The 72089-nt window shown below is 46.1% G+C and overlaps 1 long non-coding RNA gene across 1 annotated transcript; it reads left to right on the top strand.

Annotated features, from left to right (window-relative positions):
• The first annotated feature begins 20690 nt into the window (after positions 1-20690).
• On the top strand, positions 20691-39589 carry LOC128312436 (uncharacterized). The gene is made up of 5 exons (XR_008291762.1): positions 20691-21277; positions 22137-22317; positions 25145-25307; positions 26812-27115; positions 37864-39589. It is a non-coding gene; the product is annotated as an uncharacterized LOC128312436 (long non-coding RNA).
• The last annotated feature ends 32500 nt before the right edge of the window (positions 39590-72089 follow it).

Below are 72089 nucleotides of genomic sequence, written 5' to 3'. Positions count from 1 at the left end.
GTATTATACAAAATGGTTCCTTTTAAAAAAAATGTTAGAGCAGCAGGGAAGGGGCAGAGAGAGAGGGAGAGAGAGAATCCTAAGCAGGGGGCTTAATCCTTGAACCGTGAGATCATGACCTGAGCTGAAATCAAGAGTCGGACGCTTGGGATGCCTGAGTGGCTTAGTTGGTTAAGTGTCTGACTCTTGGTTTCAGCTCAGGTCATGATTTCGTGTTTCGTGAATTTGAGCCTTGCATGGGACTCTGCGCTGACAGTGCAGAGCCTGCTTGGGATTCTGTCTCTCCCTCTCTCTCTGCCCCTGCCTGCCCCACTCAGTCTCTCTGTCTTTCTCTAAATGAATAAATACAATTAAAAAAAAAAGAGAGAGTCAGAGGCTGAACTGACTGAGGCACTCAGATGTCCCAAAATGTTTCCTTTTATCAAAGCTTTGGCAGCTCATAATCATGGCACACCATAGTACTTTTCACAGACTGTGGCTGTTTCTGGATCCAGCCAGAAGGCTCCAGCACAGAGAAAGGAGAAACACAGACCATCTTGGCTGCAAGTCCTTGGAGTGATGGGCCAATCCCTCAGCCACCCCAAGGCCAGCTGTCCCCATGTTCTTGCCCTCATGAGTGAAGGTCTTTTTGTTGTTTCAGTGTTGACACAGTTGAAAAAAATATATTGACAAACTTGAAAACTAGATGTATGAAAACATGGAAATTTAAATTTATGCGTACCCAAACCAGAATTTATTAAAAATGTAACTTTCTGTCAGGGAAGTAAACTCATCAGTTATGGTTTTCTTTTGTTGAGAAGTTAAGTGGCAGCATATTTATAATTACACATAAAATAATGTTTGTATTGCGAACATTGACATCCTACATTAGGTGAAATACGTAAATATATATCAGGCTTTGATATTAAAATGAGAATTTGTTAATGCTCAGTTAACTGTCCACTGGGAACTGTGAACCCATATGGCCCTGGGGTATTTTCCAGTGGGAGATTTCTAGGCAGCACTGCAAGCTTTTCTATGCTAATTGGTCAGTTTCAGTTTTTCCTTATTTTAGGGTCTATTTTATTCATGTGTATTTTTACTAGTACATCACCCCTCCCTCTAGATTTCCAGTTGGCTGGAACATGCTCTCAAGACAGCTTATCACAGTATTAACTGATCAGTGGCTGAGGTAGTGTTTGTCAGGCTTCCCCACTGAAGTTCCTCTTGTCCCATGTCCTTACTGTGTGTCCTCTTTATTTTTAAAAAAAAATTTTAATGTTTATTTATTTTTGAGACAGAGACAGAGTGCAAGCAGGGGAGGGGCAGAGAGAGAGGGAGACACAGAATCCCAAGCAGGCTCCAGGCTTGGAGCTGTCGGCACTGAGCCTGACGCGGGGCTCGAACCCATCGATGGTGAGATTGTGACCTGAGCCGAAGTCGGACACCCAACCTACTTAGCCACCCAGGCGCCCCACTGTGTGTCCTCTTTAAAAGGAAGTCACCATGTGGAGCCCACACTTGAGGAGAGGGGGGCTAGTCCCACCTCGTCATAGATGGCTGAGTGTCTACCTGAATTGTTTGGAAATCTTCAGCAGAGATTTCTAGTCACTTAAAAAAGCCTATGTAATCATTTATTTTTACCAGTACGGACAGGTGGGTAGTTATTTTAGGCTCTGGGTTATGCTCCAGGACTACAGTGTTTGTTGGATCCGTTGAATTCTGCTGTGATTATTGAGAGCTATTTCCATTGGCTCCTGTATGCCTTTGACATAATTCCATTTTTGTGGAATTTTTATTGTTGATACTTCGTTACTTTCTGATACTTAAGGATTATCCTGGCTCCTATATTTACTATCTCAGTCATAGTAACAGCCATTTCTTCAAAGAGCCCTGGTACCTTTTATTAGAGGATGGCATTCAAAACTTCAATATGGGACCTAAATATGCCCAGCTAACAATGCAAGGAAATGCATGTGCTCCAACCTATATATGATTATAGAAATTTTATGAAAATAAAGGAAACCTCATTTATTTTCTTTATTTTTAAAAAGTTTTTATGTGAATTCCAGCTAGTCAACATACAATGTAATATTACTTTCAGGTGTACAACACAGTGATCAACACTTCTGTACAACATCTGGTGCCCATCACAAGTGTCCTCCCCAGTCCCCATCACCCATCTGACCCATCGCCCCGACTCACTTCCCCTCTGGTAACCATCAGTTTGTTCTGTATAGTTAAGAGTCTGCTTCTTGGTTCACCTCTCTTTTTTCCCTTTGCCCATTTGTTTTGTTTCTTAAATTCCACATATGAGTGAAATCACATGGTAGTTGTCTTTCTCTGACTGACTTGTTTCACTTAGCGTAATACACTCAAGTTCCATCATGTCATTGCAAATGGCGAGATTTCTTTTCTTTCTTTTTTTTTTTTTATGGCTGAGCAATATTCTATTGTATCTGTGCCACATCTTTTTCAACCATTCATCAGTCAATGGACACTTGGCTGTTTCCATAATTTGGCTATTACAGATAATGCTACCATAAACATCGGGGTTTATGTATGCCTTTGAATTAGTGTTTTGTAGTCTTTGGGCAAATAGTAGTAGAATTGCTGGAGTGTGGGGTAGTTCTATTTTTAACTTTTTGAAGAAACTCCATACTGTTCTCCAGAGTGGTTGCACCAGTTTGCATTCCCACTAACAGTGCACGAGGGTCCTCTTTTTCTCCATCCTTGCCAACACCTGTTGTTTCTTGTGTTGTTGATTTTAGCCATTCTGACAGCTGTGAGGTGGTACCTCATTGTAGTTTGGATTTGCATTTCTCTGGTGATGAGTGACGTCCAGCATCTTTTCCTGAGTTTGTTGGCCATCCACATGTCTTTAGAAAAATGTCTATTCATGTCTTCTGACCATTTGTAAGTTGGATTATTCATTTTTTGGGTGTGAGTTTTATAAATTCTTCATATATTTTGAATACTAAGTCTTTATCGGATACGTCATTTGCAAATATCTTCTATTCTGTACATTCTGTAAATTGACTTTTAGTTTTTGTGATTATTTCCTTTGCTGTGCATAAGTTTCCTTTTTTCTTTTTAATGAAGTCCAAATAGTTCATTTTTGCTTTTGTTTCCCTTGCCCCAGGAGACATATATAGAAAGAAGTCACTTTAGCCAATGTCAAAGAAGTTACTGTGTTCTCTTCTAGGATTTGAAGTTTTCCTGTCTCACATTTAGGTCTCTCATCCATTTTGAATTTATTTTTGTGTATGGTGTAAGAAAATGGTTCATGTTCTTCTGCATGTTGCTGTATAGTTTTTCCAACACCATTTGTTGAAGAGACATTCTTTTTCCCATTGGATATTATTTCCAGCTTTGTCAAAGATTAATTGACTGTATAGTTGTGAGTTCCTTTCTGGATTTTCTATTCTGTTCTATTGATCTATGGTGTCTATTTTTGTGCTGTTATGGAACCAGGCTGGATCGCTGGCGGAAAAACCAAGCAGCGCTCCGAGATCTTGGTGGATCGGAGTTTTATTTTACACCAGAGGGCTCAGAGGAGATTCCTCTCCAGACATCTGAGCCCTGAGCACAAGCATGGGGGGCAGTTTATCATCTGGTACTTCTACATTCCGCATTAGTAGTAATTTGGCATGCGGCAAGTGGGGCAGGAAGAAGCCGGAAGAGGAGTCTCTAAGCTAGGGACTAGAGCTTATGTGAGTCCCCTTGGCCATCTTATGGTGCATAATTTTACTTATTTTCCCAGAGGTGCCAGTACCATAGTGTTTTAATTACTATTGTTTTGTAATATAACTTGAAGTCTGGAATTGTGATGCCTCTACCTTTGCTTTGCTTTTTTTCAAGGTTGCTTTGGCTATTAGGGGTCTTTTGTGGTTCCATACAAATCTTAGGATTGTTTGTTCTAGCTCTGTGATATATTGATAGGGATTGCACTGAATGTGTAGATTGCTTTGGGTAGGGTAGACATTTTAACAATGTTTGTTCTTCCAATCCATGAGCATGGAATGTCTTTAAGGGAAACCTCATTTAGATGTAGTTGGGGTACCCTGAAGGGGGAGTTTTCCTGCAGGAAGCGCTCATTGCAGACTGCATAACCAGTGGAAGGAAGGAAGATTGGAGACATCTTCATGGGGGAGGACATTTTTCACATAGGAATTTCATCTCTTGCTTTTATACAAAGAAGGAAGATCCCTCTCTGCCCCAGCACCTACCAGCACTTGCGGCCAATAAGAAGTTATCACCACCCTGAACTGTTATTCTTCTACAGTAAACTGTTGTTTAAAACAACTCTCAAAAAAAAAAAAATACCTCCCCTTTAAGAGTACATCTATCCTGATGAATACCAAGTGATGTATAGAATTATTGAACCACTATGTTGTATACCTGAAACTAATAAAACACTATATATTGATTATACTGGAATTAAAATAAAAAACCCCAATCCACCCTAATTTCATACTAAAATCTAATAAAAGGTGACCTTTCTTTTTGTCTTGTTGGATTTGTGTATGTTTTGCCATAATTTGCTCGTCCCAAACGGCAATTCCTCTGCTTTTTCTGAAGAAACTCATGTTACTGGTAAAATAACTGGCTATTTTATTTTGAAGGTTGATAACTTCTATGTGGAACTGTCAGTCTCCATATTAAGGTAAAGATGAGTTCAGACTGATGTCTCCAATTGGCTACATATTACTTGGACACTAATCTTCTGCAGTTGCTTATCTGTAACTTCTCCAATAGTGAGAAACCCAGCCCCTCCCCCCCATCTGTCGTTGAACTCATTGCCCCCTTCTAGATTATATAGCTGTTTTAGCATTGTTAGCTACTACCCTCCTAGGAAAGAACTTTATCATATAGTCTTCATGGTTTGTGTATGGGTCATTTTGCCTTTAGTCTACAGATTATATTCATTCCTAACTTTACTCAGTTTACCACTGGTTGCCTCATCACAGGTAGTGATTTTCCATACATTTCATTACAGTTAGGTTCTTTGTCACTTTCTGTATCCCATCCTGTGACACTCTCGTACCCTGAATAATTTAACTTGAATAGATTATGATTTACTCATCCATTGTAAAAATCTACTGGTTTAGGAAAATACATAATGACAGATATCCATTATGTGGGAAACAAAGGCAGAAGGAAATGGCAGATAAAATTAAATTTCCTTATAACCTGCAGCCCATTGACAAATACTTGAGGCAGGCAGAGTAAAACATTTCTCCAAGAACCCCCTCCAGTCTTATTGGTTTGCTAGAGGGAAAAACAACCCTAGCTTGACAATAGCTAGGCCTCCAGTATCCTGTGAGTCTTCTTTACCAGATGAAAATCTCTTTGGAAACTTCCCCTGGACTTTACCTCCCCCAGATCCCAACTATATAAACAGTTTCTCCTCAGGGTCCTGATCAGCTCTTTCTGCCCACAGGTCCTGTCCCTGTGCTTTAATAAAATCACCTTTTTGCACCAAAGACATCTTGAGGAATTCTTTCTTGGTTGTTGGCTCCGAGCCCCACTATCACCCCCAAAACGTCATCATCCATCATTGAAGTATTCTATGGAATATTTCCAACCCACCACCACATGACCTCTTTACAATCTTTCTAGTTTTGCCTTTTCAAGACTGTCTTATAAATGGAGTCATACAGTGTGTAGCCTCATCAGACTGGATTCTTTCCCATAGCAAAATACATGTAAGATTCACCCATGTCTTTGTGTGGGGTGATGGTTCATTCCTTTTTACTGCTGAATAGTAGCACACTGAATGTATAGGGGAGGAAAAATATTATTTCTACCCTTCTAGGTTCTTGGCTGAGACCCTTTCCCACAAGAAAAAATTAGCAGGAGAAAACCAAATTTAATAACATGTATACATCCTGTATACATGGAAGATACTCAGGAAAACGAAATAACTTCCCAAAATGGCCCAAGCTATCACCCTAAAGCCATCTTCAGCTAAATGCAAAGAAAGATTTTTGGTGGTGGGAATGCCAGTTACTGTGAATGAGGGTATGGTTGTTATGCAAATTTAAGTCTGTGTGTTCTTTGATAAAAGTGTCCTGAGATGTAGTCACTCTTCTGTTCCTGGTACAGAGAGGGACACCATTACAAACAGAGCTTTCCTTCATGAATGTAAAATTTGGTCACCAAATGCCAACTTCTGCTAGGTTTTCAGAAATTCTCTTGTGTCTATTGTTTCTAAATATTAATCAGCCCAAATTATCCTTGTGCCAAAAGAGGCATATTTTGGGGTGGCATATTCTGCTTACTTCATGTGGATGTGTTGGGAAAATGAATAAATTTTACATCATAAGGTGGCCGACGGGACTAAAACAAGCTCTGGTCTCTGGCTTAGAAACCCCTCTTCCAAGTTCTTCTTGCCCTGTTTGCCACGCACACGAAAACTCCCCCACAAATATGAAGGCTGACAACTATAAATTACCCTTCCTGCTTGCATTCGGCGCTCAGATCTTTGGAGAAATGGTCTCCTCTGAGCCCGCTGGTGTTAAATAAATCCCTGATCCGCCAAGATCTCTGAATGCCTCTTGGTTTTTCTGCCAGCGTTCCTGCCCGGTTCCATAACAAATTTGGTTCCCTGACAGGGAAACCCAACTGCGTTGGCACATTGTTGCCACCGGTTTGGGAGAATGGCGAGTCGGTGACAGAATGAGGGATCTCAAGGGAGAAGGTGTGCTCTGCCTGGATTTCGGCAGCCTCCCGCTCAGTCGCCTCAGGCCGCCCACTCCACTGTTCCTGCCTGACTCCAGGAGGCTTGGCAGGTGAGGACCTGGACCCGACGTCAGAACCGGTAAGGCCGGGGCCCAATCTAGTCAGGCCCACTCGCAAGAGTGGAAGGGGGACCTGATCACTCCCCGAGACTTCAGAAGTCTCACAGGTAGGGATTCTATGGGAGGGAATGTAATAACCTCAGATGTGTATGTGAATTTGAATGTGTGACTCAGTCTAGCTTGCCTGCCGAGTTCGATTCTGTGGCTCCACGCGGTAGCCCTTGGGGTCCCCAGGGGCCCACGGAGTCTGAGTGGGCCCATCTGTGATTCCGTGATGGATGGCGTGTGGTCTGTGGTGGCATCAGAGTGGGTCCTGATCATGGGTTGCAGGGCATGGTTTGCATTTAAAGTTATCCTCTTCCAGAAACGCTGCGGCTGAGCGTTGCCTGGGTTCCTTCGGGACATGGCCAGGTGGCCATCTGGTTGGTTTCCTCATTGGAGGGGGAGCCCCTGTCCTTCTGTCTGTCTTTGCAATACCACCTCACGGGAGCATTGTCGGGTCTGGACAGAGCAAGGAGGGTTTTTTTTGGGAGACTGTGGAATTGGGATAGCCCCCGTCTTATTGGGGACCCTCTGTGAGTTGGGATGGCCCACTTTTGGTGTGTGGGGGCCCTCTGGGGGTACCTTGGATGCCCGATGGTCAGCTGCATCTGGCATATTGTCTCCAGAGACCCAGGTCACCCCGATCAATTTCCATACGTCGACTCCTGGCTTGAAATTGCCTGAAATCCTCTGCCTTGGGAGCGATTCATCCATAGTACGCAGAGCCAGCAAAGGTTTTAGCCACTTTAACTGGAAACTCACCCAGGGAGCCAAAGAAGCGACCCATGGCTCCCCTAATGTTCCACCTCCTCATGACTCATTAGGCTCCCTCCCCACTGCCCCTGAGCTTGAAACTCCTCCCCTGGCTGTCTTGCCACCTTCTCAGCCACCCATTTCTCCTTCCCTTCTGGCCTGGAGAACTCTCCCCCATAAGAACCAGCAGCCAGATCGTGCCCTCACCCAGGCACAGGTGCTCTCCAGATGCCAGGTACCAAGAGGCTCTCCTCCAGGGGATCACAGCAGGGGCTGAGAAGGCCATTAATATGCCCAGCAGCAAGGGGATTCCCCCTCCCTCCCGCCCCCTGCCCTGCAAGAGGGATTATTATAAGAGGCTAAGCGAGGCTTACACCCTGTTTGCTCCAGAGGCACAAAAGAGCCATGACAAAAGGACTGGGAAGGTATATAGCTGCCAAAAGGGGGGAGACCCAGAACCTCCTTAGCAAGGCATCAATGAACCTACTGCAAGGGGAAAGGACATTAAAAGGAATAAGTGTCCCAACCAGGGAAAGTCCCAGAAACCCAGCTGAAAACAGGAGGAACCTTAAGAAGGGACCTTATTGTGTTGCATCCACATGACTCCTGAAACAGAATGCTATGGGCACCAGTGACAGTCGCAACAAAGTTTATTACAATGAGAGGCAAGGCCGACCGATCAGGAGCAACACTCTTGATAAGAGTGTGGCCCCGAACAGACAGGGTACAGAGTTTTTATAACCGATCACATCGTTTTATCATCACCTGGGAACAGAACAAAGAAACAGTTCCCAGATGAGTTAGAAACAGTTGCCAGATGAGTCAGAAACAGTTATCAGATGAGGTGATTATTTTAGACTTTCTGCTGCTAAGTTGCAACCAGTGGATCTCTTTGACCTTGTCTCTGATGCTTTTTTTTTTTTTTTTGAGCTTTTGTTTCCTTCATTGGTAAAGCCTGATTCACAAGAGTATGAAGTATCGTTTACAAGAGTAAAAGCAAGGCTGTTATCTTTTGACCTTCAGTGTCAGAACAAAGTTGTTATCTTTCAAGCTAAGTGTTAGCCCTACAGTACACTTTAACCCTTACAATCGGTCTAGCCGAGATAGAACCTGACTAAAAGGGGACACTGACACTCTCTCTCTCTTTGTTCCTCTGCTTAATAGATGTGAGGGATTCTCCCCCATTTCCCAGGTTAAAGGCTATAATTGGAGCCAACTGTGGCCAGTCTACCTTGGGACAGGGACTTTAAGGAATATTCCCAAGCAGTTGCTTCTTCTACCTTCCCCTCCCCCTCATGTTTCTGCGCCAACTTGGGTGTGGTCCTATACCCTCCTCAGTGCCTCAGGCACCATTGGTTCCTCCTCCCACCCTCCAGGTCAAGGAGTAAAGTGCACCCTCCTTGCACCACCCATTTCAGATACCTCCACTGGCACCCCAAATGAAAATTGACAACGGGGAAAAATTGATTGACTTTAAGTGGATGCAGGTGAAACATATTCGATGTTTAAACTAATTTAAGTTTATTGCACCTGCCTTTAAAGTTATCGGCAAAGGTCAAATAAGCTTATGTTATCTCTGTTGCAATTTGTTAATGATAGTTAATTTTGTCTGTCTCAAAGTTTTCACGGGTAATTGTTAAGATAACATTCAAGGTCCTTGGTAACCTGAAAGTTTCCAAATAGGATGGAATGCTAAAACTTTGATTATTGAACATAGGTTTGTGTTTTTAACTTCTTATTGCTGAGAAATTAAGGGTATTCGGACCTATTGGAAAACATGCTTTGTACTTATTGGTTCATGAATTTACCATCTAAAAAATTCTGGTGTAAACACCTCTCAGTTGGTTACTAAGTCCTCAATTGGAGACTAAGATTTCCTAAGAGTCAAAATTCTGCTAAGTGTACTTAAGACTGATGAAAATAAAGAAAGCAACCCTGTATGTAGGAAAGTAGGAGGTATATAAAAAAGACATAAGGAAAGTAAATGCAGTTTTGTTGAGGGTAGAAGAAAGTAATTTTGTCCTAAATGAGACTGGTTATTTGGAAAGAAATGGCCTTGGGACAAAATTTGAAAGCAAAAGAAAGTTTTAGAAGGTTGAGATGAATGAATTTTTAAAGTACACTGGTGTAAGGTTGAAATTCTGCTTTTCTCTCTGCTCAAATGACAAAGTTTTCTTGAACTGTTGATCTGCTCTTGATTAGATGATGCAAACAAAGATTTGTCCTCTGGGAAAATCAAAGTTTTAGGTTTCATCTTTATCAGGTCTTTGATTACTTAGTTAAAACTTCTCAATGTTAAAGGAGCTAGGTTTTTTTTTTAATTAAAAAAAATTTTTTTTTCAACATTTACTTATTTTTGGGACAGAGAGAGACAGAGCATGAACGGGGGAGGGGCAGAGAGAGAGGGAGACACAGAATCGGAAACAGGCTCCAGGCTCTGAGCCATCAGCCCAGAGCCCGATGCGGGGCTCGAACTCACGGACCGCGAGATCGTGACCTGGCTGAAGTCGGATGCTTAACCGACTGCACCACCCAGGTGCCCCTGATCTCTATATTTTTTAACTTGTTGAGGGCTGATTTGTGTCTCAGTATGTGATCTATACTGGAAAATATTCCACGTGCTCTTGAGAAGAATGTGTATTCCACTGCTTTAGGATGAAATGTCCTGAATATATCTGTTAAGTCCATCTGGTCCAGTGTGTCATTCAAAGCCTCTGTTTCCTTATTTTCTGTTTAGATGATCTGTCCATTGTTGTAAGTGCGGTGTTGAAGTCCCCTACTATTATGGTATTATTATCAAGGAGTTTCTTTGTGTTTGTGATTAATTGATTTATATATTTGGGTGTTCCACACTGGGGCATAAATGTTCACAATTGTTAGATCTTCTTGGTGAATAGACCCCTTACTTATGATATAATGCCCTTCTTCATCTCTTGTTGCAGTCTTTATTTTTTATTTTTATTTTTTTAATGTTTATTTATTTCTGAGGCAGAGAGAGACAGAGCATGAGTGGGGGAGGGTCAGAGAGAGAGGGAGACACAGAACCAGAAGCAGGCTCCAGGCTCCGAGCTGGCAGCACAGAGCCCGACGCGGGGCTCGAACTCACAAACTGTGAGATCATGACCTGAGCCGAAGTTGGTCACTCAACCAACTGAGCCACCCAGGCGCCCCTACAGTCTTTATTTTAAAAGCTAGATTGTCTGATATAAGTATGGCTACTCTCATTTCTTTTGGCGACCATTAACATGATAGATGGTTCTCCATCCCCTTACTTTCGATCTGAAGGTATCTTTAGGTCTAAAACGGGTCTCTTGTAAACAGTATATAGATCAATTTCATTTTCTTATCCATTCTGTTAACCTATGTCTTTTGATTGGAGCATTTAGTCCACTGACATTTAGAGTGAGTACTGAAAGATATGAATTTGTTGTCATTGTGTTGCCTGTAGAGTTGGAGTTTCTGGTGGTGTTCTCTGGTCCTTTATAGTCTTTGCTGCTTTTTGTCTTTTTTGTTTTTTTCTCCCCTTAGAGAGTTTCCCTTAAAATTTCTTGCAGGTCTGGTTTGGTGGTCAAGAACTCCTTTAGTTTTTGTTTGTCTGGGAAACTCTATCTCTCCCATTTTGAATGACAGCCTTGCTGGATAAATAATTCTTGGCTATGTATTTTCTGATTCAGCACGTTGAATATATCCTGCCAGGCCTTTCTGGCCTGCCAAGTTTCTGTGGATAGGTCTTCTGCAAACCTGATCTGTCTTCCCTTATAGGTTAAGGACTTTTTTCCCTTGCTACTTTCATAATTCTTTCGTTGTCTGTGTATTTTGTGAATTTGACTATGATATGCCTCGTTGATTGTTGGTTTTTGTTGAATCTAAAGGGAGTTCTCTGTGCTTCTTGGATTTCTATGTGTCTGTGTCTTTCCCCAGGTTAGGAAAGTTTTCCTCTATGATTTGCTCACGTAAACCTTCTACCATTTTTTCTATCTCTTCATTTTCTGGGACTCCTATGATTCAGATGTTATTCCTTTTTTTTAAATTATTTTTTTAATGTTTATTTATTTATTTACTTATTTAGAGACAGAGCATGAGTTGGGGATGGGGAGAGAGGGAGACACAGAATCTGAAACAGGCTCCAGGCTCTGAGCTGTCAGCACAGAGCCCGATGCAGGGCTCGAACTCACGGACTGCGAGATCATGACCTGAGCCGAAGTCGGACACTCAACTGACTGAGCCACCCAGGCGCTCTGTGATGTTATTCCTTTTTAATGAATCACTGATTTCTCTATTTCTTGTATCACGTTCTTTTGCTTTAGTTTCCCTCTCTTTTTCTGCTTCATTATTCTCCATAATTCTGTTTTCTGTATCACTGGTTTGCTGCGCTGCTTCATCCATCCTTGCCGCCATGGCATCCATTCGAGATTACATCTCAATTACAACATTTTAAATTTCATTCTGCTTAGATTTTACCTCTTTTATCTCCGCAGAAAGGGATTCTATGCTTTTTTTTTCAACCCCAGATAGTATTCTTATTATCATGATTCTAAATTCTACTTCAGACATCTTGCTTATATCTGTGTTGATTGAGTCCCTGGCTATCATTTCTTCCTGTTCTTTCTTTTGAGGTGAATTCCTTCATTTTGTCATTTTGGAGGAAGAAAAATAACTAATAAAATAAAATTTAAGGATTAAAAAGATTAAGAACAACAAAAAAATCAAATAAAGGGAGCTAGATCCTAGGTATATTTTGGTCTGGTTGTTGAAAGAAGCTTGACTGAATAGAGAAGAAAAGGGAAAGAAAAGAAAAGAAAAAAAAGAAACCATTTAATTTTTTAAAATGTATACAATAAAATAGAATAAAATGAATTGAAGAAGGTAAAATAGAAAAAATAAATTTATGAAAAATAAAAACATACAGTAAAATTTTTAAAATTTATGTATATATAAAGACAAAAAATAAAAAATAAAATTTTATCTTTCTGTATCCAAGAATAAGAAAAGAAAAAAAAATACAATGAATAGATGGACTAGTGAACAGAATGAAATCCAAATGAAATTACATCCAGTTTCCCCCAGAAGTCAAAGTATGAAACACTTAATAGTCTGTACACTAAGCAGGTGGAGAGATGTGTAGTGGTCCTCTACAGCTTGGTTGGTGCAGTTGGATGGAGCTTGGTGTAATGGCTCCATTCTCCTCTAGGTGGTGCTGCTTAGCTCACGGGGTGGATCAGTGTGGCGACCCAGCACATGTGTGCGCCTGTGTGCGCCTTTGCAGGAGAGGTGAAAATGGCGTCACCCAGCTTCCCAGTCTCTGGCTTGGGTTCTCTACGTGCTCACCAACCAGCAATTAAGCACCCTTCCTTTGTCTCTGGCTTCCATCTACTCCCTACTTCTACACTGTCCACATTCAAGCCATCAGCCTGCGGGCAGCACCTCCCTCCTGAATTTTTATCTCAGATGGTGCTGTATTTCCAAACCCCTCACTTTTGAGGGCCCTGTAGCTTGGACCCACTCCAGTCCTCTGGGGGAAGGTCTCACCAGTCAATGGCTGGGTGCTGGCTTGCCCCCAGGAACATTCCTGCAATCACACCGCTGAAGAGGCTCAGAGATTGTGGCTGGGTGTCAGCTTGCCCCAGAATAAGTTTGTGCGATTGCATAGTGGCAGCAGTTCAGGGAATATGGTAAATCACAACATACAACCAGTGCCAGGTTTCACCACAGGCTGGCATGTTCCAGTACCAGCAATCATATTCTCTGGGGTCTCTTGGGACCTTTGCCTGTGGGGAGGCCAGATGGCTTTTACTAAATGCCCTCCTAGCAGGGGAACTGCTTCTCCTGTGTGGCTCAGAGACCCCTCAGACCTTGCTGCCTGCTCCTGAGGATTCACCCTTCCCACCAGAGCACCGCCAGATGCTGCAGAATTTCTGATGCTGCTCTCGGCTGTTTAGAGTCCTAATGGTATTGAAATCCTCTCCTCCTTTTTCCCTTTCTTGTTCAGTCACTTGTGGTGTTTCCACTGTCTTTCTCTCCAGCTACTTTTGGGGGGCAAAAGTACTTTTCCTGTACTCTACCTCATTTCTCTGTCCTCTCTTTGCAAATACAGCTCCCCACCCTCCATGGCTTCCCTCTCCCCCATTTCACCTCTTCGTGCTGCAGAATCAACTTCATCCAAACTCTTGTTAATATTGCTATTTTGACTCCTTCCCCTGAATCATGAAGTTTTCTATATGGCATCTAGAATATGGGGCACCTGGGTGACTCAGTCGGTGGAGCATCCAACTTTGGCTCAGGTAATGGGTTTGAGCCCCTCATCAGCTTTGTGCTGACAACTCAGAGCCTGGAACCTGCTTCAGATTTTGTGTATGTCTCTCTCTGGCCCTCCCACTTGCACGCTATCTCAAAAAAATATTAATAAACATTAAATTTTTCTTTAATTTGGGCTTTTTTTCCCTCCTGATAATTTGTCTCATGTCAATTTGATTTTTAGATCAGATAGAAGAACCTTGAATGGTAAAGGAAACATTTCCTGCACCACTGTTGGCATAATCAGCAAGATAAACTTTAACTGGTTGGACACCCCTGCAGCTGAGAGATTCTGGGACCTCTGACAAACATCCAGAAGGTTGTAATCCTTATGATGTCAGCCTGTGGATCTAATGGAAGCAAGAGTCATGAGAGTGTCTTTTCTCTCACTTACTAAATTTAGATCAGCAAGAGAAAATATTTGTGGAAATAGTTCCTTGGGCTTAGGGACTCCGTAAAGTTTGGCAGAGTACTCTTGGTTTGATTCATCCATTTCCTCCCAAACATGGTTACCATTGTGATTTGTGTATTTGTCATAAATACACATGGGGGTGGGGAAGGGGGGACACAGGTATATGGAATCTAGATACCTGATGTTCAAGCCAGCCTCACAGAATGGCAAGTTCACAGTTGTCATCAACCTATTTAGATAAACTTTGCTGTGGGTCCCCTATGTGAAAAGAGATGTGTTTTCTTTCATCTTGTTCTGTGTCCTAAGAGCTTGCTTTTATGACCAATGAGAATACTCCCTCTGGTCTCTGCCATTTAGAGCTACACCTACCTGGGTTCTACTTGGTGTCCTGTCAAATAGACTAAGTAGACTAAGGTTCTAAGATAAGCAGTTACAAGCAGCAGCACTTTGTCTGGCTATACCCGTTCTCAGGGGAATTTGGGATAAGAGGTTCACAGCACATAAAGGGGACTTGCCTTTATCATTTCAACCTTTGTTGTTTGTTAGTGCTGGAAAAACCCCATTCCAGTAGTGCCTGCCTGGTATTATGGATGAGCAAGACTATGACTGGAAGTGTCTCAAATTTGGGGCAGACCATAGACACCATTTTCAACACACTATCCTCACTGCCTGTGTAACTGATGGGGGGATCAAAGGCAAAGGGAGCAAATTAAATTTCCTTACAGCTTACAGCCCATTGACAAGTTCTTGAGACAGGCAGAGTGACCCTCCTCTAGGAACTCAACTGCCTCGATGTTAATGCTTTGCTAAGGGCAAAAGACAACATGACTTAACATTATCCTGACCTCCAAGATCCTATAAGTCTCCTTTTTTAATATTTATTTATTTTTGACAGAGAGAGACAGAGCATGAGCGGGGAAGGGGCAGAGAGAGAGGGAGACACAGAATCCGAAGCAGGCTCCAGGCTCCGAGCTGTCAGCACAGAGCCTGATGCGGGGCTCGAACTCACAGACCAAGAGATCATGACCTAAGCCAAAGTCGGATGCTCAACCGACTGAGCCATCCAGGCACCCCATGACACCACTATTTTAAAATCAAAGTCAGAAAGTGTCAGTCCTGATTCTGAATACAGACTTTTACAGAATACAAAAAACAGCCACAGCCTTGAAGTAAGAAAATCCTTACAGCTTGCCTTTAAAAATTACAGTGCCACTTCTAAGGAGTTTTTTTTTGCTTGATTCTGTCAAGGAGTGCAAGAAGCCCCATATCCCCTTGTGAGAGACCTGGGTGGATGCCCTTGAGAGGTCTTTGGTGAAAACAGGTCCCTGGGCAGGTGACATTCCCCTTTTACAGACATTCTTCAAAGCCTTTGTCATTTCTAATTCTCTTTAAAGCTCAGTAAAGGAAGGACGACCATGCCTGCAAAGTGGCCAGATGGTAAGTTCTGGGCTTGTCCAAGATTTTGTGGGGTGCCCCTGGCCAACCTTGATTACCGTTAGGGTTAAGGATAGCAATTAGGGGTTAGGGACTAGGGTTTAGGGGTTAGTGTGAGGGCTAGGGGTAGGGTTAGGATTTAGTGTCAGGGCTAGGTTTAGAGTTAGGATTAGGGTTAAGGTTAGGTCCCGGGATGTAACAGGGGCCAAACCAGCCCCAGTGCAGTGATCTCCTTGGATGGCTGAGTTGAGTCCACCTGTTAGGGTGCATGATTGGATAGGGTTTGGGTTAAGAGAACTGCCAATTTTGTGTTCCAGGCTTAGGTTTGTTCTGGATCCCCTTGTGCTGCGGTATCTGTGCTGTGAGAATGTCACAGCGATTTTGTTTTTTGGTGAATAATCCTTAGCCAGTCATGGACCCAAATACCATTTTTTCCTCAGAGCTAGGATGTGGGCCACCTTAGGGAAAGAGGCTTGACTAGGGTGAAGATAAGTTCTCAGGAGTTGTCAGGGGCCGAAACACCAGCACTGTAGTGATTTCCCTTGAGGTTTGAGTTGAGGGCATGTGTTAGGTTTTGAGTCAGGCTTCGGGGTTAGGTTTAGGAGCCAGACCATGGGTTGTCCCAGGCTTAGGTTTGGGCTCAAGATCCCTTGCTGCAGCTCCATCTCAGCCTTGAAAATGTCATGGCCAAATTCTGAGTTCCTTGCTGAAATGTTCTGCACTGGTTCTGGCCCCAACTCTGTTCTTATCTCAGACTTCAAATCTGGGCCCCCTTTAGAGCAAGAGCCATGGCTAGGGTTAGGATTAGGGTCAAGGAGGAGACAGGGACCAAACCACCATAGGACAGTGATCTCCCTGGATTGCTGAGTTGAGGGCATGCGTTAGATGCAAGTCAGGCTTAGGGTTTGAGTTCATGGACTGGATGATTGTGTGGGCCAGGGTTAGGTTTGACCTCAGGATCCTCTTCTGTAGCAGCATCCCAGCCCTGAAAATATCATTGTGAATGTCTGAGTTCCTTGCTGAATAACTCTGTATAGCTCATGGTCCCCAAATCTGTTCTTTCCTCAGACCTAGGAGGTGGAACTCCCTTAGGGGCAAGCCAGGCTAGGGTTAGGATTAGGTCCCAGGAGGCATCATGGACTGGACCACCAGCATTGCAGTGATCTCCCTGGAGTGCTGAGTTGAGGACATGTGTTACGGTCAGGTTAGGGTTAGGGTTTGGGCTCGAGAGGCAGACGATGTGGTGGGCCAGGATGAGGTTTGGGCTCAAGATCTGCTTGTGCAGCTCTATCCCTGCTGTGGCAATGTCATAGTGATTTTCTGGGTTCCTTGCTGAATAATCCTGTGCTGGTCATGGTCCACCAGTCTGTTCTTTTCTCAGATCGAGGAAGTGGGCCTCCTTAGGGAAAGAGCCTTGGCTAGAGTTAGGGTTAGGTCTGGGGAAATGTCAGGGGCTGAACTGATACCAGTTCAGTGATCTCCACAGAGAACTGAGTTGAGGGCACTTGTTAGAGTGTGGGACTGGCTTAGGGTTTGGGTTCAGGGAATTGGTGATGGTGTGTTCCAGGCTTAGGTTTTGTGCAGCTCCATTCTGACCCTGGAAATGTTATGGCGAACTCCTGGGATCTTCGCTGAAGAAGGCTACACCACTTATGGGCCACAAATCCATTCTTTTCTCAGACCTTTGATGTGGGCCCCCTGATGGCCAGAGCCAAGGCTAGTGTTATGGTTAAGTCCCTGGAGGTGTCAGAGGCCAAACCACCAGCACTGTGGTGATCTTTCTGGAGGGCTGTGTTGAAGGTGTATGTTAGGGTGTGAGTGAGGGTTAGGGGGTGGGTTCAGGAGCCAGATGATGGGGTGGTCCAGGTTAGGTTTGGGCTTAGGATGCCCTCCTGCAGCTCTATCCCAGCCTTGGAAATATCATGGCAAAATTCTGTGTTCCTCGCTGAAATGTTCTGTGCCAGTCCTCACCCTAAATCTTTTCTTATTTCAGACCTCATAGCTGGGCCCTTTAAGTTCAGAGGCCTGATGATTTGTGGGCCAGGGTTAGGTTTGGCCTCAAGATCCACTTCTGCAGTGCCATTCCAGCCCTGAAAATATGGTAAACTTCTGAGTTCCTCACTGAATTATTCTATGCAGGTCATGGGCCCCAAATCTGTTCTTTACTCAGAACTTAAAGGTGGAACAGGCCTGAATAAGGAAGCAGGTTCTGCCTTGGGGTGGGGAGTTCAGACAGGACCATACCCCAGCCCACATTTTCACCTCAAGGGGCCTGGCTAAGCCTCGTCTGGACCCATGACCTCAGACACCATGAGATGTTAAACGTGCCTTGTTTCAAGCCGCCCAATTCACTGTAATGTTGTTTTTGCCAGGATCACTGATGCCAGTGTCTTCCTATGTCTGAGCACACTTACACCCTTCTCTTTGAAAGGCACCTGTGCCTCTGGGAGGTGGTGCCACACCAACGGACTGGTCCCTGTGAGCCACACAGAGACAGTCGCCGTGATTTCTCTGTTGCTCACAGCAGCTGAGAACGTTCATTGAAGATCTGTGCATGTGTTTGCAGGGATGACCCAACACAAGCTCTGTCATGGGCATGAATCTGCACAATTCAGGTACACAAAGTACCACACTGCCTTCCCAAAGGGGCATCGTGGTGAGTAGAGTGTCAAGTAGAGTAAAGATGCCAAGAACAGAAAGGATTTTACTGCCTCCACTCTGACCGGGGTCTGTAGTCTCTAATTGACTAATTGTTCTAGCCACCCCTGAGCTCCAGCAAGAGACCCCAAAGGCAAAGCATCCCTTGCTGGAACTAACACTACACCCTCAACCAGCAAGGACTGCCCTGAGCTGGCAAGACCCTGCCTGGGACTGACCCCACGACAATGAGGGGCCTAACCTCAGTGTCCCCTTACATGCACCCACCAGCCTCCCTGGCCCCCTGTGCATACCCAGTGCCCACCTGCACCCACCCTCGTCCCCCATACACACACCCACCTGTTCCCCTGTGTGTACCTATATGGCTCTCCTGCATGCACCAAACTGCCCCCTGCCCACACCCACCTGCTTCCTGCCATGGACGCATCTGTACCCCAGCACACACCCACCCACCTTCACTCTTTCTGTAGGAACCCACCCACTTCCCTGCCCCCTGCATGCACTCAACATGCCTTTACTCCACCTGCACACAGACACATGCCCATCTGCACGGACCCACTCTTCCTGCTGTTCCCCTACATGCACCATCATCCCCCATGCACCCACTCACCCGTCCTCCTCCTGCACGCACCCACCTGCCCCTCTACATGTGCCAACCTGCTCCCCTGGCCCCCTGAATGCACCAACTCACTCCCTTTCCCCTATGCATGCCCCACCTGCCCCCCCCGTATGCACCTACTTACACCCCTCTGGAACCAACCTGCCCCTTTGCCCCCCTGCATGCACCCACTGCCTCCCTGTACATGCCCAAATGGTCCCCCTACATGCACCACCTACCTGCTCATGCACCCACCTGCACCCTTGCTCCCTGCATGTACCCATGGGCCCCTCTGCATGCACCCACCCACCTTCACTCCCTCCTGCACACACCCTGGGGCCTCTGTTTCAACTTCCCTTAGATAAACCTGGATGTGTTTTCAGCTCTTGGGTAATAGTCCCTGAGACGTTGGTTCACTATCTTCCTGGTGTCATCATCACTGAAATGAATTACATTCCTGTGTCACTCCCACTCTTCTCTCTGCCTCTGGATTCTGTCATCATCAAGTGGCCATACCCAGTCTGTTTGGGGCCCCTGGAGCTGGTGCTCTTGTATCCCATGCCCTGGTTACAGGACGCAGCAGTTGGAGGAAAGAGACAAGGCCAAGTGCTCCTGAGGAGACCCGGTACATCTGCAGGAAAATCCCAGGGCACCCCCTCCCAGGGAAGAAGGGGTGCCCAAGCTTGCAGCAGGTGCAGCCAAGGCCCTGATGCCCTGACAGGCTTCACGACATGACTGGAGTCTGGGGAAGCTCTCATCCAAGTTGGAACATGAAGAGGAGAGTTTCTCTCCACATCTTTCTGGATTCAGGTTCACGTTGCTGGAGGTTTATCTCCAGGAAGAGACCATGAGTGGAACTTCTGACTTGTCCTATAATGTTGTCCCTAGAGGAATGGTCTGCATGGGAGACAAGATGATTCTTCCATATGGCTGTAGGCAGGTGTGGGGTCTCCAGGCTGGCACTGCTCTGCCCTCAGTGGTGTCCCTACTCTGCTCCTGTCCTGCCTTCTCCGGGTAGCTATGAAACAAGCAGGGAAATGGAAGAGCAGGTGAAACTTTGGAAGAGGCCATGTCCCCTTAGATGCTCAGGACTGTCAGACCTGATGTTCACACAATTGCTACTGTGAGTATGGTCAGAGGAAACACCCACGGACATAAAAGGGCTGTTGGCATGAGTCATTACTAACAATCACAGCGTCTGCAGTTTCATGGCCTGAAATGGGTCCTCTTGAGACACACCAATGTGTCTAATGGCCCCCATTGCCCATAAACACTCACAGCAGCTGGGAAGGCACCATTCCCACCTGATGGATTGTGCCAGTATCTGTTGGACCCACCTGCTCAGAGCAGCCCAGGTGGCAGGGATCCAATTGCAGACTGGCTGTCCCTGCCTGGTACAGCACCTGCTCTCTAGAATCTTCCTTGTCTCTGTGTTTCTCATCCCTTTCCCTCTGCCTTTTTGTCCCCTGTCCCTAACTTCCTGCTGAGTATTCTTACAAGCCAGCAGTTCAGCTTAGGGGAAATTGGGTGGCCAAGAGAGGCTCACCACACTCAATGAATTTCAAAAACATTCTGGTTATTACCTTCCAGGCCAAAAGACTATCCATTTCCCTGGGTGCATCCTGGCTCTTTGCTGGAAATGAGGGCACTGTTTAAATCTTCATTATTTTAAAATAACAAGTATTGGTTGGGATGTGGAGAAAAAGGAACCCTCATGCACTCTTGGTGGGAATGCAAACTAGTACAGCTACCTTGGAGAACAGTACAGAGTTTCCTCAAAAAGTTAAAAGTAGAACCACCCAATGGTCTATAATTCCACTCCTGGGTATTTACCCAAAGGAAAGGAAATCACTGTCTGGAAGAGACCTCTGCACCCTCACATTCATAGCAGCATTTTTCATAATGGTCAAGTCATGGAAACAGGTTAAGTGTCAATCCAATGAGTGATGCCTATACAAAGGAATATTGCTCAGCTGTAAAAAAGAATGGGCAGATCTGGAGGACGTTATGCTGAGTGAAATAAGCCAGACACACAAGAAAAGGCTGTGTGGTCTCACTTACATGTGGAATCTGAAGAAAAGATAGAAGCCAAGCACAGAATGACCTGGGGTAGGGACACGTTGATTGTGGGGCGCACTGTGGCAGTGATGCAGGAGGAAGCCTGGAGACCTGGTGCCCAGCATGGTGACCAGCTGACAGCCCTGTACTGAATGTGTGTGACTTCAGATGCTGTGACCACACACAGATGGTGACTGAGTGGGGAGAAGACGGGTCCAGAGCTTGGCTCCAGCCATCATGTCACTGGTACATGTGCCTCAAATCACTGTGCCAAACATCCTTAATAGATGCAGTTATCACTAAAATGTTTTAAGTTTTAAAAGTAAAATAAAACAACCAACCTGTGTGGAGATTTTAGGGGCACAGGTGCAAAGTCCAAACATCAGGTCCATGAGAATGTGTCTCCAGTGCTCACTTCGATACCTAAGGTGTCCCAAACCATTGGTGCCACTGCCTGCCCTCCAGGGACTCCAGGTTGCCAGGTAGATGTGGGTCAACAAAAGGGGCAGGACTTGCACCTCTTAGGACTGAAGCCACCTGTGAGCCTCTGTGTGCTAAACTGGGGTGACGGGAAGGAGCAGACACCCTCATCCTGTCCATCCCGGACATCCACCTGTGGTGGACCAGATGTGCTGCTGATTCTGCCTCAGGAGGTGTGTCACTTGTGCCGGTCTTTACACTGGCCTCCTCAGATGGGAGGTGGCCCAGGGGAACCCCCCTGGTCCCCTGTTGTGTGGGGAAACTGGAATTCGAGACCCCTTGTGAGGAGATCCTGGGGATATCCCAATATGTGCAGAGCCCCTGGCACCCCACTCAGGCCTGCTGGGGCCCAGAGATATCAGTGGGGGCCCCACTTGCCACATACAGAATTGTGCAAAACAATACATGCCTGTTGCTTCCATAAGGGCATTTCTGTGGTTTGGATACACTGATAGGTGACCCCGGCAAAGTCCAGCTCAGTGTTTTGAGCTCAGCTGCCTTCAGTAGCATACATCCCTCTGGTTCTCTTGCTAGCCCTGCCCTCCCAAGAGAAGCTTCTAGATGCTGGGTGGGCAGACAGAAGATGGATGGCCTGAAAATGGGTCTGCTCTCTTTGCTCCAACAGGCCCCTGGACCTCCAACAGCCCAAGATGATTCTCTGTGCAGCAGCCTCAGCAGCCACCTGAGATGCAACGCAATGTCCCTGGTCAGCAGGGGCGGCCACCCTACTCCACAGTGATCCAGCCCAGAGCCCCTCAGTGCAGTGACCAAGACCCGGGCTGCAGAGGCTGGGCTGTGGCACACAGGTCAGGCCCTGTCTCTCTCAGTCTCTGTCTCTGTCTCTATCTCTCCATGTCGTCCCTCTACTGGGTGCTCTCAGAAGCCAGCTTGTCACATGGACACTACCCACGCGGGTGTCCCAAGACAAGTGGGCACAGCTGCACAGCCACTTTGGTGGGAACCTCAGGAGTCCACCTGGGGAGCTGTGGGGGATCCAGGAAGAAGACCCAAATTGCCCCCTCCTGTTCCACCCCAGACACACTGCCTGGCTGGATCCTCCCTTGCCTGCACGTGGACTCCACAATCCTCAGGGGTGGCAGGCAGCTTCCCACCTCTCTTCCATCTGGAGGTGGCACCCTCCCTGCAGCTCCCTTGCACCTGCTCTGTCTGCTGACAAATGATGTTTACAGAATGAAGGATGAAAAACACATCAGTTCAGTCTGGTTGGACAGGAATACATATGTCCATGTGAAGTAACAACCACTCAGGCTGAGATTTGGTAAAGCTATTTCCAAACAAGAAGTTTGGGCTACAAATATTAGAAAGCCCATCTCAGAGGGGCTCTTACGGTAATGGCATTTAGTGGTATCACAGAAGACATAGTCAGAGCTGGGGCCAGAGCTGAATGATATCTCTAGGCAGGAATGTCCTGACCTTCTGTTTCCATTCCCAGCACAAGGATCTTTGGCCCTCATGCTACAAAATAGTTACCAAATAGCTACCAGAGCTCCAGGCATGACACCAACATCCCACACCAGAAGGAAGGGGCTGGGGGAAAAGCTGATGGGGTCTCTAGCAGATATTTTTTTTCCTTTCTTTTTTGCCTCGCAGAGTCCCACTCACCCCCTGGAACAATAGGTGGCAAAGGAAAGGGGCGTTATTGCTGTGACCATGGGTGCCCCTGGGTTCTTGTACTCTCATGTTTTCCTCCCGCCTCCCCCAGGATGTCAAAGGCACTGCTAACCCACTCAGCATGTCTGGGGAAAAAGTGTCCCAATCCAGGCCCACGTCCCTGCAAGTCTGTCTCCTCTTGAGTCTGTCTCATAATTGGTCCCTTCCTGGCCAGCTCTCTGATGCCTTCAGACCTTTAAAAATAATTGGTGCATCTTTTCCCTTGTGTTCAGCAGAAAGATTGGATTGAATTTCCTAGTGTAACATTGCAAGTCCACAAATCAAATCTTACAATTTTGAATACTGGGGGTATGTTTTGAGGGTAAAAACACTAAAGTGAAGAGATAATAAGGTTTGGCTAGTAATTACACATTAACAAGTATGTTTAATTAGTAAATATAAGTGGAAATTAGTAAATACATGTAATCTGAGTTAATGCCCCAGATTGATCTAATAATTCATGCCCCACATTGGTCTAAGAATTCATTCGCCTATTCAACAAAAATCTTAAAAAAATGTTTTAATGTGTATTTATTTTTGAGAGAGAGAGAGAGAGAGACTGAGTGCAAGTGGGGGAGGGGCAGAGAGAGGGAGACACAGAATCGGAAGCAGGCTCCAGACTCTGAGGTGTCAGCACAGAGTCCGACATGGGACTCAAACCAACAAACTGCGCGATCATGACTTGAGCTGCAGTCGGACGCTTAACTGCTTAACTGACTGAGCCACCCAGGCTCCCCTCAACAAAAATCTTTAAGTACTCACTGTGAAACAGGTACTGCTCAAGGGGTTTAGAACTTGTTAGGGAGCAAAACAGTGGAGGACCCTTCCCTTTCAGGGGTGTGCCCTTGCATGGTCTCCTTGACAAACACCCTCTGTCTTTTCCCCAAGGCACAGATTGACCATGCACTCTGAGGCACTCTAGGCAAAGGCCAGAGTGCAGGTGTTCTAGAGAGGGACAGAAAGATGGAGTTGGGTGGGGGTAGAAAGAAGCAAGCAGGGCAGGGGCCATGGGCAGAGTCCCGCTGTGGTTCTTCCTCCCACATTGGTGAGGAGGGTCCCTACCCCATCTCTTTTCCCCGCTAGTTAATAGAGTAATGTGTCCCAGGTGCCGTGAGCCTGGCTGACATGGGGCACAGCCCCAGTCCTGTCCCACAGCCCCATTGAGAGCTTTCACTTGGTGAGGTCACATGCGAGGTGTTTGCTCATCAACACAGTGTCCTGAGGATTTGTAGGAACAAAGCTATTGTCCTCAGTAACTCTTGACTTTTCTCATTCTGAGGATGCTAATGCCTTAGCAGACTACAGTCGTTTCCTCTGGTCACCTGTGCAGGGGAAAGCAAAGGCCTCGTGATTGGCCAGGAGTTGGGAAGGAGGTTTTCCAGTCACTGGGGAGGTCGGGGTCAGCTGATTACCCTCATGACCCCCCACACCCCACATCCCAGCTCAGAGAGTGTCTTTCTGTGAGCCCAGTGGGCACCAGCCTCACCTTGTGCTATAGTCCCTGCCCTCTCCTTCGGGAAGTCTCCCTTCCCTTACCCTGCCACCTACTGTACCTGTGTGCTGAACACTCTTTTTGGAAAGCTAAGACTTGACACACTCAGAGACAGAAAATGATGCCAGCTTCCTGCAGAGATGATGCCCCTCCTACTACTACTGGCCTAAGTTCAGTTACAGGGATCGCGATGTTCTGTGGGACTCTGAGATGTACTGGGAGCTAGCCTACAGGCATAGAGGAGCCCCAGACTGCCCAGGAGGGTCCACACCAAAGTTTGAGCTATGATACTCCCCACCTACCTTTGCCCATCTGGGATATGCTGCCTTTAGGTGCCGCAGAACCTGGTGGAAAAGCTGAGTCCAGTGTTACAGGCAGCTTCCTGGGGGCCAAGCCCCATCCAGGTGCTCACCAACTTGTTTGCTTTGTGCTGCCTGATCCCACCTTTTATGTTTTCTCATCTTTTCTAGCTGTCTTCAGGAGGACAAGCAATTTAACATACCAAGGCATCTGACATGAGAGGAGAAGCTATTTTCTTCATTGGAAAAATATTTCAGATGATATGAATCATACACAGTAAAATTGAAAACAGACCAAAGTGGGTTTTGCTGTTGCCAAAACCCACTTCTACAGGTAATGACTGCTAGTCAGTGAACTTTCTCTCAGAACCTGTCCTTCTGTGTATACACATATGGGTTTGCGGTCACCAGCACCATACCCTGATGTGTTTCTGGTGACATTGACACATAGCCACTCTCACATCAGAGACAAAGCCACCTGTGGCCCCATGGGGACATCACACAGCTCTGGGACTAGTCTTTTGCTGGTGGAAGTTCTTCATATTCCCCTTTTTCCTGCTTTGTGAACAATGAACACTGTATGTACATTATTGGCAAATGTGCAGGCATTTCTTCTGAAAATTATTCTAGAAATGAATTTACTGGACCCATGTGTGTGTGCATTGTGAATTTTGATAGGTACTTCACACAGTTAAATTTTACTCCTAAAAGCTGCACTGGAATATGAAAGTTCCCATTTCCCCATTCTCACCATCTCGGGCTAGTGACAATACTGATTTGTTTTTTTTTAATATTTTATTCATTTTTGAGAGACAGAGACAGAGCTTGAGTGGGGGAGTGTCAGAGAGAGAGGGAGACACAGAATCTGAAGCAGGCTCCAGGCTCTGAGCTGTGAGTGAGCCCAGAGCCTGATGAGGGGCTCGAACTCATAGACCGTGAAATCGTGACCTGAGCCAAAGTTGGATGCTTGGCCAACTAAGCCACCCAGGTGCTAATTTTTTTTTTTCTAATTTGATTAAATGCTAGAACACATTGTATGGGTGGCTTTTCATGGCCGCAGTCAAGTCATGACCAAGATGTTTGTTGATCATTTGGATTTTTTTGGTTAATTGCTATTCATATCCTCTTCCCAGTTTCCAACCAGTGTTTCAGCCATCACAGATTTGTAAATGCTCCATGTGTCTTATGAATGCTCATTTCTGTGACATAATGCTGCCTTTGCCGATGGTCCCGGAGGAGATGCGTTCATTAACCTAATGACAAAAACTATCAGCTGCCAGGTCAACAGTTATATCCCTGCCCACCCATATATCCCAAATGTTATTTTATTTATAATACCTTATTTTCTGGGTTAACACAATTTTAATTTTATCTCCTGCCAGCCCCAGAAGATGAAGTAAGATTGGTTGAAGACCATGGGGCAGGCTTTCACTCCACAAACCTGGAGAAGCAGAGAAGCCCAGGCCTGTTTCTGACCCACAGGAGAGAAACATGGCTCTGTGACAAGGAGGGAGGCCTCAGAGAAGACCCTTATGCACCCCTTTCCATTTGGTGGGCCTTCAAGGCCTTGATGCAGAGGGAGACTCCTGTGCAGTTAAACGTGATGGTTGGAGCATCTTCTGGCAGGAAATTGTAAATTGTTCACCGTGTCTGCTGCTGTTCCCAGGATTTCACTCTTAGCTGAACACATCGTGGCCTGAGAGGCCTGTGTCACCTTGTGGGAGGCTGAGCAGGGCTGCGAGTACCCATTAGTGTCTATCCTGGCTGGGGTCATCTGTCCCTGATACTCAGGTCCTCCATGTCTCCAACCCTGACATTAATGTTTCCTCTTCTCCCAGGGCCTGGCCAGAGGATTTCCATCCCTGAGCACTGGACCAGGAATGTTCCCAGCACAGGGACTCTGGCAGGGAGAATCTGTGTCTGTATGGTCCCCTGCACTTGCTGAGGAGATTGGCCAGCAGTGGGCTGCCTTCAGGTGTCCATCCCAGGAAAGGCAATGCTTGCAGCAACTGCCTGGCCTGGTTCCATCTGAGGCATCAGTGGTTCCTGTGAACACGAGCAGAACCTGGAGCTGTCATCCACGTGTGGCCCATGACAGTGGCAGCTTTGTGATACCCTGTGCCATGTCCAGTCTCCACATTGGTGAGTGTATGCCTGAGCAGCAGGTCAGCCTGGGGCAGGGACCATGGTTCCCAGGGCCCCTCCAGCAGCACTTTCAGAGCAGAGCTCGCACTTTTTAGACCCTCTGAGTGGGGGGAGTCACAGTCCTGGTCCCAGAGATCCTGGAAGTCTGCCTAAACTCCTGAGACTCAGCTTTCTCACCTGTAAAATGGGAGTGTGGTTCCCACCTTTTGGGGGTAGGGGAAGAATGAAGGAGATCACATTGTAAATGACTAGTGTAGTGGAGGAACTTAGTGATATCATCATGATGTGCTTTTCAGGGGGCATTGAAATGTGATGGAGAACAGGGAGGAGTTGTGATAAATATCAAGCATCTTGGCTCAGGCAAGGGGGCTCAGGGTCCTGTGTCTGCTGCTGAGATGAAGTCCCTGCATCCCATGGGTGCTCCATCCCAAGGTCGCCTGGGAAGGGTGGGCTGCAGGGCCCTGAGGGGGGCACAGCGGCTGGGCAGCTGAGGTGAGCCGGTTGTCACATTGTGGAAGGGAGCATGACGGGCTTGTGGGCCTTGGGACCTGGGGTCTGGGGGTGGGGAAGGAGACAGAGATAGCAAGGAAAGAGTGGGGGAGCCCATGGGGGATGGGGCAGGGTCTGTGCAGAGTGCTGAGCCTATGCAGGTGGGCTGGGAACCTATCTGCTAGCTATCAGATGCACATAGAAGCCACGTTACTCAGAACCATGGGGCCCAGGTGGGGTCCAGGGTTGGAGGACCCTGCTAGTGTGTACAGAGGGTGCAGCCAGAAAGTCCCTCAGGACACATAGCCTGGGGGCAGAGAGGGAGAGTCTTTCATCCTGTAAGAAGTATCCTGTAACCCTCTACCTGCCTGCTCAGGGTGTTTCTTCCAAGACACACAGGGAAAGACACGCCGCGAATAGGAAGTCGTCCTTCTCTTTTGCTTGGACCTTTTACATATGCAGCTGATGAGCACTTGTGAAGAAAGCACATGGGTTGGGGAATGTGGTCTGGCTTAGCTCTGCTGCTGAGGTCCTGAAGGCTCGCACAAAGCACAGAACTGTTGTGATTCAGGACAGATCTGTGCCCATGTGCCTCCCCATCATCAAATGAGCTGGGCATGCACACATCTCACTAGGCCAGTCAAGTCCTCTGTCTCCACATTAACTACATCACCGTCATGCATGGGCACACAACTGCATCCACATGGTTTTTATAGATGCTGGGGAAGTGATGGCCATGCATTTGAAAGAAGGGTACCAAACTTAAGTCGGGGTTTTCTCCATCTGGCCTCATGACAAGTTATGTTTCACGTACTTTGGGAGCTGCCTGCATTCTCCCTGGAAGGAAGCAGGTATCTTAGTCTGGGTTCCTCCAAAAGTAGGAGGTTTTTTTTGGAAGACAACTCCAGGAGGCACAAGTGGGGGGAAAGACGCAGCGGGGAAGGGAGAACAGCCACAAAAGGTGCATTCCTGGTCACTATTGTGGGTGGTGGGGTTCAGTCCCATGGGGTCCCTCTGAGACCCCAGAGGACACCCAGAATGTCCTCCGTACATGACAGGGTGGGCATGCCCCAGTAATGCAGATGCCCCTGCACTTCCAGGGTGCCCCTGCCTGAGGGGACATCCCCTCCATGCTGGAAGGGAGCCCCAGCAAGGGAGCCAGGATGCTGCCCACCCACTGCAGTTGCAGAGCTCAGGTGGGTCATGGGAATTTGGAGTGAGGCACCAACAGCATAAGCTCACAGATTATATTTAAAAAACGAAGCATCAGGTCAGTGATCTTTGGAAACAGGCCATTTGTTTTAAGTATGTGAATAATTGGCCCAGTCTTGTCTCCCACATTGCCGCAGTAGAGGCATTGGTTAGCTTACACTACCCTCCCTGGTAGGAACTGGGCTGGCATGCTTCCAGGTGTCTGTTGGACCAGCATCAGGGCACCAGGCTGTCTGGGGACATGGATTCCAAGAGAAAAGGGAGCAACAGCACCCACATGTATGAGATGGAAAAGACACCCTCCACACAGGAAAAAAAGACAACTTTAGAAAAAAGAAGTGGCAGCACCTCCCTTGCCTTCCTGGGTTGGCGGGTATGAAGCCCAGTTTCTAGGTCCTAGAGGGTGAGGACGGACTTTCAGTTGTCTTTTGAAGACAGTTACACATGGCAGGATCGTCACTGGTCCCTTCCCTGGAAATCCCTACAATGACCATAAAGGTTGGAAAGAGATAAACCTGTGGACGACCAACAAAGGACTGGTATCTAGATGCGTGAAGAGCTCTGACAAACCAACAAGAGAAGACATCCCAGCAGAAAAATGGGCAGAATATTTGGGTGGTCACACAGTATGTGGTGCACATGGCATGTCCACACTGTGGGATGCTGTGCAGCCATCAGAGTGAACAAACCCAGCTGTGCCCATTACCACCTGGGAGAACTACACACCACAATGTTGAGGGTAGGAGCCAGAGCTGGGGACAGAAATCAGCCGCAGGCCACATGAAGTTCTGTGCCCATGCTGTGCCACTGTGGGTAAACTGAGGCTCATTCTCAGAAGTGACGCTGCGGGAATGGTGCAGGAGTCTGCTCGTTCTCCTTGCAGGCCTGGGGCTTTTTAAATTCGTGTATCTCTCATCTTGGTAAAAATAAACAGTAATTAAAAAAACCCTCTAAAAATCAACTCAGGGAGTCAACAGAGGGAGTACAGAATGCTCGAGTCAGGCGGGCCGAATGGCTGGAGGATCCCAGCAGGACTCGTGAGGCCCCAACCCACAGGAGACCAAGGGGAGGGCAGGGTTGGCGGCTGGGTGCTGGGGCAGCCCATCCTCCCAGCTTGCTACTGCCGCACTCATGACATGAGGCACTTCACCGCCCGCATGTGACACGTGCTTCTGACCCATTCGCCCTGCCTCGTTCATAGACCTCGTGTGAGCATATGACCAAGATACGCAGAGATGCATATGTTGGTAAAGGTGGCCCTGGGGTTTGAGGGCACAAGGTTTACACAAGAGGAAGGGGAACACTGACTCTCCCCAACAGGTGGGCACACTCACACATGTTCACACATATACACGCATAGGCACATGTGCACATATACAGACTTGCACACAATGCAACATACAAGAACACACAGGTGTGCACACACATTTGTATATTGCATGGACACATGTACGTGCAAACACACATACCCAGCTGCACCATACATATGCTCTAAGGGGCAACGGGTGCTGAGCGGTGGCAGTGGCCCACTGCAGAGCTAGGAGCAGTGGTGACACACTGGCAGATCCAGATCCCACACTGGTGGTCACTCTATGGCAAGGACTGTCTTTCAAGGACATCAGTCCTCCCAAGACCACTGAGGGGGCAACTGAGGCTCCTGGAACTGACCTATCAGGTCCGGCAGCCACACAGGGTGAGGGATCAGTATGGAGTGTTCCTAGTCTTCTCCCACCTGGCCTCAGGCCCCTGACATGCATTCCATGGGGTCAATGCCCACGCCTGTGGCCACTGGTGCAAGGGGAGGAACAAGAGGGCCAGGAGCCCACGGAGCCTTGGAGGGAAGAGTATGAGGGCACTGCCTCCAGGTACTGCACTATCCTGCCCCAACCCCCCGACTTTCTGCCCCACGTGGGGTAACTCACCTCCACCCATGCCTCTTCCACTTTGAAGAGCCATACAGACTGGGCCTTCAGGGGAGAAAGTGTTGTCACTACCAGTCCCTCCCTCTGCTGATGACCTGTAGACACCAAGTGGTCCTGACACCTTCTCTGCTCCTCGGGGAAGGCTGTACTCCCCCACACCAACATCCCCAGAACATACCCCAAAAATCTAGGCTCGGGTTACCCCCCATGCACCCCTGGGAGCATCCCCAGTTGGTGGAACCACGGTCAAAAAGGTCCTGTGCCTGGTCACTCAGCTCCCCACCAAGAATCTCTGACCGCTGGGCACCCTGCCCCTCCAGGGGCTCAGCTCCGCCTCTGGGAATGCTGACGGGGAGTCTGCACCACAGACCCACTGGCCACCCAGTTGCCCCCTTGGAGGGACCTCATTGTCCAGCCTGACCCCCTTGCAGCAAAGACAGCATCACACTGTCTGCAGATCCGGGAACCAGAAATGGCAGACATTCAGCAACTTGCCAAGAGACAAGTGGGCTCCCTGCCCAGCTCTTCCTGCTAAGCCCACCATCAGCCCCCAGAGACAGGGCAGGCAGTTTGGCAGGTGGTGATGTTCAGTCTGGCCTTGACTTATTGTGAGGAACACCATTTCACCTCATCCTACAGGTGAATCTCAGGTCCTCACTCTGGGATGGCATAAATGCTGTGTAGCAACATTAAACCCAGAGAGACCTGACTGCTGGTGCCTGCAGCCTGGGCCCAGCAGACAGTGTGCACATCACTGTGGGGCAGGCATGGCTGTAGAAGAGCAGGTGCACAGGGGAGCGGCAGAGATGGGGGGGGCATGAGCAGGTGAAGATCGTCTCTGTGCACCTGCCATGTTCAGGGAGCCTTGGATTCTGAGGGTGAGGAGGAACATCAGATCTCTGCTTCCCAGAGCTTCAAGTCTAGGAAAGAAAAGGCAATGCTCAGAGGAGGGTGGAAGGAGCAGAAAGCATGTGCCTCACGGCCCATATGGTCAAGCATCGTCTTTCAAGGTGTTTTGCCTCCTGGGGACTTGCAGCCACTGCAGGGAGCGTCCCTGCCACTGGGGACCTGCAGCTAAACTCAATGCCCTGGACATCTCAGTGTTCTCTGTTGGCTGCATTTAACAAGAGAGGCCCCTCTTGTTCCAAATGGCCCTGCCCCAGTAATGACAGTATGTCATTATATTTGGAATTTATGGATCAAGGTGAAAACCAGGTGTCCATATGGGCACCCTCAGCATGTGGGTTTTGAGTCAGCTTTGAGACACAACCTGCTGCAGGTTCTAGGTACCAGGGAAAAATGTGGATTTTAAGACTTAAGGCACAAAGCACAAGTGTGTGCTACTGGAAGGGCAGGGACCACACGTTAATTCCCAGCACAGTGTGCACTATGATAAAGAGAATATGGCCAGGGGACCAGCTCCAGGGAACCTGGTTGTTACACCTAACCCAGCACATGCTGCTTTCCATCCTGGCCACAAATGGTGTGTGCTCACAACCTAAGGATCTGGCCCCTTTTTTTGGGTCTGAAGACAGGAAACAAGGAATATCTGGTTTATTACTCACTGCCCCACAGAGGCTTGTCTGCCACTCACAAAGTGGGACCTGTTCTATGGCTTTTTTTTCCAGTTTGGGACTGACTACCGACAATCACCCATCACCACTAATGAGTATACAGGGCAGAGACATCCTTTGGCCAAGGCCAAGGCCCATATGGCGGCCTCAGCTCCCCAACATTGGGGGTTGGCAGACAGTCTCCATGGAGGGTCCAGTCCTCCGGGAAACACGCATGGCTTGTAGGTGTGAGGCTGGTGGGAGCTCAGAAATGCCCAAGTAATGGGGCTGCAGTAACCCTGCCATGTGGATATGACACTAGGCTGACCTTTTCTCCAGGTACTCCCCTCTCCCTCAGATCTCAGACCTCCTCAGAAGCCTGTAGTTTTTGTGGTTCTTTGAAGTCGGGACTCGATGGTGTCCTTGTGGCCACTGTCACAACCTCCTGCCTGCTGTGCTGAGGGACAACCTATTGGCCATTTGGAGCTCCCTGGGCAGGTGGGCATGGGTGTCCCTGGGGGCTCATGGTCTGCACCCCGGGCAGGAGCTCCTCATATCCCCAAGACTGCCCAGAGCATGAGAGGGGCTTGGCCATGACACCAGTGCAGCTCCCCAGAAAAAAAAAAAATGTTCCCATTACCAATGGGACAACCATCAACAACGTGTCAAAGCTCGGAGTCCATTGTGATCCATGGCAGTTGTACTTGTCATATAGTATGAAGATTCCAACTTTTCCTCCAAAGAGATAATGAAGACTTTTACTCTCTTGGTGAGGGTTCTGTGCTGATTTCCACCCCAACCCCAGTAAAACTCAGACACACCCAGGGTTCTACATACAGACACAGAAACACACACACACGCACACCCTAAGCACCCATCGCGCTCATCCCAGGCACATGCCTCCCATGGTGTGAGCAATAGTGTGCAGGCCATGTCCCATCGGGAAAACACAGGATCTTCAGGAACTGCTCCTGTGGGCTGGAGCATCACTGATGTGCTCCCTGTAACCACTTCCTGGAGGAGGGGAGGGGGTTGGCCCTGGTTGGGGGGGGGGTGAGTAACCATGTGGATGCTGGGAATAGGACAGACACTGACCTGACCCAGGGCTGGGTGCTGGGGACTCCAGAGCCTGAGACCCTGCTGGGATAGAGTTAGGGTTAAGGTTAGGGTTAGGGTTAGAGGGTTAGGGTTAGGATTAGGGTTAGACAGTTAGGGTTAGGGTTAGAGTTAGAGTTCTTAAATTTTTTTTTTTTAACGTTTATTTATTTTTGAGACAGAGAGAGACAGAGCACGAATGGGGGAGGGTCAGAGAGAGAGGGATACACAGAATCTGAAACAGGCTCCAGGCTCTGAGCTGTCAGCACAGAGCCCGACGCGGGGCTCGAACTCACAGACTGCGAGATCATGACCTGAGTCGAAGTCTGCTGCTTAACCGACTGAGCCACCCAGGCGCCCCTAGAGTTAGAGTTCTTATGGTTCTTGTCAGGATTAGACTTTTCGTTTGAAAGCCAGAGTACTCTGTGGGCAACTCTACAGTTAGGCCTCTGGAATTATCTGGAGCAGCTGCATCCGAGCTTTGTAAATGATATGTTGCTGTTCTATTTTGTATACGAATGATCCTGCATCTCTTCTGGACCCCATATACGTGGAGTTGTCAGACTTTTGAAGTGTGTCCCCATGGGGAGAGAACCTTGGCTCGGGTTATGGTTTAGTCCAGGCACGTTGCCAGTGCCATGGAGACACCAGTCTCATGAATTCCATGCAGGGCTGAGGTAAGGGCACATGTGTGGGTGGGTGTGTGTTGTAGAGTTAGTGTGAGAGATAGGGTGAAGGTTAGGTTGATGGTTAGGGTTAGGGTTAGGTCACAGGACTCTAGGCACTGAACCCACAGTAGTGCATTTGTGTCTCCAATGGGATGAGTGGAAAGCAAAAGGGAGGTTGCCGGTCAGGATTAGTCATTGGGTTCCAAGGATAGACCTGTATATGGGCCACTATTCGTGTAGGCCACAGGAATCCTCTCAAGCAGTTGTAGCCAGGCCTTGGAAATGACATGGTGATCTTTCAGGTTCTGTGCTGACTCTTTCTGCACCACCTTTGAACCCCATGTGTGTGGTGTTGTCAGACTTTGGTATTGGGTCCCCATGGGGAGAGAGCCTTAGCTAGGGTTGTGGTTCGGTCGAGAGCCATTGCCAGGGCCTAAGCGACTCCAGTCGTGATCTCCCTCGTGATCTCCCTTGTGATCTTCCTCAAGGGCTGAAGTGACAGTCCATGCGATGGTGCGGGTTCATGCGATGGTTAGGGTTAGGGTTAGGGTTAGGGTTAGGGTTAGAGTTAGAGTTAGGGTTAGGGTTAGGGTAGGGTTATAGTTAGGGTTACATTTAGGTCTCAGGAGACTGCAGGCACTGAAACCACAGCAGTGCAGTTGTCTCCCCAAAGGGCTGAGTGGAGTGCACATGGGAGGGTGGTTGTCAGGTTTAGTATTTGGGTTCCAATGCCTGATAACTTTATGGGCCATTGGTCATGGAGGCCTTAGGAATCCTCTCGTGAAGCTGCAGCCGTACCTTGGAAACGACATGGTGATGTTCCAGGTCCTATATGGAATGATCCTCCACCACTTCTGGACCCCACATGTCTGGTGTTGTCAGACTTTGGTATTGTGTCCCTATGGGGAGGAAACCTTAACTAGGGTTAGGGTTCGGACCAGGGATATTGCCAGGGCCAAAGCGACTCCAGTGTTGTGATCTCCCACAAGGGTGAACTGATGGCCCATGTAGGGCTGCTGGTGAAGTTTACGGTTAGGATTAGGGATAGGGTAAGGTTTTGGTTGACGGCTATGGCTAGGATTATGTTGAGGGTTAGGGTGAGGTCCCAGGAGGCTCTAGGCACTGATGTCACAGCGAGGGTTTGGTTCAGGTGCAGGGTGAGTGTTAAAGATGAGGTGAGGTTTAGGTTCAGGTGTATACTAAGGTCACTGTTAAGATTAGGGTTTGGACACTAGGCTCCTGGAGATCTACCCCTGGTAGGGCAGTGGTCTTCCCGCAGGGCTGAGTGGAGGGCTCTTGTGAGTGTCCCAGTCAGGCTGAGTTTGGGTGCCAGGGCCACTCCTCAGGCCTTATCAAGTCCCCTCTGAAGCTCCTTCTTGTCTTTGGAAATGACCTGGTGATGTTCTACTTTCCTTGCCAAGTAATCCTCCTCCGCCTCTGGGCCCCATGTCCGTTGTGTCCTCGGATTTAGGAATTGGGTCCCCATTGGGAGAAATCTTTAGCCAAGGTTAAGGTTTGGTCCAGGGACATTGCCAAGGCCAAAGCGACACCAGTGCCATAATCACCCTGGAGGGCTGAATGAGGGTCCATGCACGGGTGCGGGTCAGGTGTAGGTTTGGGTTTAGAGTTGGGGTGAGTTTCAGGTTGAGCGGTATGCTGAGTGTCACGGTTGAGGTTAGGGTTAAGTCCCAGGAAGCTCCAAGTGCTGAAACTCCAGCATGGTTGTGGTCTCCCTGGAGGATTGAGTGTAGGCCTCATCGGAACGGGCTGTTCAGGCTTAGTCTTTGTGTGCCAGGGCCAGCCTCGTGTGTGTGCCATCTTCAGTTGGGCCTCAGGATCCCCCTTGTGCAGCTCCATGCAGGCACTGGAAATGTCATGATGATGTTCCACGTTCCATGCCGAGTAATCCTGCACCTCTTTGGGCTCTTTGTTTGTGGTGTTCTCAGAGATAGGAATTAGGTCCCCAACCAGAGAGATCCTTAACTAGGGTTAATGTTCGGTCCAGGGGCTTCACCAGTGCTGAAGTGGCATCATTCCTGTGTGTCATGAACGTTGGGTTAGGGTTTGGGTTTGGGTTTGGTGTTAGGGGTTAGGGTTACTGTTAGGGTTGGTGTTAGGGGTTAGCATTAGGGATTAGAGTTAGGTTTATGCATTAGGGTTGGGTTTAGGGTTTGGTTAGTGTTTACGGTTATGATTAGGGGTTAGGGTTTGGAGTGAGAGTTAGGTTTAGGTGTTAGGTTTGGGCTTGGGTTAGGCTTAGGTTTAGGGTTAGGGCTTGGGTTTGACAGTTAGGGTTATGGTTAGAGTGTTAGTGTTCAGGGTAGGGTTAGGGATAGGTGTTAGCATTAGTGTTAGGGTTTGCTTTAGGGTTTAGGTTAAGGTTAGGTCTAGGTCTAGGACTTCAGTTAGGGTTAGGGGTTAAGGGTTTGGATTAGGGGTTAGTAGTAGGGTTAGTATTAGAGTGTTATGGTTAGGGTTAGGGTTAGTTTTATGTTTATAGTTATGGTTAGCGGGTAGAGTTAGAGCATTAGGGTTAGGGTTTTAGGGTTACAGTTAGGGTTAGGGTTAAGGTTAAGGTTATTTCCGGTTATGTTTGCCCTTATGGTTAGTTAGGTTTAGGGGTAGGGGCTGGGGCAGGAGCAGGGGCAGGGTGTAGTATTAGGGTTATGGATCGGGTTAGGTGTTAGTTTTATATGTTGTGATTTGGGTTGGGGTTAGGATTAGGGCTAGTGCAAGGACTAAGTCAAGCTGGCACCCCCACTTTGAGCGGGAAGTTGTTCATGTGTGGACACCACCCACCTTCCAGGGATTTCATTCATGCTATGGCCCCAGGATCTGCACTGGAAGTTGTTCTTGCCTCGCCCATTCCAGCTTTGCTCTGGAGTATTTCACACCGTCACCTCTTGGTATGTAAGATTTCACGTACCACCCCATCCCTTTTTGGTGCATTGGGTGCGTTCACACATACGACCCTCCTCGCCCTCTGCATGCGACGGTATCACCCATGGGCCTCGCCACTCCTTAGATTCAGATTACTGATGCCAGTATTAAATCATGAATGTCTCTTTTCACTTTCACAGCTGAAAAAGCAGGGGTTTCCTAAGGTAAGGTTTATGGTTAGGATTAATATTAGGTGTCAATGTAAGGTTTAGGTCATGGTCGCAATCCCCCTTGGTGTGGGAAGGCTTCACGAATGTGTCCCATCTGCTCCCCATTATCCACGATGTAGCAGTGATATTCCTTTCAATTCAGATGTTTTCTCTGGCACCTGGGTGTCTCATTGGGTTCAGCATCCCACTTCGTCTTGGGTCATGGTCTCTCGGTTTCTGGTTTTGAGCCCTGGGTGGCTTCTGTGCTGATGGCTCTGAATCTGGAGGCTGCTTCAGATACTGTCTGTGTCTCTCTCTGCCCATGCCCCACTTGTATTCTTTGTCTCTTTCAAAAATTAATGTACCTAAAAGCATTTTCAGTCAGATATTTCCTGGATGCTTCTTTTCACTTTCATTGCTGAAGAAGCAGGCGTCTGTCTCGTCCATTGTTCTTTTGTTATCTTTGGCATAGCTGACGACATATAGGACATTTCCCCAACCAGCATCGGGGATGTGCAGCATTTCTTCTACCAGCTGGACACCTCTCATCCACTGTGACACTGCATTCCTCTAGCGCATCCCACATGCTTCCAGAAACTGGACTGTAACTGTGGATGGTAGCACTGTCCCATAGTCTTCTGATGGTATTTCAGGAGGTTCTTCATTCGCATCTTTGGTTACCTGAGTGTCTTCTGACATCTCTCATGTTTCCACTAGGCCGCTGCTATGACACCCGACAGGAACCCAAAGCAGAGAGGGATTCAGGAGCAGACCAGCTACTGCTTGGCTCCCACAAATGGTCACCTTGGAACTCTTTATGGAAGAGGACAAAACACCACCACCACCATCGTTTCATAACCCTGCAGCGAATGTGGAGACAACAACCACCCACCCCCAAAAGGAAACTCCAGCAGGGTACATGTATCGAACCTATGGTGTTGGTCAAGTATTTTGGATCAATAAGTGAGGTTGTACTTTTGACTGGTAAGTGTAAATCTAAATCCCTTGGAGGGGATATTATTCTCTGAGGTCACCCCAACCTAAATTGTTGGCTCATGGGGAGATGTGTTGTCTCTATTTGTTGTATTGATGTAGTCTCTTTAGGCCAGTGAATTAAAGCTCCATAAGGTCTTGTCCTATTCCCGCCTCTTCATGGGAAGGTCCATTTCACCGATTGGAAGAGACAGTAAAACCCTCGTGTGGCCATTCATATGAATCACTATTTAGGGAACAAGTGATTATGCTACCTTTGCACGATCAGGATACCATGGTCGTTTCATGAATGTCCCTCGGCAGGCAGGGCCTCTAATACTACAAATACTAGAGGTGATTTTATTGGTAAACAGGCAGGGTTTGTGTTCGCTGAGTTCCTTTTACTTCTGTTCATCTTTCCTTGATTGCCTATCTGTGTTGGGCCAACAATTGGTTTGATATTGACTTTACAGTTAGGTTATTTTTATCTTATGGTTAACTATCCATGGTTATCTGCTCTGATAGAAGCTTATGCAAGGACAAATATTTCTTGTTGCACATACTAGCATTATCACTTCTAGTGTGAAATTCACCCGGTCATAACTTAGGGGTTGGTTGTCCTTTTTTCGTATTCAGATCTTAAGATCATATGCCAGTGCCTGAGCCCTACTATGATCGCTCATCGCCACAGCCCTAACAACCACCCACAGTACGCGAATCATATTTTTCGCCCTTCTAGAACAGCCTGATACACCCACTTGGTGATGCAGGGGTGTAATGCTCGAACCCCTCATCGGCGATGGATGGGTGTCATGCTAGCGCTCCCCCATCGGCAAGGGAGTAGTGATGCCACTACTAAATCTGACGTTTCCTGAATAGCTTTCATCACTGTCAGAGCTGAAGAAGCAGTCATATGTTACAGTTAGGGTTAGGGTTAGGATTAGGGTTAGAGTTAGGGGTTAGGATAAAGGTTAGGTCACATTTACACCCCCCGCCCCTTAGGTGTGGGAGGGAGGCACTCATGCACCTTGCCACCCCTCAGCATGGGAGGGGGTCATCCATGTGCCAGCCCCCCCTCAGTGAGGGAGTAGTGATGCCACTATTAAATCTGACGTTTCATGAGTGGGTCTTTTCCCTTTCATGGCTGAAGAAGCAGCATCTCTTATGATGAGGGCTAGGGTTTGGATTACCCTGAGGATTAGGGTAAGGGTTAGGTCATGCTTGCACCTCCCGTTTTGGCAAGGGAGGAAGGTCACACCTGACCCCCGCCACCCTCCTTGTGGAAGAGTGTTCAGGCATGCACCCTGCCTTCCCTCCACAAGGGAGTAGTGATGCCACTATTTAATGTGTTGTTTTATGAATGGCTCTTTTCACTTTCACAGCTGAAGAAGCAGGCATTTCTTAAGGTAAGGGTTATGGTTAGGATTGCTGTTCATGGTTAGGGTAAGGGATAGGCCATGCCTGCACCCTCCCTTGGGTGGTGCACGCCCCACCCCCCATCTTGGGGGGGTGTTCACCAATAGGACCCGGCCCCCTTCAGGGGGGGAGGGTGTTGACGTGTGCACCTGCACCCCTCTGGTGTGTGAGGGTGTTCATCCATTGGCACCACGATCCTAGGCGAGGGAGGGTGTTTGCCCATGCGCCCTGCCCTCCTTGGCGCGGGAGGGTGTTCACGCATGTGCACAGTCCCCCCTCGGCCTGGGAGGGTGTTCAGGTATGTGCAGGAACCCGCCCTCTGGAGTGGGAGGTGGTTCACGCATGTGCCCTGTCCCCCTGAGGCACTGGAGGGGGTCACCAGTGCACAGTGCCACCACTCAGCAAGGGAGTAGTGATGCCACTAGTAAATCTGACGTTTCATGGACGGCTGTTTTCACTTTCACAGTTGAAGAATCATGCATCTTTTAAGGTAAGGGGTAGGGTTTGCATTACAGTTAGGGGTTAAGGTAAGGGTTAGGTCATGCTTGCTCCCCCCTTCAGCACGGGAAATTTTCACGCATTACCCCACTATCGTCAGCACAGGAGAGTGTTCACCCTTTTGCCCTGCCCCCCCAGAGTGGTAAAATATTGAAGCATGTGCTCTGCTCCACTTCCGCTGGGTAGGACTTTCATGCATGCATAGAATAGATCCCTCCTTTGGGACAGACTGTTCACACATGTGCACCACCACCCCTCGGTGCGGGAGGGTGTTCACTCATGGGCACACCCCACTCCTGCAGGGGAGATGTCTCATGCATGTGTCTTGCCCACCTCAGCATGGGAGGGTTTTTACGCATGCGCACAGCCCCCCCCCCCTTGCTGTGGGGGGAGGAGGTCACCCATGCAGAGCGCCATCCTTCAATGAGGGAATAGTAATGCCACTATTAAATGTGACGTTTCATGAATGGTTCTTTTCACTTTCACAGCTGAAGTAGCAGACAACTCTTAAGGTAAGGGTTAGGGTTAGCCTTACCATTAACGGTTAGGGTAAGGGTTAAGTCATGCTTCCAAACCCCCTGTCACCAGAATGTATTCACGCAATAGCACCGCCCCTCAGAGCGGGAGAATATTCACGCATGTGCCCCGCCCCCTTCGGCGTGGGAGGGTGTTCACACATGTGCCCCATCCCTTCCGCTTGGAAGTGTGTTCACTCATTCGCACATTTGCGCAACCCCCCACCACAAGGTGAGGGAGGACGTTGGCACATGTGCCCTGTCTCCCTCGGCATGGGAGGTGGTTCACACATGCTCCTCACCTCTTTGGGGAGGGAGGGTGTCACCCATGAACAGCGCCACCCCTCGGAGAGGGAGTAGCGTTGCCACTATTAGATGTGACATTTCATCAATGATTCTTTTCACTTTCACAGCTGAAAGCACGCATCACTTAAGGTAAGGGTTAGGGTTAGCATTACATTTAGGGTTTAGGGTAAGGGTTCAGTCATGCTTGCTCCCCCTCTCTGCATGAGAGGTGTTTCACTCATGCTCCCTGCCCCCCTCAGCACGTGAGGGTGTTCACGGATGAGTACAGTCCTCCCTCCAGGTGGAAGGGTGTTCTCACGCACAACCCTCCTTGGTGACTGAGGGCGTTTGCGCATGCACCCTGCCCCACTAGCCCGGGAGTTTGTTCTCGTGTATGTAAGGCCCCCCCCTCCTGGCAGTAGGGTGTTCACCCATGTGCACCCCCCCCCTTGGCATGGGAAGGTGTTGACCTATGTGCCTTGACACCTCAGCATGGGAGAATATTCACGCATCTTCCCTGCCCCCCTCTGTGCAGGAGGGTGTTCATGCATGCATACAGCCCCCAGTGGGTGAGGGACGGTATTCACACATGCGCACAACAACCCCTCCATGAGGGAGGGCGTACACTCATGCGCCATGCATCCCTCAGCAAGGGAGATGGTTCAAGCATGCGCCCCATACCCACTTTGGCACGGGAGGGTGTTGACCTATGCACCTCGCCCCCTCAGCGCTGGAGGGTGTTCATAGATATACACAGCCCCCCTCCTGGCAGAAGTGTGTTCATGCTTGCGAACAACCCCGGCTAGGGGAGGGATGGCATTCGCTCATGTGCCCTGCCCCATACCACAGGGGGCTGTTCACACATGTGCACAGCTCTCCCTAAAGGTGGAAGGGTGTTCATGCATGCACAAAACTCCTCCTCTGCGAGGTAGGGCGTTTCCACATGCGCACAGCCCCCCACAGCCAGGGAAGACATTCATGCATGCTCCCTGCCCCCTGCCGCAGGAGGCTGTACAGGCATGCGCATAGCCCCGCCCCAACTGGCGGGTGTTCACGCATGCGCACAGCCCCCCTCAATGAGGGAAGGCATTTGCACATGCACCCCCCTCCCCTGGGCAAGGAAGTGTGTTCAGGCATGCACAGAACCACCACTTCAGTAAGGGAGGTCGTTCACGCATGCGCCCTGCCCCACTTAGCACAGGAGGTGGTTCAGGCTTCCGCCTGGCCCCCCTGTCAGCATGTGAGTGGGTCACCCATGCACAGCCCCACTCCTCAGGGAGGAAGTAGTGATGTCACTATTAAATGTGATGTTTCATGAATGGTTCTTTCCACTTTCACAGCTGAAGAAACACGTATCTCTTAAGGTTATGTTTAGGGTTAACATTACCATCAGGGTAGGGTAAGGGTTTCATCAAGCTTCCCCCCCAGGCACGGATTTCCAAGCATTAGCGTGTCCCCCTTTGGCACGGGAGTGTGTTCACCCATGTGACTGACTGCACTTTGGCACAGGAGGGTGTCGACTTACGCGCCTCACCCCCATATTGCAGGAGGCTATTCACGCATGTGCACTGCCACCCCTAGGGATAGAAGGGTGTTCACACATGTGCACAAACCCTCTCATTGTGGGATGGTGTTCGCGCATGTGCCCAGCCGTCTCCACAAGGGAGATGGTTCTCATATGCACCACGCCCCCTTGTCGTGGCAGGGTGTTCACGCATGCAAACAAGCCCCACTCTATGAGGGGGTTGTTTTTGCATGTGTCCCCGCAACTCTGCAGCGAGGGAGGGCGTTGATGTATGCTCCCCGCTCTCCTCTCCAGGATGGTGTTCACGCAAGTGCAAAGCCCCCCCCCCTTCCCCGGCGGAAGGGTGTTCAGGCATGCCCACAGCCCTCACTCTGTGAGGTAGACCATTTGTACAGGTGCACAACCCTCCCTCAGCGAAGGAGAGCGTTGGCGCTTGGCCCCACTCACCTCGGCGGGAAGGGTGTTCACACATGCACAGAACCCCCCTTGGCGATGGAGGGCGTTCAAACATGAGCCCCACCCCGCTTGATGCTAGAAGTGGTCAGGATTCTGCTTTGCCTCTGGTTGGTGTGTGAGATGGCCACCCATGCACAGTGCCACCCTTCAGGGAGAGAGTAGTGATGTCACTATTAACTGTGAAGTTTCATGAATGGTTCTTTTCACTTTCGCAGCTGAAGAAACACGCATCTCTTAAGGTAAGGGTTAGGGTTGGCACTGCCATAAGGGGTAGGGTAAGGCTTAGGTCATAGTTCCTCCCCCCTGGGTACGGAAGGTTTTCAAACATTAGCGCACCCCCCCCTGCCTTTGGACAGGAGGGGGTTCACACATGCACCCTTCCACGTCAAGGGAGGGGGTCACCTTTGCGCCATTGTCTCTGCAATGGAGGGGTGTCACTCATGTGCTCTCTCCACCTCGGCGTGGGAGGGGGTCATGCATGTGCCCCTTCTGCACCCCTCCATCGGCGATGTAGTGTTGATGTTCCTTTTAGGTCAGACGTATTTTGCGCTGCCTCTGCTGCTCAGTGGATTAAGTGTTCCACTTCGGTTCAGGTCATGGTCTCGTGGTTTGTGGGTTCGAACCCTGGCTTCACCTCTGTGCTTATGGCTCTGAACATGGAGACTGCTTCAAATGCTGTGTCTCACTCTCTCTCTGCCCCTTCCCCACGTGTGTTCTGTCTCTCTCTCTCTCTCTCAAAAAAAAAAAAAAAAATGAGGCTAAAAACATTTGAAAACATCTCCATCAATGTACTTGTCTTCTTGTCCTCTTCCCTCCTCTTCATGGGAAGGTCCATTTCACTGATTAGAAGAGACAGTAAAACCCTCGTGTGGCCATTCATATGAATCACTATTTAGGGAACAAGTGATTATGCTACCTTTGCACGATCAGGATACCATGGTCGTTTCATGAATGTCCCTCGGCAGGCAGGGCCTCTAATACTACAAATGCTAGAGGTGATTTTATTGGTAAACAGGCAGGGTTTGTGTTCGCTGAGTTCCTTTTACTTCTGTTCATCTTTCCTTGATTGCCTATCTGTGTTGGGTCAACAATTGGTTTGATATTGACTTTACAGTTAGGTTATTTTTATCTTATGGTTAACTATCCATGGTTATCTGCTCTGATAGAGCTTATGCAAGGACAAATATTTCTTGTTGCACATACTAGCATTATTGCTTCTATTGTGAAATTCACCCAGTCTTAACTTAGGAGTTGGTTGTCTAATTTTGGTATTCAGATCTTAAGATCATATACCAGTGCCTGAGCCCTACTTCGAAGGCTCATGGCCGCATCACTAACAGCCGCCTACAGTATGCGAATCATATTTTTCGACCTTCTAGGACAGCCTTGATACCCCTACATCGGCAATGCAGGGGTCTGACACTTGTAGCCCTCTGTGCCCCTTCATTGGCCATGTAGATTTGTCATGCCTGTGCCTCTTCCTGTGCCATGTAGGGGTGACCCACCTGTGCCCCTTCATGGGCTATGTAGGGGTGTGCCACCAGCACCCCTTCATGGCCACTATAGTGTTCTTACTGTCTGTGGCTTCAGGGACCCACCTGGGGTCTCCGGACATAACCCCATGGATAACGGGGAGCTTCTGTAGTCATGTCCCTCTGCATTACATCTCCCCACAAGACCCTCATCTCCAGATAAATATTACAGGATCAGGAACCACTTTTCTTTGCACTTTCTTCTTAGTGGAAACATCTTGCCTTTGCTTAGCATGGCTGCTTTGCCCTCTCCACCATCTCCTGGAGGTTCTCTTACCCTTGCATTGCTTTTCACTCACTGCTTTTGGGTGTGCTGTCTGCCTTCTGTCACAGTCCTGCACCAATGGTAATTTGTACCATGAGTGGCTGCAGGAAACCTCCTGGAACTGGGACTCTGGGACTGGACTGCTCTTCTCTCTGGTAGACATACAAGTAGCCTCCTTGATGGCAGAAGGGGACACTGGTCATTGGTGGTAAGAGGTGATTTCACATTTGCTACATTACCACTAGTGCTGGTGTGGAGTGATGGAAGACAGCACTCTGGAGGATTGTGGGTGGAGTTGTCACTGTGGCAATGGGGGGACAGTTACAGAGCCTGTCCGGGATCAGTTTTGGGTGTCTGGGGTATACGCAGGAAATAGGAGAGGTTGAAAGCAAGGGAAAAACATCAGAAAACATATGACCTCATGAGATGAGTATCTTGTGTTTGTTGCCAAGAGAAGCAGTTCCCCCTGTCTGAGGAAAATAGTCTTACTCCACCCCCAGGACCCCTAGAGAAAAGGTTTCAATGGCTTCACCTAAGACAATACTGTCATGACCGAGAGCAGTGATCTTCAGGCTCCACGTCTACCATCGGTGTTTACTTCCTGGAAATAGTGGGATCCAGTGTACTCCAAACGGAGGTGTGGGGTCAGGTCCATGCATGATTAGGTGCCCATGCAGGGGAGTTGCAGGGTATTACCACTTCACACTGGTAGGAGATGGGGGGATGAGTATGGGAGTGGGTTCAAAGAGTATTACACCAAAGAAGGTGACATACGATAGGCGAGACATGGATACACGGTTCTTCCTGCAGGAAATGTAATTTAATGTGTTGCCTGGAGAACTGGGAATGGTCATAATAATGACTCAATGGCTGCCTGCAGTCAACTAGGTTGAAATGCCAGAGCTTCCCTGACTTCGTCAGGGAAGGAAGACTCCAAAGTCCGAGGGAGATGGGAATGGGGGCCTGTTGTGCACACACCTGCTCTTTTACCACAAACTTGGTAGCTTATGAGAACAAAATCATGTTCTCCCAGAGTTCTGGAGGCCAGGGACCCGAAATTCGCTTCACTGAGACTAAGGTGTTAGCAGGGCTGTACTCCCTCTGGAGATCCCAGGGCTCCAGAGGACAGTGTATCCCTTCCCTCTAGTAGCTCCCAGTGACCACCAACCTCGCTTGGCTTGTGACCACATCACCCCAGTCTGTCTCCACGGACACAGTTTCTCCTCTTTTGTCAAGTCTCCCTTTGCCTGTCTAAGGATGCTCATGATTCCATCTAGAGCTCACGCAGACAACCCAGGACTCAAGATCCTTAACTAGATCCCATCGATGGGAGTTCGATCCAGGTATTAGGACTTGCTTTCTTTGGGCCACTGCCCAGACTAGTACAACATGTCCTTCCACAGGGAGACAGCCAAACCATGCTATCCCCATGTGGTGGTGCACTCACAGGTGAGAAGTGCCAGGGCACACACTGCTGACAGACACTGGAGCAGGACTGAATCTCCGGAGAATTATGCTCAGAGGGGAAAAGCGAATCCTAAAAAGGTCACATGCTTTTTGATTCCATTTGTATAATATTCTCGAGGTGACAAAATCATAGAAATGGAGAGCAGATGAGGGATTGCCAGGCATCACAGAGGTGATGGGTGCAGGAAGGAGGTGGGAGTGTCTGCTGTAGAGGACAACATGGGAGTCCCTATGGAGGGCTCAATGCTCTGTTTCTCCAGTGCATCAGTATTGAAATGCTGGCCATGATCCTTTTCTACAGGCAGAGGAGTGTACGGCATCTTTATCGTGTTTCCCAGTCACACACAGTCCCAGCAACCTCACAGCCGCCCATCTTGGTACATCTATCCTCACAGCTTGGCTGGTGTCCCGTTGCCACAGTTGAGTCGTGTTCCTAAGGGAGGAAGCTATCTCTCGCTAACATGGCTCCCACACCGCTTCCCTCTCTCCTGCACACCTGGAGTTTCCTCGGTTACACCCGGCCATCCTGTGTAACCGCAGCTGTTTCTCCCAGCCCACGGGGAGCAATCACTTCCCATCCAGCACCACCTGTTTGGTCTTCCTACACATAGCATTGCACGTGCCGGCGCCTGCAGACCTTCCCTTGTTTCTGTCAGCTGAGTCTGAATGGGCTTCCTCTCCCACTCGTCCCTAGTTCTCATCTCATTAATGAACGACACTCACATCGCTGAAGCTCACAGTAGTCTCAACATCCAGTATGTGGACTATGTGGCACCATTTTACAGACACACTTGATTACTCCCTTTCTTTAAAAATTACTTCCTTCCTCCTCCCACCGTCCAGGCCGCTGCTCACCAGTGTCTGTGTTGGTTGGTCCTCATCTTCTTCCTGCCCCCCATCTGCTTTCAGTCCACCCTTACTCTGGGGTGATCTCAGCCAGCCTCAGGCTTCTATCTACCAGCAGCTGGGGCCTCCAAGACTTTATGCCCTGCCCCCAGCTCTTCATGTCTCCAGACGCCTGACTCCAGCTGTGCACCACACAGGTGCTACCCTCCCCAGACTCTGCTACCTCCCAGAAGGTATCTCCTCTTCCCCTCCCCTTGTTTACTGGGCTGTGGCCACAACGGCCCCCTCCCTGCTCCCTGATCATGTCAGGCACATATTCCTGCTTCAGGTCTTTGCACTCACTTTTCCTCTCTCTGTCCGGAATTTTCTCCCACATGCTAACATGACATACTCCATCATTTCTGTCATATCTTTGCTCTGACATCACCTGCTCAGTGGAGTCTCTCCTAGCTCTCTATCTAAAACTGAAAACTGCTCCTTTTCCGACCTGAACACCCGATATCCCTTCCCCGCATTCTTTTTCTTCCTGGCCCTCGGCATCATCTGTTTTTCTTGCTTGCTTGCTGTCACCTGCTTCAGTCCCTGCCAGAATGTTGGCTCCATGGGGTCCAAAGACCAAAGTAGCTTTGTTTAAGACTGTTTCCTTAGGGCCCTGGAACAGTGCCTAACTCCTTCAAAGGCTCAAACACAATTCGCTGAGCAAGGAAATGTTGGGATTTCGTATTAGTTTGCTGGGTCCGCCATCACAAAGTACCACAGACTGGGTGGCTTAAGCAACAGAAATTGATTTATTTATTTTGTCACACTTTAAATCAATGTGTGGCCAGGGTGGGTCTCCTCTCTCCATGACTTGTGAACGACCTCCTTCCTGCTGCCTTCACGTGGTCTCCTTCTGTGTGTGTAGGTGTCCACTCTCTTCCTATAGGACACCAGTCATCAGATTAGGGTCCCTCCCCCCAGATGAGCTCATTCGACCTCCACTTTACCTTTCAAGATCTGGTATCCAAGTACAGTCCCATGGGTAGTTAGGATTTCAAAGTATGGATTTTGGGGGCAAATCCATTCCATAACAGGTTTCTGTCTGTTGTACCTAGTCACTACCTACATGTTTTTTTTTTTTCTGTATGCCCTTGTCCCCATTATTTGCTCACACAGTGCTAATCCCAGTTTGCCCTTAGCCCAAGTTATAACTCTATTTATTTGTATAGGCTCACATCTTCTCTCTACCTCTATACTCCAAGTTCCTGGCTGGCACTGGAATTACATCCTTAGCATGGGCATCATAACCTCCAGGTAGGTAAGTATGATTATTCTCATTTCGAAAATTGACAATCTGAAGCTCAAAAGAGAGTAGGTCATGTTTCTGAGATCACAGTACTAGTAAGTGCTGTCCTTTGGATAACGTTGTTCTCATGGGCTCCAAAGCCCACTTTCTTTCATCTACCACACTGTCCCCAAAATGCATGGGGAAAAGCCATATTTCAACCTGATATATTATAAGCAATGGTACCTGTAAAGCTGGTGTCACATTTCAGGAAATGGGATTAAGTTTAGTATCTGAGTAATTATACCCACAGGTTGAATTTGAATCTGACATCCTTTTATTTTTTACTGCTGCAATTTCTGTTATCCTTAATGATTATCTAAATGTATTCTTCCCTTTGCAAAATTTAGCCACTAAGAATACTAACAGAGTTTGTTTCCTTTGTAACATGTCGGAATTATACAATGAATTCATAATGTCAAGGCAATAGCTGTTATTTTATCCTAAAATATAGAGGAAAAAGTCATTGCCTTTGTTATAAGGGTTTACCATGTGTTCTTGATAACATGCCTGAGCTGTATTGGTGAAAAACCATCATAGACGTTGAAAGTCAGTTATTTATAGTTAAGAGAGTATCGTTCTCTCTTTGGGTGCAGCTGATTATTTGAAATAGAACTTAGGATTTTTCTGCATAGATTTTCTATTTCACATTCATGCAAGTTGTGCAATCATTAAATTGACAGGAAAGCAGCTGTTAATAGTTGTCATTTGGACATGTAGATGGAAATACTAAGGCTTGTGGTGTGACTCCTTACACGTGTTGAGCTCTGGCTTCATTTGGCATTTCCAAACCATTGCCCTGAGCTTATGGATGTTGATCAAGTGGCCATGTAATGGTTGTTTTAAACTGGCATCAGGGGTGTAGAGATGATTCTTAAGTTGTGTATGAGGAAGCTGTTGGTTTTCTCCTTCTATGTCTGTGTAGCTTCTAAAAGATAGAAAACTAGGGCATCTTATCGAAATTAATTTTGTTCAAAGTAAATGAACTTGTGAATGATCTAAAGGCTTAAATAATAGTCAATAGTTTTGGAGTCTGGTATTAATTTACTAATTTAAAATAGGTCTAGGGGCATCTGTGTGGCTTGGTTGGTTAAGCGTCTGACTTGGGCTCAGGTCATGATCTCACTGCTCATGACTTGGAGCTCCGTGTTGGGCTCTGTGCTGGAAGCTGGGAGCCTGGAGCCTGATTCAGATTCTGTGTCTCCCTCTCTCTGCCTCTCCCTGGCTCATGCTCTGTCTCTGTCTCTGTCTCTCTCTCTCTCAATATAAACTAAAACATAGGAAATAGGTCTAGAATAAATCTGTAGACAGTAACATACTTAGCATTACTGCTGATTAAAACAAAGAAATAGACTGAAACTCCAAGCATAAATTAGTGTTGTTTCCCTAAGAACCCATCATATATCAGGTTGATGAAGCTGAATAAAAGCATTAATCTTTTAGTAACTTGGAAGAGATAAGCATACTATCTTAGCTAGTAAGGTTTGGTATATATCATTGTTGTAGACCTATTTTCTTTAATGATCAAAAAATTAATTTGAGGTCCCTTTTATTTGGGTATTCAGGTTTAAGATAAGTGACCCAAGGCAAATGAATTAAGACCGTTTTAGAGCAGAGCTGGACTTAAAAAGCCAGAGACTGGAGTCATGATAAAGATAGTTTGAACATTCCATTTCATCAAAAAAAAAAAAAAAAAATACAGCTCCCGGATGACAATCATCATGTTGGAGGAGAGTTTCTGGGGTTCCCTCCACAAATGGTACATGATTTTGAGTCAAGGATACAGCCTCACTGACTGTACTTTTACTGAAATGATGGTTCAGATACCAAAAATGTTGTCTGTTGGAATTGTCTTTTGCAAAGCTGATATCCTTTCGGTTTTTGGCATGATTAATTTACTAAAGAGAAAACACTGTTTCCCTCTTTCTGAAGCATAATCCCATTTGTATTTAGAGTTATCACTGAAAATAGTATTTCTAGGGGCGCCTGGGTGGCTCAGTCGTTTAAGCGTCTGACTTAGGCTCAGGTCATGATCTCACAGTTCATGGGTTCAAGCCCCGCCTCGGGGTCTGTGCTGGTAGCTCAGATCTGGAGACTGTTTCAGATTCTGTGTCTCCCTCTCTCTCTGCCCCTCCTCCACTCACACTGTATCTGTCTCTCTCAAAAATAAAACATTAATAAAAATTAAAAAAAGTGCTTCTAAAAATGGTTAATAAATTGGAAGTCAACATAAATTTGCTTGTGAAGTTATCAAATGAAAACTGTTCCCAAAGCAGTTATTTTACATTTTATAGGAAAACTAATCTTTTATGTTCTTACTGCATTTATGTTATATCCTATTCATTTTTGTTTCATGCTATTTGTGTGTGTGTGTGTGTGTGTGTGTGTGTGTGTGTGTGTCTAAGTGAAATGTGCAATATTTGTCATTTAAAAAGCTTTACTAGTTTAGGCAAAGTCAGCCATAAACAAATGCAATACATTATGTCCAAAGTAATCATGCAGATTTTCCATCATGAGAAATAATTGGTTTATCTCAAATGAATTTTCTTTCCTCTTTTCTTTTTAACAAGCCAAGTCATAGGAGAATATTTTCTTTCTGCTAACCTTGAGGCAGGGCAAGAGCAGATTTGTGTCAGAGCACATTGTCCGTATTTATGAGAAACAGGGAAATTAAGAAAACCATTTAGTTACAAAGCTTAGTGGGGACTCGGAGTTTTCAACAATATTCTGTTGGGAAGCCTTTTATTTACTGGGTTAGTTTTATGTTTTAACTTTTACTTAATTTATTTTTTAAATTTACATCCAAGTTAGTTAGTAACAATGTAGATTCCTTAATGCCCGTTACCCATTTAGCACATCACCCCTCCCACAATCCCTCCAGTAACCCTCTGTTTGTTCTCCACATTTAAGAGTTTCTTATGTTTTTGTCTCCCTCCCTGTTTTTATATTATTTTTGCTTCCCTTCCCTTATGTTTTGTATCTTTAAGTCTTCATATGAGTGAAGTCCTATGATATTTGTCTTTCTCTGACTAATTTCACTTAGCATAATACCCTCTAGTTCCATCCACGTAGTTTCAAATGGCAAGATTTGATTGCTGAGTAATACTCGATTGTGTATGTATATATACATACATATATATGTGTATATATATGCTATATATATATATATATATATATATATATATATATATATACATGCCATATCTTCTTTATCCATTCATCCTTCGATGGACATTTGGGCTTTTTCCATACTTTAGCTATTGTTGATAGTGCGCTATAAACTTTGGGGTTCATGTGTCCCTTTGAAATAGCATATCTGTATCCCTTGGATAAATACCTAGTAGTGCAACTGCTGGGTTGTAGGGTAGTCCTCTTCATTTTCTGAGGAAGCTACCTACTGTTTTCCTGAGTGGCTTCACCAGTTTGCATTCCCACCAGCAGTGCAAGAGTTTCTCTTTCTCCGAATCCTTGCCAACATCTGTTGTGCCTGAGTTGTTAATATTACCCATTCTCGCAGGGGTGAGGGGGTATCTCATTGTGGTTTTGATTTGTATGTCCCTGATGATGAGTGATGAGCATTTTTTCATGTGTCAGTTGGCCATCTGGATGACTTCCTTGGAGAAGTGTTTGCTCATGTCTTTGCCCATTTCTTCACTGGATTACTTGTTTTTTTGGGGGGTTGAGTTTGATAGGTTCTTTATAGATTTTGAATACTAATCCTTTATCTCACATGTCATTTACAAATATCTTCTCCCATCCTGTTGGTTGCCTTTTAGTTTTGCTGATTGTATCCTTCACTGTGCAGAAGCTTTTTATTTTGATGAGGTCCTAATAGTTCATTTTTGTTTTTGTTTCCCTTGCCTCTGGAGACGTATTGAGTAAGAAGTTGTGGAGGCCAACAACAAAAAGGTTTTTGCCTGCTTTCTCCTCGAGGATTTTGATGGCTTCCTATCTTACATTTAGGTGTTTCATCCATTTTGAGTTTATTTTTGTGTGAGAAAATGGTCCAGGCTCATTCTTCTGCATATCACTGTCTGGTGTTCCTAGCACACGTGCTGAGGAGACTGTCTTTATTCCATTGGATATTCTCTCCTTCTTTGTCAAAGGTTAGGTGGTGATACATCTGTGGATCCATTTCTGTGTTCCTATTCTGTTCCATTGATCTGAGTGTCTGTTCTTGTGCCATAACCATACTGTCTTGATGATTGCAGCTTTGTAATACAGCTTGAAGTCTGGGATTGTGATGCCTCTACTTTGGTTTTCTTTTTCAAGATCTAGCTTTGGCTATTCAGGGTCTTTTCTGGTTCCATACAAATGGTAGGATTGTTCGTTGTAGCTCTGTGAAGAATGCTGGTGTTATTTGGTAGGTATTGCATTCAATATGTAGATTGCTTTGGGTACAATTGACATTTTAACAATATTTGTTCTTCCTATCAGGGGCATGGGATATGTTTCTTTTTTGTGTGTTTGTCATCTTCAATTTCTTTCATAAGCTTTCTATAGTTTTCAGTGTATACACTTTTCACCTCTTTGGTTAGATTTATTCCTAGGTATTTTATGGTTTTTGGTGCAATTGTAAATGGGATCGATTCCATGATTTCTCTTTCTGTTGCTTCATTGTTGGTGTATAGGAATGCAACTGACTTCTGTGCATTGATTTTATGTACTGCCACTTTGCTGAATTCATGGATCATTTCTAGCAGTTTTTTGGTGGACTATTTTGGGTTTTCCACATAGAGTTTCATGCCATCTACAAAGAGTGAATGTTTGAGCTCCTCCTGTCTGATTTGGATGCCTTTTATGTCTTTGTGTTGTCTTATTGCTGAGGCTAAGACTTCCAAAATCATGTTGAATAACAGTGGCGAGAGTGGACGTCCTTGTCTTGTTCCTGACCTTAGGAGGAAAGCTCTCAGTTTTTCCCCATTGACGATGATATTAGCGTCAGGTCTTTCATATATGGCTTTTATGATCTCGTGGTATGATCCTTCTATCCCTACTTTCTTGAGGGTATTTATCAAGAAAGCATGCTGTATTTTGTCAAATGCTTTCTCTGCATCTGTTGGGAATATCATGTGGTTCTTGTCCTTTCTTTTATTGATGTGATGAATCACATTGATTGTTTTGCAGATATTGAACCAGCCTTGCATTCCAGGTATAAATCCCACTTGGTCATGGTGAATAAATGTATTGTTAGATCTGGTTGGCTAATATCTTGTGGAAGATTTTCGCGTCCATGTTCATCATGAAAATTGGTCTATACTTCTCCTTTTTAGTGGGATCTTTGTCTGGTTTTGGAATTAAGGTAATGCTGGCTTCATAGGAAGAGTTTGGAAGTTTTCCTTCCATTTCTATTTTTGGGACAGCTTCAAGAGAATAGGTGTTAACTCTTCCTTAAATGTTTGGTAGAATTCCCCTGGAAAGCCATCTGGCCCTGGGCTCTTGTTTTTTTGGGAGATTTTTGATTACTAATTCAATTTCTTTACTGGTTATGGGTCTGTTCAAATTTTTTATTTCTTCCTGTTTCAGTTTTGGTAGTTTATATATTTCTAGGAATTTGTCTATTTCTTCCAGATTTCCCATTTTATTGGCATATATTTGCTGATAATATTCTCTTATTATTGTTTGTATTTCTGCTGTGTTGGTTGTGATCTCTCCTCTTCCATTCTTGATTTTATTTATTTGGGTCTTTTCCTTTTTCTTTTGATCCAACTGGCTAGTGGTTTATCAATTTTATTAATTATTTCAAAGAACCAGCTTCTGGTTTCATCGATCTGTTCTACTGTTTTTTGTTTTATGTAGGTTTTTTTGTTGTTTGTTTGTTTGTTTTTGTTTTCAGTTTTGATAGCATTGATTTTTGCTGTAATCTTTATCATTTCTTGTCTTCTGCTGGTTTTGGTTTTTATTTGTTGTTCTTCTTGTAGCTCTTCAAGGTATAAGGTTAGATTGTGTATCTGAGACCTTTCTTCCCTCTTTAGGAAGGGCTGGATTGCTATAAATTTCCTCCTATGACTATCTTTGCTGCATCCCAGAGGTTTTGAGCTGTGGTGTTATGATTTTCATTGGCTTCCATGTACTTTTTAATTTCCTCTTTAAATTCTTGGTTCACCCATTCATTCTTTTTTTAAAATTTTATTTTTTATTTTTTATTTTTTACAATTTACATCCAAATTAATTAGCATAAAGTGCAACATTGATTTCAGGAGTAGATTACTTAGTGCCCCTTACCAATTTAGCCCATCCCCCCTCCCACAACCCCTCCAGTAACCCTCTGTTTGTTCTCCATCTTTATGAGTCTCTTGTGTTTTGTCCCCCTCCCTGTTTTTTATTATTTTTGTTTCTCTTCCCTTATGTTTATCTCTTTTGTCTCTTAAAGTCCTCATATGAGTGAAGTCATATGATTTTTGTCTTGCACTGACTGACTAATTTCACCTAGCATAATACCCTCCAGTTCCATCCACGTAGTTCCAAATGGCAAGATTTCATTCTTTTTGATTGCTAAGTAATACTCCATTGTGTGTGTGTATGTGTATGTATGTGTGTATATATCGATTGTCATTTGGGCCCTTTCCATACTTTGGCTATTGTTGATAGTGCTGCTATAAACATGGGGGTGCATGTGTCCCTTCGAAACAGCACACCTGTATCCCTTGGATAAATGCCTAGTAGTGCAATTACTGGGTCGTAGGATAGTTCTCTTTGTAGTTTTTTGAGGAACCTCCATACTGTTTTCCAGAGTGGCTGCAACAGCTTGCTTTCCACCACTCATTCTTTAGTAGGATGTTCTTTAGTCTCCAAGTATTTGTTATGTTTCCAAATTTTTTCTTGTGGTTGATTTCAAGTTTCATGGTGTTGTGGTCTGAAAATATGCACGGTATGATCTTGATCTTTTTGTACTTGGTGAAAGCTGATCTCTGTCCCAGTATGTGATCTATTCTGCAGAACGTTCCATGTGCCCTGAAGAAGAATGTATATTCTGCTGCTTTAGGATGAAATGTTCTGAATATATCTGTTAAGTCCATCTGGTCCAGTGTCTCACTCAAAACCATTGTTTGTTGATTTTCTGTTTAGATGATCTTTCCATTGCTGTAATTGGGGTGTTGGAGTCCCATACTATTATGGTATTATTATCAATGAGCTTCTTTATATTTGTGATTAATTCATTTATATATTTGGGTGCTTTCACATTTGGAGCATAAATGTTTACAATTGTTAAGTCTTCTTGGTGGATAGACTCCCTTAATTATGATACAACATCCTTCTTCATCTCTTATTACAGTCTTTATTTTAAAGTCTAGATTGTCTGATATAAATAAGGCTACTCTGGCTTTCTTTGGCCAGAAACCATTAGCATGATAGATGGTTCTCCATCCCCTTACTTTCAATCGGAAGGTGTCTTTAGGTCTAATGTGGGTCCCTTGTAAACAGCATATAGATGGATCTTTTTTTTCCCCCACTCTGTTACCTGTGTCTTTTGATTGGAGCACTTAGTCCATTGACATTTAGAGTGAGTACTCAAAGATATGAGATTATTGCCATTATGTTTCTTGTAGAGTCAGAGTTTGTGGTGGTGTTTTCTTGTGCTTTCCAGTCTTTGGTGCTCTTGGCCTTTTTTTCATTTTTTCACCCCTCAGAGAATCCCCCTGAAATTTCTTGAGGGCTTGTTTAGTGGTCACGAGTTCCTTTAAGTTTTGTTTGTCTGGGAAACTTTTAATCTGTTCCTTTATTTTGAAAATTTTTTTTTTCAACGTTTATTTATTTTTGGGACAGAGAGAGACGGAGCATGAACGGGGGAGGAGCAGAGAGAGAGGGAGACACAGAATCGGAAACAAGCTCCAGGCTCTGAGCCATCAGCCCAGAGCCTGGCGCAGGGCTCGAACTCATGGACCGCGAGATTGTGACCTGGCTGAAGTCGGATGCTTAACCGACTGCACCACCCAGGCGCCCCTCTGTTCCTTTATTTTGAATGACAGCCTTGCTGGATAAGGAATTCTTGGCTGCATATTTTTCTGATTCAGCACATTGAATATATCTTGCCACTCCTTTCTGGCCTGCCAAGTTTCTGTGGATAGGTCTGCTGCAAACCGGATCTGTCTTTTCTTGTAGGTTAAGGACTTTTTTTCCCTTGCTGCATTCATGATTCTTTCCTTGCCTGAGTATTTTGTGAATTTGAATATGATATGCATTTTGATGGTGGGTTTGTGTTGAATCTTATGGGAGTCCTCTGTGCTTCCTAGATTTTGATATATGTGCCTTTCCCCAGGTAAGGAAAATTATCCATTATGATTTGCTGACATAACCCTTCTACCCCTTTTTCTCTCTCTTCATCTTCTGGGACTCCTAAGATTCTGATGTTGTTCCTTTTTAATGAGTCACTGATTTCTCTAATTGTTAACTAATGCTCCTTTGCCTTAGTGTTCCTCTTTTATTCTGCTTCAGTATTCTCCATGAGTTTGTCCTCTCTATCGCTGACTTCCTGCTCTGCCTTATCCATCCTTGCCGTTGTGGTATTCATTCGAGATTGCAGCTCAGTTATACCATTTTTTATTTCATCCTGACTAGCTTTTACTTCTTTTATCTCCACAGAGAGGGATTCTAACCTATTTTTTACCCCAGGCAGTATTCTTATTATCGTGATGCTAAATTCTGGGTTAGACATCTTGCTTGTTCCTGTGTTGATTACGTCCCTGGCTGTAATTTGTTCCTGCTGTTTCTTTTGGGGTGAATTCCTGTTTCGTCATTTTGAAGAAGAAAAGGAATTAATAAGGTAATAAATTAAAATTAAAAAATTAAAAACCACACACACACACACACACACACACACACAGAAATCAAATAAATGATGCTAGATCCTAGGTGTGTTTTTGTCTGGCTATTGAAAGGAGCTTGAGAGATTAGATTAAAAACAGGGGGGGAAAAGGAAAACGTTTGACAATTTGAGAAAATGAATACAATGAAATAAAATAAAATGAAATGAGGGATGTAAAATAGAATTTGAAAAAAAACTACAAAAAATTAAAAAATATAGCAGAAAAATACAGAAAAATATTTTTAATGAAAAGTGACAATAAAAATAAAAATTTCTCTTTCTGTATTCAAGAAAAAGAAAATAAATTAAAAAAAGAAAATTGAATAGATGGACCAGCGAACAGACTGAAATACGATTGAAATTACATTGCTTTCCCCTAGAAGTCAAACGATGAAGCACTTTGTAGTCCATAAACTAAGCAGGCGGAGAGATTTGTGGTGTTCCTGAAGAGTGAATTTGGCCCAGTTGGGTGGGGCTTAGTGTAATGGATCTGTTCTCTGCTAGATGGTGCTGCTTAGCTTACTGGGGTGGAATGTTGTGGCACTTGTTGGTGTGTATGCACATGCACGGGAATGGTGAAAATGGCATCACCCAGCTACCCAGTCTCTAGTATTGGAACTCTGTGCTCTCCTTGACCAGCAATTGCACACCCATCCTTTGTCTCTGGTTTATGTCTACTCCCCACTTTAACACTGTCCATTAACAAGCCTTCAGGTTTCCAGGCAGCACCTCCCTCCTGAGTTTTATCTCAGATGTGGCTGTGTTTCCTGACCCCTCACTTCTGAGGCACTGAGGGTTTGACCTGCTCAGATCTTCTGGGCGAGGGTCTCACTGAGCAATGGCCGGGGTCCATCTGCACCCAGGACCATACTGCTGCCAATGCCCAGATCTGAGGCTGGGTGCCAGCCCGCCCCAGAAAATGTTCACCCGATCCTGTAGCAGTGGCGTTTCAGGGATTATGGCAAATCACAACACCATCTGGCACCAGACTTCACCCTCAATGACCTTTTTCCAGCACCAGCAAATGTGGTTGTTCTCTGGGGTCTGCTGGGACCAGGTGGCCACACAGCCTCTACCAAATGTACTTCCAGCAGTGGAACCGCTTCTCCATGGGTGGCCTGAGGACCTCCCGGACCCCACTCTGCTCCTGGGGATTCACCCTTACCACCAGAACACTGCCAGGAATTGAGCTGTGGAGGTTCAGACTCTGTACTCCCTCTGTTTATAGAGTCTTAATGGAATTTAAGCCCCCTCCCTTTTCCCTTTATAGTTCAGTCCCTGTGATGGTTTCCACTTTTCCACTCTCTCTCTGGTTGCTTTGAAGGGGCTGCTTTTCCCATAATCTCCCCCCATCTCTGTCCTCTCTCTGCAAGCAAAAACAGCTTCCAGCCCTCTGTGGCTTCTCTCTTCCCCGTTCACCTATCTGCTCTGTGTACCTGCTGAGTTCTGTTGTTTAGGTTGTACAGATTGTGTTAATCTTCAAAGAAGTTTTCTAGGTGTGCAGGATGGTTCAGTGTTGATCTGGCTGTATTTCATGGATGTGAGACACAAAAAAACTTCCATGCTATTCTGCCATCTTGGCTCCTCCCCTCCTTGGTTAGGCTTATAGGGAAAACTATATATTTTTTTGGTCATAAGCATGAGTTTTAGATACAACAAAGCCCATATCTCCACTAAAAACTTTTAGCCCATCATGTTCTTACCGACCTCTCTGGCAAATCCAATTAAATTATGCCATTGCCCTGCTTGACAAACAGGATTAGCTTCCCTTTATCTTGTAGGTTGGAGGATAAAATCCTTAATAGGGTTTTTATACTGTTCAACAAACCTTCCAACTCTTCACTCTTGCCTCCTTTGTCCCTGTCTTTTCCAGCTGCTTGGTCTCATTGAAATTCCTAAGTGCTAATATTAAATGGGGGGTGGTGACGCCCTGTTATCCTACTGTGTTTCTCTGGTCCACTCACCTACATGACCGCTCCATAGCCTTCCTTCACTCCTCCAATCTATAATACATCAGTCTTTTAAAAAATTTTTTGATGTTTATTGATTATTTTTGAGAGAGAGAGAGAGAGGGAGAGAGAGAGAGAGAGAGCAAGCAAAGAGGGGCAAAGAGAGAGGAAGACACAGAACTTGAAGCAGGATCCATGCTCTGGGCTATCAGCACAGAGCCTGACACAGGGCATGAACCCACAAACCGTGAGATCATGACCTGAGCCAAAGTCGGTTGCTTAACCAACTGAGCCACACAGGTGTCCCTCTAATACATCAGTCTTGATCATTCGTCTCAGCTGATTCCTTTGTTCTCTATTCCACTGAAAAAGCAGAATTAGTTAGTGGGTATATCTTGCTGCTCCTAGAGAGGAATTGTCCATGCTCTTGTCTGAGGCCAGAGCCTCCAGCTTTACATTAGATCCCATTAGATTCACGACCTTCAATTCCTTCCCCCTTCCTTAGGATGTTGGCAAATCTCACCTCCTTGGCATGGTCAATTTTCCCCTCTTGACTGAATCATCCCCCAAAGCATATAAACATGTTATTGCTTTTCCCCTAAGAAAAATATTCCTCTCCTTATCCCATTGGTCATTCTTAGATACCATTCCATGTTTCTGTACCCCTTTCTCTGCCGAAACCAGAGATACATTATTTTTTCCAGTTTCTCTCATCCATGACCTCTAGAAGCTACTCAAATTATGTTTCTTTTTTTCAACATCACCAAAGACCTCCATATTGCTAAGTCCCTTGGGCAATACTAGACTTCTTTCTTTATTCTTAGTCTTCATCTTACTTGACCTATCAGTAATATTTAGATCAATGCAAGTGTTCACTGTTATGGACTGAATGTTTATGTCCTACCCTAAATTTATATGTTAAAACTCTACTCCCCAATATGATGGTATTAGGAGGTGGGACGTTTGGGGAGTAATTAGGATTAGGTGCAGTCATGAGGATGATGTACTTAGGGATGGGATTAGCGGCCTTGAAATGAGTCATGAGAGAGCCTGACTCCTTTCTCTGCTTTTGCCACATGAGGATACAAAGAGAAATCTGCACCCCAGAAGAGAGCTCTCACCAGAACCTGATAAAGATACTCCTTGATCTTGGACTTCTAGACTCCAGAACATTGAGAAATAAGTTTGTATTGTTTATAAGCCACCCATGTGTGGTATTCTATTATATTAATCAGAACTGACTAAGACACTCTCCTTGATACAGCGTCATCACTTAGCTTGCAATATACCACATTGATCAAGTCTCTTCAACCTCAGTGTTTTCTTTGCTGGTTCCTGTTGTCTCCCCAAACCCTAAATATTGGAGGCTCCCCATCTCAATCCTTACATCTCTTCTTTTCGCTGTTATCACTCTCTTAAATAACTTTTCCCCTGATGATCCTTAAATTTAAATCACCAGCCCAGACCTCCCCCTGAACTCCCATCTCCTATTTCTCCACTTGATGTCCTTGCTTGTATGTCTAACAAACGTCTCAAACACATTATATTGAAAACAAAAATCATGATCCTCTTACAACCTTCTCATTCCACAGTCCTCTTTCCATAGTGAATATAAATTCTGGGGCACCTGGGTGGCTCAGTCAATTAGGCGTCCGACTTCAGCTCAGGTCATGATCTCGTGGTTGTGAGTTCAAGCCCCATGTTGGGCTCTGTGCTGACAGCTCAGAGCCTGGAACCTGCTTTGGAGTCTGTGTCTCCATCTCTCTGCATCTCCCACTTGCACTCTCTCTCTCTCTTTCTGTCTCTTTCTCAAAACTAAATAAGCATTAAAAATTTTAAAAAGTATATCAATTCTATTTTTCCATGTGTTGAGTTTTAATATCTTGGAGTTTTTTTGACTCCGCACTTTGTTTTATACCCTACCTTTATATCCAGTACCTGTCAGTAGGTACTGTTTGCCATACCTTTAAAATATATCTAAATCAGACCCCTTTTCATCCTGTCCGAAATGACCACCCTGGTCCAAGCTACCATCATTCTTCATCTAAAGTATTGTAGCTGCCTTCTCATTTTTATCCTGCTTTATCCCTCTTTGACTCATAATTTTGTTATTATTATTTTAACCCAGAAGCCAAAATCTCCTTTAAAAACTGAAGTATGACTATGTGATTCTTCCACTCACAATTCTGCATTGTCTTCCAGATCTCTCAGAGTAAACCCCAAAGACATTACCCTGTGGCCTACGAGATCTTATATTATCTGCCCCCATCCTTGCTAGTCTTTGACCTGAGATGCTTGACCTGATTTTTTTTCTTGCTTTATTGAGATATAATTGACAACATTATGTAGGTTCAAGATGTACAATGTGATGATTTGGTACACATATATATTGTGAAACATATATTACCATAGTAAGGTTGGTCAACACATCCAACACCTCACATTGTTACCTGTTGTGTATGTGCAGTTGGGGGTGGTAAAAATACTTACTCTATTAGCAACTCTCATGTACACAGTACAGTATTGTTAACCATTGTCTCCATGTGGCACCATCCCCAGAACTTACTCATCTTATACTTGAAGGTTTGTGCACTTTGACCAACATCTTTCCATCCCTAGCCCTTGGAAATCACCAATTTGCTCTTGGTTTCTATGAGTGAATATGACTTTTTTAGATTCATAAATAAGTGGTATTATATAAGACTCATCTTTCTGTGTCTGACTTATTTCACTTACCACAATGCTCTCAAGGTCCATCCATGTTGTCACATATGAGAGGATTTCCTTTTTTATGGCTGAAGAATATTTCATTATATATGTGATACTCATATTACATATCATATATCCATATGATATATCATATATATAAATATATATAAATCACACATATACACACACATATACACACACACATCACATCTTCTTTATCCATTCATATCTTGGCTATTTTGAGTGATACTGCAGTGAACATGTAGGGGTGTATATCTCTTTGAGGTAGTGATTTTGTTTCCTAAGAGAATAAACAGATTTGGTTGTACATCCAGAGTGGGTTTGCTGGATCATATGGTAGTTCTATTTTTTTAACTTTGTTTGTTTGTTTATGCCATCTCTACACCCAGTGTGGGACTCAAACTCATGACCCTGAGATCAAGAGTTGGATGCTCCACTGACTGAGTCAGCTAAGTGCGCTGGTAGTTCTATTTTCAATATTTGGAGGATCCTCCATACTGTTTGCCATAGTGGACATACTAATTTATATTATTACCAGCAGTGCACAAAAGTTTCCTTTTCTGTACATTCTCACCAACACTTGTTATCGCTTGTCTTTTTTTATAATAAGAATCCTAACAGGTGTGAGACAATATCTCATTATGATTTTGATTTGCACTTTCTTGATGTTAGTGATGTGGAGCACCTTTCATGTGCATGTAGGCCATTGTGTGTCTTGTGTGTCTTTGGAAACATCTTGGGAAAATGTCTATAAGTTCTTTGCCCATTTTTAAATTGGATTATTTGTGGGTTCTGCTATTGAGTGATAGGAGTTCTTTATATATTTTGGATATTAACCCCTAATTGGACATATGATTTGCAAATATTTCCTCTCATTCTGTAGGTTCACATTTGATTTTGTTGACAATTTCCTTTGCTGTGAGATGCTTCTTAGTTTCATGTAGTTCCACTTTTTTATTTAATTTTTATTGCTTTTGCTTTTGGTGTCACATCCAAAAAATGTTGTCAAGACCAATATTAAGGGGCTTTTCCTGTTGGTTTTCTTCTAGGAGTTTTACAGTTTCATGTACAACATTTAAGTACTTTGAGTTAATTTTTGTGACTAGTATAAAATGTGAGTTCAATTTCATCCTTCTGCATGTAGCTAGTCAGTTTTCCAGCACCATTTATGAGAGAGACTATCTTTTACCCATTGTATATTCTTGCATTCTTTGTTATAAATTGATTGACCACATATGCATGGGTTTATTTTTGGGCTCTTTATCCTGTTGGTCTATGTGTCTTTTTTTAATGCCAGTACCATAATGTTTTGATTGCTGTAACTTTGTGATACAATTTTAATCAGGAAGCATGATGTCTCTAGCTTTATATACCTCCTCAAACTGATTTGGCTATTTGGAATCTTTTGTGGTTCCATACTGTTACGGAACCAGACTGGAAGGCTGGAGGAAAAACCAAGCGGCACTTGGAGATCTTGGTGGATTGGAGATTTATTTAACACCGGCGGGCTCAGAGGAGACTGTTTCTCCAAAAATCTGAGTGCTGAATGCCAGTGGGGAGGGTAATTTATAGGCATCAGCTTCCACACCTGTGGGGGCTTTCCCGTGAGCAGCAAACAAAGGAAGAAAAACACAGAGGAGGGGTCTCCAAGCCAGAGACCAGAGTCTGTTTTAGCCCCATCGGCCATCTTTGGCATACTTTATTCACTTCCACAACAATACAAATTTTAGAGCTGTTTTTTTTCTACTTACGTGAAAATGCCATTGGAACCTTGATAGAGATCGCATTGACATACAGATGGCTTCAGGTACTATGGATATTTCAATGATATTAATTCTTCTGATCCATGAACATAGGATATATTTTCATTTGTTTCTGTCTTCATTAATTTTTATCAAAGTTTTATAAGTTTCCGTGTACAGCTCACTGTCTCCAGAAATGTGGGTGTTACTGGGTCCTATAGAATATGTAGATCCTTCAAATGACCCCAGTCTTATTCGTGTTGTGGCCCCTGTGGCCTATAGAGGAAATGGGGGGAAATTTCCTCTTATGCCTAATATAGAGACAGGTGTAGTTGGGGAAACCCACACAAAGGAACTCAAGTTGCTATTGAACCCAGTACTGACACCATCTAGATGGAAACAAGAACAAGCTAAGCAGTCACTGGGCTGAACTCAGAGGGGTTTCACTGGTGATCACTCATGAGCTCTAGTAATTAACCCTTTGCACTGACAGGTAGACTGTTCTAAAGAGATTAACCTAGAATTTAGACACTGGGAAGCCAAAGAGCAGATTATCATAAGTAAGCCCTGTGTGGATATGGTATCAGGACATTTGGGCTCACCTGCAAGAGCCTGACGTGATCCTCACTGTTTTCCAAGTCCTGGCTCATAAAGCACTGGTTGGTAGAAAGGAAAAATGGAATATTAAAGCATCGGATTAAGTTATTAACGGGGGAAACCACCTTGGTCCGGTGTACTAATGTGCTGTCACAGGCTTTAATGCATTTGAATGATCAAACATTATGGTCCGTGGCTCCATATGCCAGACTGGGGACTCCTGCTGAGCCACCCAATACTATAAAGGTATAGAAGTCTAGGGAGATAAGTTATGGCCCCCACTCTCACTGTGGATTAATATGCTATGCTGCTGAGAACACCAAAATGTGTTATCTACTGGAATTTGCCATGGGATGTCCCATAGGATAGGTGAGTTACTTTGTACCCCTGGGTGAGGGGGGTCTACTCAATCTCTACTGGGATCCTGTTGTTCTGCTGAAAGTCAGACTTGTGGAAATTCACTATACCTGTAATGGAGCATACCACATCGAAAGAGGGGGAGAACATGGGGGTCCTGGTCTGGCATATTCTGCCCCAGTCTATCTCCTCATGGCTGACAGTGCTGCATCCCCTTGCCAACATGTATGGCATGCACAACTTAAGTCCTAAAGCTGCTGGTGTCTCTCTCCTTCAAAGCCATAATGCACTGACAACCCCTGGCAATCAGGAGGCTGATCCCTAGCCTGGGTATAAGCCCTAGCAACTGACTCTGCAGTACATACAGCAGATTAAGTGCAACTACTGTAGAGCCTTGGAATGGATGGAATGGCATATTGCCAGGATTTGCCCTTAAAATACAGTGACTTGGTAAATGTAGGAACAGCATGTACTATCTTTCTTTCTTTCTTTCTTTCTTTCTTTCTTTCTTTCTTTTTCTTTCTTTTCTGGTGGAGGCTTTGTGATTTCTCTATATAATAAGATCATGTAATTTGCAAATGGGTGATTTTACTTCTTCCTTCCTGATTTGTAAGTTTTTTATTTCTTTTTCTTGCCTGATTGTTGTGGTAGGACTTCCAATACTACGTTGAATAGAAGTGGTGAGAGTGGACACCCTTGTCTTGCTCCTGATCTTATAGCAAAAGCTTTCAGCTTTGACTACTGAATGTGATATTCAGTGTGGGCTTGTCATAAATGGCCTTTATTATGTGGAAGTAATCTCCTTTTATACAAAACTTATTGAGAGTTTTGAATTTTAAGTTCTTTTGCATCTAAGTCCTCCAAGTCCCTGGGCAAGTGCTCAAATGTGGCCTGGGTAAGAAAACACTGACATCAGCAGCCAAGGTGACCTTGTGTTGTGCTTTTATTCTGTGAATGAACTGGCACTAAATGCTCTCCCTCCATAATTCTTCCTAATCCCATTGGAGAAGACTCTGGGGCCAGATTCTCCCTTCTGGTTCCAAGATCCCTGGGTGACTCCTTATGCCCATACAAAAACTAGGACAAAGAGGTCAGGGGGGACACTCCTGTGGCCCAGTTGTCCATCTCTGCCAGGCTTTCCCATGCCCTGATGGAGGTTAAAGCCAGGGCCAGAGCTATTGAGGTGGATGGGGAAGCTGGAAAGAACCGAAAGCAGCCCAGGTTGGTGATTCCACTTGTTTGCAAGATCGTGGCTCACTGCTCCATCCACCATCCCATGGATCTGCTGCCTTTTCTGCCCCTGGATGCTGCTACTGCTTCCAGACCCCAGCCTGCACCAGCACAGGTGAGTGAGGGTTCTGCCCTTTGGGGACTCATGAGTCCTGTAGGACTCCCCCAGCTCTTTCCAGGGGTTCCAAGTCCTGCATTCCTTCCATGGTGCCCAGGAGCGCTGTTCCTCAGCCCTTCATAGGGGCTCCAACTCATGCACCTCTCTCAGGAACCAGGAATCCCTCAGCCTTGCCAGGGGTCCAGAGGCCCCCCCCCTCACGTTACAACCTCCTCCTGCCACCTGCAGCTCTCCCAGCTGCTGGCCTGTGATCCTGAGCTGACCCTTCATTCCGTCCATCCTTGGGGACTGAGATTAAATCACAAGGGGGGATATGGGAGGATGAGAGAAAAATGGGTAGAGGGAGCTGAGCCTGAGGTTGGAGGAAGAGCATATTGTCTCTTGCTCACCCACCCCAGGAGTCAATCTTGAAGTGTCCCCTCTGCAGCTGCTCATTTCTGAGGTGCACAGAAGTACACATGCACAGAGAAAGAAACAGACACCACAAACACAGAGACACACAGGCATGGAACTATGCACAGCCTCCTCTGGGGACTCAGGTATGGGGCTCGTGGACAGACTCACACATAGACCCACACTGCAGACATAGACATCCTGAGAGGAACTCTCTCTCTCTTGTAATGCCCCCGATTTTGAATCCGGGAGACCACCAAGGAGCTGATACCGATGCAAATGCACGAGGGTTTATTTGCAAGCTCGAGCTTGGGCCCAAGTATACCCGACACAGCGGAGCAGGGACTTGGACCCTAGGTTAAGAGACATAGCAGTTTTATAGGGGCCAGTGGCCAATGAGATTGTAACACACACAGAAATTTGCATAGTCATGTCAGTCCACACGCAGGTGGCCAATTCAATTACAATTTACCCTATAGTAACTGTTTGAACTAGCCTATCACTCTGGTCAGAATTGGCGCGCAAGTTTGGCGGGCAAAAGGTGGGGTTTACATTCTTTGGCAGTTAGGGGTTCCGCACTCCTATGTGAGCCGGTTTCCAGTAAGGGTGTGCTCAGTGGCTTGACTAGGGTGGGGGAGTGTCTTAAGCAATAAGTAGGTCAAGTGGGGGTTATACATGAGATGGTGGGTGTAGCACAAAATGGAGTTAGTCTTGCTCTGCTTGTCCAGGGGTAGGGGATTTTTGTTAAATTCCTTGGGTCCCTCTGTCTCTCTCTCTCTCTCTCTCTCTCTCACACACACACACACGCACACACACTCAGGGATACATGCGTTCAGGGGCATGTGCAACCCTCCCGTGAAACACACCCTACACACACTGGACACACAGAAAACACACACACACACACACACACACACACACACACAGAGTCATGGATCAGAAACACCCAAAGTGAGAGCAAATTCACACATGCAACCAATACACACACAGACATGTAACACAGATACACACAGATACTCCCACAGGGACACATGTACCCAAAAAATACAGACAGTACAGTCACAGATACAGAGATTTACACAGTGGATATATGCTCATTCAGAAACACAGACACAGATACACATGCATACAGACCAACAACAGAGAAAAATGATGAGGGAGCATAAGGCAAGCTGCCAGGCCTCAACCCCGCGCCCCCACCCCCAGGTGGGATATGTATGATATCCCCTGGGCACTCCTGACTGCCCAAGAACAAAGGAAAAGGAAAAAACAAATTGTTAACTGATGGAGATCATAGTCTTGCAAGGCCTGTCTCCATCTATTTACAAGTATCTTAGTAAATCACAAGAAAAAGGCAATCTTATTAATAGACTAACCTCCAGAAATCTATGGACTTGCTTTCCTAGAACCCCAACATCATCCCTCTATAGTGATGTAGGAAACAAAGGCAGAAGGAAATTGCAGAGAGAATGAAATTTCCTTATATCCTGCAGCCCATTGACAGATACTGCAGATTAAACTTTCTCCAGGAACTCCCTTTGTCTTGATGTTTATGCTTTGCTAGAGGGCAAACAACCCTAGTTTGACAATAGATAGGCCTCCAGTATCCTGGGAGTCTTCTTTAGCATACAAAAGTCTCATTGGAAACTTCCCAGGACTTGACCTCCCCCCAGCTCCATATATAACTAGTCTGTCCTCACGGTGCCTGGCCAGCTCTTTGGCCAAGAGTCCTGTCCCAGAGCTTTAATAAAATCACCTTTTTGCACCAAAGATGACTTCAAGAATTCTTTCTTGGTCATCAGCTCCAGACACTATGAACCCCACTGTCACCCAAAACCTCATCACCTTGTCAGAAAACATGAAAACAACCAAATAACAGGAAATTCATGTCCACAGTCAATATACCCACAGACACAGAACTCAGACTCACAGGTCTCAGACTCACAGGTGCATAATGTAGGTTTCTCTCTCTCTCTCTCTCTCTCCCTCTCCCTCTCCCTCTCCCTCTCTCTCTCCAGGACAGCTCTAGCACTCCAGTACAGGCCATTACAAGAAGAAGGGGTGCACAGACCCTGGCATGACCTGTCCCACCTAAGTTGTCATGGAAGGGGGTGTTTTCCTGGTTCCAAGTCTGGGCTGGACATCTGCCCCATGTCAGTGCTTTATGGAGGGTTGTGCCCAGGCCTGGATTCTAGACAGTGGCCAGGGTAGGGTGGCCACAGGGACAAGGGCACAAGGTAGAGACAGGGTACACTTAGAGTGGGGTTGTTGCATGGGGCCAGGTCAAGTGAGGGAGACAGGCGAGCCCCTCCAGAATCCTTGGGTGTGTCAAAGTGGGCTGCGCCCTCTCCCACAACAATAATAGTACTAATGGCATCATCAGAACTAGTATATGATAGCATTTTCATCACCACAGAGATGAATGACTGTCAGCCTGAGGTGCAGGAGCCAGGCTGTGACCTTGCCCTCTGGTTTGGCCTCAGCTCTGTACAGGCTGACCTGGAGCAAAGCTGGGCTATGGGGCCAAGCATCTTTGTGGCCTCTGTTCTCTCTTGAGTCTCCAGGCCCCAGCTTCCCACTCTCCCAACATCCCTTCCCAGACCCAAGTCAGCAGTGAACCTTTTCTCAGCCTGGGTCCAGCCTTACCCTTGAGGGCTCTGAGCCTGACTCCCCATCTGGGTAAGGGGTTAGAGATGGTCCTGCTGCTGGGTCCTGAGCTGTCTGCAAAGGCAAAGGCTTGGCATAGGCCTGAAACTGGAGGGAACTGTGGTTTTCACCTTTGTTGCCTTTAACAGCTGTGCAACTTTTAAGGCACCAGACTGGGAAGACACATGCCCCAGGGAGGTGATGACGCTGATATCCACTAGTGCTCAGCACGTGGCTTCCTCTTGTCCTTAGCACAGTTCTGGACACAGCCCAGGCTCACATGGCTGGTAAGCAGCACACTGGATCTCAAACTCTAGGCTCCTGGCCCTGCCCCCAGGTGCAATGAAAGGCTCCCCAGATGGAAGGCTGACAGTGGCTTTGGGGACACCTCCATGAATGATCTCACTTGTTCAAGGCCACCAAAATTCTGTTCACTGCCTCTTCTTTCCCTGGTCCCTGCTCCAGTTATAATCAGGGTGACCCTGGCCACCCTTCATGGAATTCCCTAGGCCCCCTTATAGTCAGGACCTCTCTCCCATTCACTTTTGGGCCTGTCTGACTCCACCCCCTTTGTAGTTGGCCTCTCCTTGTATAACCAGGACAGCCCAACACTGGGGCTCTTTAGGCAGGCAGCAGGATCTAAAGGGAATGTTAACCCTATTGGTTTTTCACTCCTGTTTTGTATTGGTTTTGGTTTTCGTTGTTTTGTATGGCTTCTTTATACTTAGGTTGGAGACCTTGCTTTGCTATTTTAGCAGTACCAGAGTGGTTCCCGTTACAACTAACTTACATAAAAATAAAAGTGAAGGGATTTAGAACAATGATTTTCAGATAGGTAATCATTGAGTCAATCATGTAGAGAAACTATTTAGGAAGCTCAGCTCAGGACAGAGCCCAGGAGAGATGATCACAGAAGGTTTGTCTAGTCCCCTGGGTCCCTGGACCCTGCCCACCTGCTTGGCCCTCCCCGCCCAGCACACCTGGTGCTGCCAACAATCTGGGTGTTGTCGTGGGTCCCCCAGGAGAGAAGCTGATGAACTATTTCTCTTAAAATGCTGTCATTCCTGGAGATTGCAGGAGATCCCTATTGAGTCAGCTGGATTTCTTCTCTGATGCCCCCCCCCCCCCCCCCACGTAAGGTTCATAATGTACAGCCCATGCCAATAGGTAGGAAGGTCACACAGAAAAGTGACAGATCTACCACTGTTTGTGGTGTTAAAATGTCTAGGTCAGTTAGAGATGACTTGGGGACCAGACAGTCTTCTCCCACCAATATTCCAGGATATTGCAGGCCAGGAGACATTTTGGATTACAATTTTATCATGCTTCTATCATTGAGGTCAATTATAGCTCTGTTTCTTTGGGATTTCTTGACTCATATTCTACTTCTAGAGGAACTTCTCAATTTCTAAACATATGGGAATTTCTAGTTACCTCTTTATTAGTGATTTCTAGCACATTCTATTACCAAACCATGCTTTGTGTGATTTCCTTCCTCTCAAATTATTTCATTCCTTTGAAATTTCCCTTATGGCCATAATAAATAGGGTGAATGTTTGTAACTGTATCCTCTGTGCCTAAAGTGAATGTGTCCTCTGCAATGTTATGTCCATGTGTACACATAAATGGATATAGCTGTGGGATTCAGATGGTTTGCTATCAAGATCTCTGTCTTATGGATGTTCTATCTGCTTTGACTTAGTGAGAGAAGGTTAAACCTTCCTTCCTGTCTGCTTGCGTATTTGATTTTTCTTGCAGTTCTGTCCTCCTTGGCTTTCTTGATTGTTCAGCTATTGGCCATGGGAGATGGGAATTCAGAAAGGAAGGAGAGAGCACTTAGAAGAGCTGACAGGGAGCTGGGTTAGCAGGGCCCAGAAACCAGAAGGTCAGCCAAGTTTCCAGAGAGGAACTGTAGTTGGGATGGCACGTGGTGGTGTACCAGGTGGGAAGTGGCTTTTTAAAAGTGAGGTCACATGGGATGTCTATATTTCTCTACCAGGGCTGAGGGCAGCTGGTTGGTTGAGAGAGAGTATAAAGGTTCCGGTTGCTAAGGCAACACCACTGCTAACATACTAACCTGTCTGAACCCTCCTCCCTACCCTCTTGTACTTGATCTGATCCTGGTACTGTCTCTGACCCCCTTCTTCTCCTGACACTCCCCATCCCTAAACCCACCCCATTTTTATACTCCTGCATCCCCAATTACCACCCTCCCCCCTTTCCCACCCCTCTCCACTCCTCCCTTGCCCACCTACACCCCCATGTCCACCTCCTGCCTGGAACCCTAGAGTCCCCTTAAAGGACAGGCACAGGAAGGTGCAGAGGCTATGTTTCTAGCTCCTTGTGCTTGGGTGTCACGGTTGCTCAAACACAAATGTGAGTGAACATGGGACATTGGTGGATTCTTCCTTCCTATTGGGTTCTTTCACACTGTGTTTAAACAACAGCTTTTCTCTGGGGCTTTTGATGGGAACTTCAAAAGAACTTCATTTCTTCCTGAAAACTGAGAACCACAGGGCAGGTTTCTCCACCAGCCTGAAGTGATTGTGGCCACAGCTATCCACATCCTGTCTGTGCTGCTTGGTCCAAAAAGAGCAATGTTGACAGGATGTAAACCTGAACATAGTAGGTTTATAGTGTCAAGAAGGAAGGATTTGTGAAGATACTAAAAGCTATTGAGCTGACTGACTGAACTAGGTGTTTCTATGATCTGTGAATTATTTCATTAAAGTTGTTTTAAAAATGTCAAAAACTCTTATTTAATAGGAACTATGGGTATGGGACTGGTTCCGGGAAGCCCTGTTAAGATCCTCCTTCAACTTTGTAAGCCTAGGGTCCATCTTATATGTAGTTCATTTTCCTATCAGCACATTGTTCATATTTGTGAAGTTTGGTAGCCCTGGGAACAGTGATAACTGGATTGGTGTTAGTACTAGAGTGTTAAAAAGTGAAATGTCTTCGGGCTCTGTGCTTCCTAGTTTGTTGACTTTTAGCAACTTCTGAGTCATCCCTTTGCCTCTGGTCTTGGAAGCTGCCCCCAGGGACTCTGTGTCCAACAGTGTTGTTGGGAGCCTCATAAGCCCAGCAGAAACTAAGTGACTGCATCTTGCTTGGACATTTATGATAGCAAATCACTAGGAGCAGCATGACCAGGAAGTGAATAAATTGTTGTCCTTTCTTTAGCTAAGTATGTGCAGAGTGTTGATTTACTCAAAACAAGAAGGGTTTTGAATGTCCTTAGGATTGTCCAAATAAAATGAAATACCTGATTCCC

This window comes from Acinonyx jubatus, chromosome D3, assembly GCF_027475565.1.
Source record: "Acinonyx jubatus isolate Ajub_Pintada_27869175 chromosome D3, VMU_Ajub_asm_v1.0, whole genome shotgun sequence".
Taxonomy (NCBI): domain Eukaryota; kingdom Metazoa; phylum Chordata; class Mammalia; order Carnivora; family Felidae; genus Acinonyx; species Acinonyx jubatus.
Note: the sequence above shows the minus strand (reverse complement) of the source record. Positions and strands in the feature narration are given on the sequence as shown.